Source organism: Hyla sarda, chromosome 2, assembly GCF_029499605.1.
Source record: "Hyla sarda isolate aHylSar1 chromosome 2, aHylSar1.hap1, whole genome shotgun sequence".
Taxonomy (NCBI): Eukaryota; Metazoa; Chordata; class Amphibia; order Anura; family Hylidae; genus Hyla; species Hyla sarda.
In genome coordinates, this window is record NC_079190.1 from 355,800,659 (window position 1) to 355,872,747 (window position 72,089).

A 72,089-nucleotide genomic window follows, 5' to 3' on the forward strand; every position below is an offset into this window, starting at 1 on the left:
CTCTCAGATTGATAAAGCTTGGCTGAACCAGGCTTTATCAATCTAGCGCAGAGCACAAATGATTCAAATGGAACTACATTGATCTGTATAAGGAATCTAATCTATTCCCCTAAGGGAACAATAAAGTGTTAAAAAAAAAAGTTTAGCAAAAGTAAAAAAAAAAAAAAACACCCATTAACCCCTTCAATATTAAAAGTTTGAATCACCCCCCTTTTCCCAAATTCAATATAAAAAATATGTAAACACAATAAAAATAGACATACACAGTTAGGTCCATAAATATTGGGACATCGACATAATTCTAACAATTTTGGCTCTATTCGCCGCCACAATGGATTTGAAATGAAACAAACAAGATGTGCTTTAACTTCAGACTGTCAGCTTTAATTTGAGGGTATTTACATTCAAATCAGGTGAACGGTGTAGGAATTACAACAGTTTTCATATGTGCCTCCCACTTGTTAAGGGACCAAAAGTAATAGGACAATTGGCTTTTTAGCTGTTCCATGTCCAGGTGTGTGTTATTCCCTCATTATCCCAATTACAATGAGCAAATATAAGGTCCAGGGTTCATTTCAAGTGTGCTATTTGCATTTGGAATATGTTGCTGTCAACTCTCAAAATGAGATCCAAAGAGCTTTCACTATCAGTGAAGCAAGCCATCATTAGGCTGAAAAAAAAAATAAAAAACCCATCAGAGAGCTAGCCAAAACATTAGGCATGACCAAAACAACTGTTTGGAACATTCTTAAAAAGAAGGAATGCACCGGTGAGCTCAGCAACACCAAAAGACCCGGAAGACCAAGGAAAACTCCTGTGGAGGATGACCGAATAATTCTTTCCCTGGTTAAGAAAACCCCCTTCACAACAGTTGGCCAGATGAAGAACACTCTTGAAGAGGTAGGCGTATGTATGTCAAAGTCAACAATCAAGAGAAGACTTCACCAAAGTGAATACAGAGGGTTAACCACAAGATGGAAGCCATTGGTGAGCCTCAAAAAAAGGAAGGCCAGATTAGAGTTTGCCAAACGACATCTAAAAAAGCCTTCACAGTTCTGGAACAACATCCTATGGACAGATGAGACAAAGATCAACTTGTACCAGCGTAATGGAAAGAGAAGAGTATGGAGAAGGAAAGGAACTGCTCATGATCCTAAGCATACCACCTCATCAGTGAAGCATGGTGGTGGTAGTGTCATAGTGTGGGCATGTATGGCTGCCAATGGAACTGCTTCTCTTGTATTTATTGATGGTGTGACTGCTGACAAAAGTAGCAGGATGAATTCTGAAGTATTTCGGACAATATTATCTACTCATATTCAGCAAAATGCTTCAGAACTCATTGGAGGGCGCTTCACAGTGCAGATGGACAATGACCCAAAGCATATTGCAAAAGCAACCACAGAGTTTAAGGGAAAGAAGTGGAATGTTATGCAATGGCCAAGTCAATCACTTGACCTGAATCCGATTGACCATGCATTTCCCTTTCTGAAGACAAAACTGAAGGGAAAATGCCCCAAGAACAAGCAGGAACTGAAGACAGTTGCAGTAGAGGCCTGGCAGAGCATCACCAGGGATGAAACCCAGAATCTGGTGATGTCTATGCATTCCAGACTTTAGGCTGTTATTGACTGCAAAGGATTTGCAACCAAGTATTAAACATTAAAAGTTTGATTTATGATTATTATTCTGTCCCATTACTTTTGGTCCCTTAACAAGTGGGAGGCACATATGCAAACTGTTGTAATTCCTACACTGTTCACCTGATTTGGATGTAAATACCCTAAAATTAAAGCTGACAATCTGCAGTTAAAGCACATCTTGTTCATTTCATTTCAAATGCATTGTGGTGGTGTATAGAGCCAAAAATGTTAGAATTCTGTCGATGTCCAATATTTATGGACCTGACTGTATGTGGGATCGCTGCGTGCACAAATGTCCAAACTTTGTATACCCTTAAAAAATGTATAAAAAGCGATAAAAAAGTCTCATCAAAACAAAAATAGTACCGATGAAAACTTCCGATCACGGCACAAAAAATGAGCCGTCATACATCCCCGTATTCGGAAAAGTAAAAAAGTTCTAGGGGTAAGAAGATGACAATTTTAAACATACTAATTTTGGCGCATGTAGTTATAATTTTTTTAGGTAGTAAAATAAAATAAGTCCTATATAAATTGTGTATCCTTGTAACCATATGGATTTACAGAATCAAGATAACCTGTCATTTTTAACGAAAAGTAAAAAATTGGAAGCCCCCAAAAGTAAAAAAAATTGTGTTTTTTATTTTTGCCCCCAAAATAGGTTAAGGGGTAAAATACATTTAATATTTCCTTCACTTCCAAATGATAACATTTTATGTGTCGGTCCATTTCATAAAATGCCAATAAAATAAATTTGAATATGTGGTTATACCATTGCTACATTAAGAAAAGTCCAGGGGGGGGGGGGGGGCGGGGGAGGGGGGTTAAATATACAGTATATGCAAAATATTACAATAGATAGACATGCGTTGTGTTGTTAAAATGAACATTTGTTTCTTGTTTGTGAATTTGTGTGTGTTTACTATGCAAGTGTTTCTATGTTTATAGACAAAACCCCCCCTTGAGAATACTGCATACATTCTAGATGGATAGATACAGTAGATGCTCAAAATTATTTCCATTTTGTATCCGGCTTAACGTTTAATCGTAATAAGGGTAATTGTTGTAAGCTTAAAAAATTTGTAAAACTGACAACTCTGACTTATGCCTGATGCATAAATCCCAGATTATTTTATCATATGCCGGTGTTGTGTTCCCTTGTGTATACGGAAATCGAAATTCATGCATTATTTAAAAAAAAAAAAAAAAGAAAGAATGCATGTGCAGTATTATTGTATTGGTCTTCTCTGCTATGCTAATAATATACCTTTACAATGCTAAAAATGCCTTGCCTTTATATCTCAACCAGTGTATTTGAGGTAGGAAGTTTCACAGAATGTTCTTTTGAAGCAGGCATCCACATCCGCTCAAATGGAGGCATAATTAAGAGAAATGACAGCTGCCTAGCTAAGTGAAGATATCCATCTTTTGAACACACCATCTTCCTTCCCCAGTGGAACTGTTGATGTGATGGAGATCATGATATTCATCAGCGCAGGTCCCAGTCATCCTCCAGACGCGGAGAAACAGGCTTCCATAATTCACATTTCCCAATCTCCCCTAGTTTTGCACAGGTATAAATTAAATTGGGACCTTCAGAAAACAGGTTTGCCAATAGGGAACTATTGTGAAACAGAACAGCCAGGGACGAAATGACATTTCTGAGGTATATACTTCCTAATGATATTTCTAGTCAAATAGTTAAAAAAAATATAGGTATATATATGTTTGTAATTTTGCACTTTATAATCAAAATAGATGTCCAATTCCACTCTAAAAGTCACTTACAGGGACTGGGGCATGCTGGGAAAGCACGCTAAGCCCATTTGTCATTATTTGCACGATTTAGGAAATGACTACCATTGTGATTTTTAGAAGAACTATAAATAAACCGCACACCGTACATCTAATACCAATAAACAGCAGTTCAGGCATTTCAAACTACAGGTGTTCTTTTTGGGTAATATTTTTCTCATCACTTCTTATTTCAGGTTATTATTTTAGGCTTATCACAAACAATTATGTCAAATACAACAATCAAACTAATAGTCTTTGTAAATACAATTTCCTAAAAATAATATTTTAATCTTTTTAACAATAACATTTCTGAAAAACTTTTCATGTTTTTTTGATGACATCACTTAAGCATAAAAAAATTACACCCTGGTTGGAGTTTTAAGTTTGATGTAGCTCAGCAAACATGCAGCAAACATCTTAAAGGGAACCAATCATCAGATTTTACCCTATATAATGCTTGGCAAAGCAGAAAATTGATGGGCCGCGTCATTGTTCCGCTCACTGAACAGACGGAGCAGAGCGATGATGCAGTCCATCAATCAAGCGGAGGGGGCGTCGCTCCCGGCCGAAGAACGGGAGTAGATGAGAAGAGGTCCCCGCCCAGGTGACTACTTACGGCAGTGGCGGTGACTAGTTTATAACTTCATATCTTCACTATCCCTGGGGGCAGGAGCATCCCCCGGGAATGGAGAAAATAAAGATTTTACCCTATATAATGCTTTGCCAAGCGTTATATAGGGTAAAATCTGATGATTGTTTTTTTTTTTTTTTTTTTACCTGTTTCTCATTCTTCTATTCATTGTTAAAAGTTTGAATATGGCTCTGTATAAGTTGAAATGTGGCACACATATGGGTGGATAAAGTACTTTTTTGTTTTTTAAAGTCTTTTGTTTCTTGTAAAGCTAAATACAGAATCCTGCAAGTTCTCTGTTATCAGCAAGAAGTGTATTGCGGGAGCTCATATGCAACATCACTGTTAGGGCTAAACTGTTAGCTGACTGCAGAGTGAAGATAAACTACCGCTGTCTGTTTCCAAGGGCAACCAGCAGATTCCTGAAAGCAGATGTTTGTTGCAAAAGTAAAAAAGTTACATAAAATGACTCAAAGTGACAACAGTGCAGACAAATGACAATGACTGGCTCACAGGTGACATTTTCTCTGTAGCGGTTTCTTTTTTTCTCTATCTTGTTTAGATTTCTATGATTCCTTTTAGCTTATTTTCACAGCTACAGCTTTCTTTGGCTACTCACTTTTATGGCAGATCTTTGGTCTGCATGAGACAGTTTTCTCATACTGACATGTACTATGCCCTCTGAATACACCGTTACACCCCCTAAAAACACACCCTCTGTGTCCTGAATGTGATACTACCACACACTGTGCCCCCCTGAAAACAGCAACCTGCCCTCTTAAAATTAATTGTAATACACACGGTGCCGCCTGAAAAGTATTGTAATACACATTGTGCTCCATAAAATTCATTATAATACACTTTCTAAAGTTAAAGGTGTTTTCCAGGACGGTATGATTTTAATCCACAGGATAGGCCATCATGTGCTGCTTGCTGGGTGTCGGCACCACACACTAAATGGGCACAGAATCCCTGTGCCATTAATTGTATAGTGGGGCACTGGGTAACTGCAGCTCAGCTCCCATTGAACATAATGGGAGATAAACAGAAGTTACTTAAGACCACCACTAAACAACGAAAGGCACAGAGCTTCCAGCCCTGTTCACTGTGTAGTGGGGGTACCAAACAGCTGATTATAGGTGAGGTGTATATAAGGCATATACTTCCCTCAGTGTACAACATTTACAACCCCTGACTGTATAACTCCGTCTATCCCATGATATTTACTCCCATTATTTAAATTTAGTTCACGCCCATCTGACTGATTTCTTGAATTGTCAGACAAACTATGAACCCTCATATCTCAGGAAAGGAAGGACGTATCAAGAAACTGTAAAAATATTTGGGGGATCGGAGGCACCCTAAGCTGTTAATTGGTAATGTACTGACGTATTTAAAATTAGTCCTCATACATGTGCAGTGTAAGGCACAGTCTCTAAAACTTTATTGTGGCAAAGCTCTGATCAGAACTGCTACATGCCTCATGTCCAGCAGCTTTATAGCCATTGTTTTGTCATCTGTGTATAATTTGTTCATGATAGTCACATAATTTGAACTTAATAAAAGTACATAACTCCTGTGGACTGCACCTCTTGTCATTCCAGTTGTCTTACTAGCAAAAGCCTACCTATATAGATCCATTGTAAATACACATTTGCTACTGACTACTTTTTGTGTGCATCTCTCACTGTAGTTTAACTGGTAAAAATGTCTAATCTAACATAAAAGGAAACTCCTTGCAAAGATCACAATTGGCCTGTGGTATTAAAAGGGTGATAACACCTTCCATTGCACCCCCATTAGGGTCACTGTCAGACCGGTTCTGACTGTGTTTTGTCTTGGTTCTTATGACCTCTTCATCTAGTCCCTTTGTTGCTGTCCTCTTGTGGTTGCTGCTTTTCTTCTTCTCTTCTAACCTCCCACATTATACCACCCTTACCTTTCCCCTGCTTTTCCTACCTCACAATATATTTTTTTCTCCACACAGGCATGTATCGCTCTCCTCTAAATGGTCTCAAGTGTGATCGCACAGGTGGAAGCCCCACGTGGCGGTGAGTCTGCCTACCCTCCCTTCCCTCCGAATGGCAGTTGACATTAAAGTAAACCTGGAATCTCCGTTCACCCCAGAGGAACTGGATTTGGCAATTTCAGTCATCCCGGCCGGGAAAAGTCCTGGTCCAGACGGCTACACAGCGAAATTTTATAGGACCCTCGGGGCAGACCTGTCCACCCCCCTCCTCTGTGCGTACAACTCTGTCTCTGATTCCACCCCCATCCCTCCTTCCTTCCTTCGGGCCTCCATCACGGTCATACCTAAAGAGGGTAAGGACCCCACATGGTGCCAGAACTATAGGCCCATCTCGCTCCTCAATACAGACACCAAGCTTTTTGCCAAGCTGATAGCGAACAGATTGGCGGTCCACATGGACTCCCTAATCCACCCAGATCAAGTAGGGTTCATACGCGGAAGGGAGGCTAGGGATAATACCTTCCGAGCGTTCTCTACCATTCACTATGCCCGCATACATAATAGACCTCTATTCTTACTGTCTCGCGATGCGGAGAAAGCTTTCGATTGGGTGGATTGAGGCTTCCTAGAGGCCTCTCTGACGCAAATTGGTTTGGGTGCCGTGATGAAGGCCCGCATTATGGCCCTTTATTCTAGTCCTCAGGCTCAAACCCGGGTAAATGGCCAACTATCTTCCCTGTTTACCATTCGTAATGGCATGAGGCAGGGCTGCCCACTCTCACCACTCCTCTATGTATTGTGCATGGAACACCTACTTAACACCATAAGACAGGACCCGGACATCGAGGGCCTGCAGACCCCCTCATGCCATTATAAATGTTCTGCCTTTGCAGATGACCTTCTACTTTACCTCTCCTCCCCTCTTATCACTCTCCCCTCTCTACTGGCCGTTAGAAACACTTTCTCCCTTTATGGTAACTACAAGCTGAACCCAATGAAGAGTGAGGCCCTCAATATTACTCTCCCTACTCATACTGTTCACCACCTAAAAAACTATTTCCCATTTAAGTGGTGCAATAGATCTCTTACATATCTAGGAATCCAAGTCCCTGCTACCTTGTCAGACACCTATGCCCTTAACTTCCCTCCACTGTTGCACCTACTGAAGACCAACTTGGCCAGGTGAGAGCACAGAGACTTCTCCTGGATAGGACAGATTAACATTTTAAAGATGAATGTCCTGCCCCATCTTCTTTATTTGTCTTCCACTGTCCCAGCTATTCTCCCCCGATCCTTTTATTGGGTGGTCTCTGCGCTCTTGATTGGCTTTTGTCTGGGCCCACAAACGCCCTAGATTGGTGCGAAGGATCCTGGTCAGACGCAAATTTGATGGAGGTCTTGATCTCCCGGACTGCCTTTTTTTCCCATTTAGCTGTGGTCTTGACCAGGGTACTAGATTGCCACTCATCTGAATCAACTAAACTGTGGGTGAATTTGGAACGAAAAGCCTCCCCATTCGATCCCAAGACTCTCCTGTGGCTTTCCAACAAAGCGCTCAACCTGCATTCTTACACAGACATGCCCCCAATAGTGGCCACGATAGCCCACATCCGCTGCACTTATCTCCCCTCCCTGGCACTTTACACGCCTGATGGTCCACTAACCCCGGTATTTGGCAACACCCTTTTCCCTCCTGCACACTCCACACCTTTCTACCTGGGACTTATCAAAAGGGATTAACCTAATTTCTCAAATTTACTCACGCCCACCTCCTTCAAACCCCTTAGTGAACTCTGCGGCTGAGCCCCCTCTTCCCCCACGCAAGCACTTCAATATTTCCAATTAAGACACTTCTACAATAAATCCAGGAATGTGCTTAACCTACATCACCCTCTCACCCCGTTTGAGAAGCTGTGTGTTACCACACCACGGAAGTCCCGTCCGATTAGCTCATTATATGCTCTCTTACTCGACACTCTTCGAACGCATCCTCTGGATGTCACATTCTCTGGTGAGGAATGGGGGAGAGCGATACGCCTTAGCCACAAACTCTCTACTTCCTGCAAAGCTCAGGAAACAAATTACATCCCTATTACACAAAGTCTACCCTGGGGTACCGGAAACCTGCTGGAGGTGTGGCGAATCGGGTGGCTCCATGTCCCACATATGGTTAACATGCCCGACCTTGGCCCCCTTCTGGAGCCAAGTCCTGGATGTGATCCATGAGTTGACATCCATACACCTGCCCAAATCTCCTGGACCCCTTCTACTATCCCTCTTCCCGCCATCTCTGCCTAAGTGGTCTGCGAATCTGGCCAGATTCATAGTTCTAGCAGCTAGGACGTTTATACCCAGATTGTGGAAGTCCTCCTTACCCCCCACGCTCTCCTCTAGGATCCAGGAACTCTCCCACCTTCACAGGATGGAGGACTTGCTGGCCGACTCTAGGGGACATGTAGATAAACACCATCTCATTTGGGGCCTGTGGGTTAACTTTCTATTGACTGAAACATACAGAAACCTACATACAGGGACCCCAGACACCTAAGCTGCCTGAGCACCTCGGACATATACTATCACACTCAGTGACAACCCGCCGCGATGGGGGAGGTCCCACCTGTGCGCTGAAAGCCCACTCTCTTTCGCGCCTGTGTCTCTTTGTTTTCTCTGCCCCCACTTCTTCCCTTACCCTGTACTGTCCCGTTCTCTCAACCCTCCCCCCCTCTTTCCCCCCTTACTACTATTAGTTTGCTGATGGATTTACCGGAGCCAACATGGCAGAATAGCTAAGTTTGTTGATCTGCACTAATATTAGTAGTCTGCTCAACGTGATGCTTATGATCGCAAGTTATGTGTGCTACTTCTTCAATTACTATCGCTTAAGCCTTAACCTGAGTTATATTGTTTGATGCTATTACGCCTGTTGTATAGTTTTATGTAGACATCTACTTTGATACTATGTTTATTTGAAAAACTTTTCAATAAAAATTTATTTTGGAAAAAAAAAAGGTAAAAACACATATTCAGGTTGCAATTTCAGTTGTATTGCAGTTTGCAACTGCATTACACCAGTTTCCATTAGTAAGTAATTGAAGAATTTCACTGCATTATTGGAAACCCATATGGAAAGGATAGAACATTTTTGTTCCAATTCAATGAACATTGTGAATTAAATTGTGTAAGTGGTTTTATTGCTATAAGATTAGCCATTTCTTAAAGTGTACCTGTCGTCAACAAAAACTTTTTGTATACTGTAGATAATACCATTATATGTATATTTGTAATATAAATAAATTAAAAAATATGCATATTTTTTGTCCTTGCAGCTATTACCTGAGTGTCTCTATGAGGAGTCCAAGTACAGGAAGTGAGGGAGGATAAGCAGGGCTCCGTACACTGAGGACAAGCAGGGCTCTGTGCACTGAGGACAAGCAGGGCTCTGTACACTGGGAACAAGCAGGGCTCTGTACACTGAGGACAAGCAGGGCTCTGTGCACTGAGGACAGGCAGGCCTCTGTGTACTGAAGACAAGCAGGGCTCTGTACACTGATGACAAGCAGGGCTCTGTGCACTGAGGACAAGGGGGGCTCTGTACACTGAGAACAAGCAGGGCTCTGTGCAGTGAGGACAAGCAGGGCTCTGTACACTGAGGACAAGCAGGGCTCTGTATACTGAGGACAAGCAGGTCTCTATACACTGGGGACAAGCAGGGCTCTGTACACTGAAGACAAGCAGGGCTCTGTACACTGAGGAAAAGCAGGGCTCTATACACTGAAGACAAACACAGCTCTGTACACTGAAGACAAGCAGGGCTCTGTGCACTGAAGACAAGCAGAGTTCTGTACACTGAGGACAAGCAGGGCTCTGTACACTGAGGACAAGCAGGGCTCTGTACACTGAGGACAATCAGGGCTATGTACAAGCAGGGCTGTATACACTGAGTACAAGCAGGGCTCTGTGCACTGAAGACAAGCAGGGCTCTGTACACTGAGGACAAGCAGGGCTCTGTATACTGAGGACAAGCAGGGCTCTATACACTGAGGACAAGCAGGGCTCTGTACACTGAAGACAAGCAGGGCTCTGTGCACTGAAGACAAGCAGAGTTCTGTACACTGAGGACAAGCAGGGCTCTGTACACTGAGGACAAGCAGGGCTCTATACACTGAAGACAAACACGGCTCTGTACATTGAGGACAAGCAGGGCTCTGTACACTGAGGACAAGCAAGGCTCTGTACACTGAGGAAAAGCAGGGCTATGTACACTGAGGACAAGCAGGGCTCTAGACACTGAGGACAAGCAGGGCTCTGTGCACAGAGGACAAGCAGGCCTCTGTGTACTGAAGACAAGCAGGGCTCTGTACACTGATGACAAGCAGGGCTCTGTGCACTGAGGACAAGCAGGGCTCTGTACACTGAGGACAAGCAGAGCTCTGTATACTGAGGACAAGCAGGGCTCTATACACTGAGGACAAACATGGCTCTGTACATTAAGGACAAGCAGGGCTCTGTACACTGAGGACAATCAGGGCTATGTACAAGCAGGGCTGTATACACTGAGTACAAGCAGGGCTCTGTGCACTGAAGACAAGCAGGGCTCTGTACACTGAGGACAAGCAGGGCTCTGTATACTGAGGACAAGCAGGGCTCTATACACTGAGGACAAGCAGGGCTCTGTACACTGAAGACAAGCAGGGCTCTGTGCACTGAAGACAAGCATAGTTCTGTACACTGAGGACAAGCATGGCTCTGTACACTGAGGACAAGCAGGGCTCTATACACTGAAGACAAACACGGCTCTGTACATTGAGGACAAGCAGGGCTCCGTACACTGAGGACAAGCAAGGCTCTGTACACTGAGGAAAAGCAGGGCTATGTACACTGAGGACAAGCAGGGCTCTAGACACTGAGGACAAGCAGGGCTCTGTGCACAGAGGACAAGCAGGCCTCTGTGTACTGAAGACAAGCAGGTCTCTGTGCACTGATGACAAGCAGGGCTCTGTGCACTGAGGACAAGCAGGGCTCTGTACACTGAGGACAAGCAGAGCTCTGTATACTGAGGACAAGCAGGGCTCTATACACTGAGGACAAACATGGCTCTGTACATTGAGGACAAGCAGGGCTCTGTACATTGAGGACAAGCAGGGCTCTGTGCACTGAAGACAAGCAGGGTTCTGTACACTGAGGACAAGCAGGGATCTGTACACTGAGGACAAGCAGGGCTCTGTACACTGAGGACAAGCAGGGCTCTGAACACTGAGGACAAGCATGGCTCTATACACTGATGACAAACACGGCTCTGTACATTGAGGACAAGCAGGGCTCTGTGCACTGAAGACAAGCAGGGCTCTGTGCACTGAGGACAAGCATGGCACTGTACACTGAGGACAAACAGGGCTCTGTACACTGAGGACAAGCAGGGCTCTGTACACTGAGGACAAGCAGGGCTCTATACACTGATGACAAACACGGCTCTGTACATTGAGGACAAGCAGGGCTCTGTACACTGAGGACAAGCAAGGCTCTGTGCACTGAAGACAAGCAGGGTTCTGTACACTAAGGATAAACAGGGCTCTGTACACTGAGGACAAGCAGGGCTATGTACACTGAGGACAAGCAGGGCTCTGCCCACTGTGGACAAGCAGGGCTCTGTGCAGTGAGGGCAAGCGGGGCTCTGTACACTGAGGACAAGCAAGGCTCTGTGCACTGAAGACAAGCAGGGTTCTGTACACTAAGGATAAACAGGGCTCTGTACACTGAGGACAAGCAGGGCTATGTACACTGAGGACAAGCAGGGCTCTGCCCACTGAGGACAAGCAGGGCTCCGTGCAGTGAGGCTCTGTGGCTTACTCTACTCACACATGAAGATGATTAACAAGCCAGGAGCCTGCACAGAGCCCTGCTTGTCCTGCCCTCACTTTCCGTATTTGGACTCCTCATAGAAACTCACATGCAGTAGCTGCATGGACAGCATTTTTTCACCCAAAAATATACACATTTCTTAACAGATGTATATTACAAATATACATATAATGGTATTATCTACAATATATTAAAAGTTTTTGTTGAGGACAGGTACGCTTTAAGCTGGCCATACAGAAAAAATAGCTTTGTGCTGAATGCATCATGCCCAAGTGAACTATACACATGCACACTCAGCTTGGGCAAGCTTTTTTTCTATTTTTTTTAAATCTCTTTGGGAAACAAAATGAAAACCGTTGAATTATAACTTTGAAATGCTTGTTTCTCCTCTAACATCTGTCATTGAGCTTGAAGGCCGTTATTCGTATTAGATGGTCAAATGCTCCCATGGAGCTTTTAGATGGTTTAAGCACTACGTAAATTTGCCTCCATATGATCCCATTATAGACTATTTGTGCATAGGAGCTGAAGACACAAAATGTTTTTAAACCCCTTAAAGGGGTACTCTGGCACTAAATATCTTATTCCCTATCAAAAGGATAGGGGATAAGATGTTAGATCGCGGGAATCCTTCAGCTGGGGACCCCCGTGATCTCTCCTGCAGAACCTCGTTTTTCAGCTGCGCAGAGCGTGGATCGCTCTGTGGCTGATGATGGGCGGTGCAGGTGATGGAGTATCATGATGTTACGGCAAATCTGTGGGAGAGGGCGTTACAGCTGCCATGCTCCCTCCAATAGACATGCATTGAGGGGGTAGGGCGTGCCGCCACGAGGGGACAGAGCCGTGACGTCACGAAACTCCGTCCCCTGCACCACCCATCATCAGCCACAGAGCGATCCTCGCTCTGTGCAGCTGAAAAACAAGGGTGCTGCAGGAGAGATCGCGGGTGTCCCCAGCAGCGGGATCCCTGCGATCTAAAATCTTATCCCCTATCCTTTTGATAGGGGATAAGATTTTAAGCGCCAGAGTACCCCTTTAAGGACTCAGCCCATTGTGCCCTAATTTTTAGTTTTTTTTTGTTTTTCCTTCTCATCTTTCAAAAGCCATAACTCTTTTGTTTTTTCATCCGCACACCCATATGAGGGCAAAATTTTATCATGACCAATTCTTCTTTGCCATGCCAGTTTTTATTTTACCACAAAGAAAATATTATTTGGGGGGGAGGGGGTTGGGTGCAATCAAAAAGAAAACTGCAATTTTGCCACTATTGGTGGGTTTTGTTTTTTCACAGTGCACTTTCTGGCAAAAATTACATGTTATGTCCATACAGATACCCATGACAATATCAATGTGTACATGCTTTTTCATTATTGTACTGCTTTTAAAAAAAAGTCAAGCAGATTCAGCAGGTCAGAACCTGGACCTGCACATAACAGGTGAGAGGACTGCTGGCAGGCCGGTAAACTGATCGGACCTCCTCATACATGTTGTAGGGGTTTCAATTGGTTAGGGACACTGTCATGGCGGTGCTGTTTTAGCAGCTGTCACTTACAGTCTATTAAATCTAGAGAGAGAGAGGAAGGCGCCTCATGTGCGGGATCAGCAGATCTTGTTAGTGGGGGTGGGGGACGGTAATTCCCAAGCCGCTTACCAAAGTTGGTTGTGCGCCCACACACAACAATTAAAAATGCAGAAGAAATAAAAAAGAAGGTCCACTGCAGCCCTCCTGGGTAGAAGTAAAATCAAAACCGAATGACCATGAATTCAGGAGTTCGTCCGGCACAGAGAGGAACCATCAGGAAGCCAAGTAAAATCAATGGATTTATTAAATGCAACGCGTTTCGCTGCGCATGCGCAGCTTCATCAGGCATGACAAGAGAAGGCTGGTAACAGATACATATATACCTCCAGGGATTAACCATTAGAGTACTTTTTTGAAAGAGTTGTTGCATAAAATTACATGTCCACATATGAATGTGACAATATATAGAAAAATATAAATAGACAAACGACAATCACAAGAATAAAACAATAATATAGAAGTACAATGAAATCGCATTAAACATATAATTATTGCATGTGGTGTGAATATACCCCACATGCGACTTAAGCAATCACACCGCTTGGTCACCGGTGCGGCATTCAACAATGCAAGTTGAATATTGTTTCAAAATATATAGTATAAAAAAATATGGACCTATAAGATACCATATGTGTTAGTTCAGAAAGCAAAAATTTAATTATAGCTATATCTAAATGGGCAATGACAGTACAAATAAAGTAGAATGAACAGTGCGGTATTACATATTGCAACTGACCCGAGGGCGACATGTGAACTAGACTTGTGCACTAGAAAAAATTTTGTTTAATTTCGTTTCGTTTTTTCGTTTTGGAAAAAAAATTCGGTTCGGCAATATTTTCGGTTTAGATTTTTCGGATACATTCGGTATTCGGGTATTCGTGTTGTTTTTTTCGGATACATTCGGTATTCGGGTACATTCGGTAAATCTTTAGTCTTTTTTTGGACTTTAGCGATCCTAATAAATGATGGAGATACCTTTTTTATTAAAATTTCGCAGGGTATCATAAAAAAATCATAATAAAAAAGATACAGTGGTGATGGAAAAAATTGTATCTAACGAAATGTATCTTTTTTATTATGAAATGTTTATTCATTTTTAAACAGGGATCAATTTATGTGAGCGGGTAAAGCACTAAAAATGTAGCCGACAATAATGAAAATGTATTGTGTGCGTGTTTTTCACTTTTTTTTAAAAGTGCATGGAACACACTCTTCCATGATGGGAGTAGTAGTTGCCTGTACTAATTGACAGATTGCAGGGGTCCCTTGCGATCATCTTGTATAATGTATAGATGCGGCGGCTGCTCTTCTATGGTCCCCTGCACTCACGTATATGTACACATATTCATATTTCCCACAGAGCTGTGATTGGCCAGATGGTTCCAGCCAATCACAGCTCTCTGTGAGAAATAGGAATATGTGTATATATACGGCCATGCAGGGGACCATAGAAGAGCGGCCGCCGCATCTATACATTATACTGGAGGATCGCAGCGGGTGTCAGGAGTGATACCCGCAGTGATCTTTCCTTTACTACAAGTACTACCACTCCCAACATGGAGTACACTCTGCTCCATGCTGGGAGCTGTAGTACCTGCATTAATAGACAGATCGCAGCGGGTGTCAGAAGTTACACTCGCTGCCATATGTCTATTAATGCAGGTACTACAGCTCCCAGCATGGAGCAGAGTGTGCTCCATGTTGGGAGTATTAGTACCTGCAGTAAGGGACAGATCCCAGGGATGTCACTCCTCCTGACACCCGCTGCGATCCTCCTGATGGGAATGTCGGGATCAGCTGTTCTCAGGGCTACAGAGCCGGGAGAACAGCTGACGCTGAGCCGTAGGTATACATCGTATATCTACTGCCCAGCAAGAACTTACAGTGAGCTTGCAATGTGTATACAGTATACACATTGCTGGCTCACTTAACCCCTTGCTGAGCTGTGCGCTATGCGCAAGCCCAGCAAGGGAAGAGTTAACTTACACTGCTGGACAGTGTAGGTTAACCCTTTGGGCGGTATACACTATATACAGCTATCTATAGATAGCTGTATACAGTGTATACAGAAGACGAAGTCCAGCTTACTTCCCTCGAGTCCCGGGCCGGGTTCGTGTAGCTCCGCCCCCTAGTGATGACGTCAGTAGGGGGCGGAGCTACAGAAGGGAACAAGGCTAGTTTATCTGAAGCTCTGTTCACATTGTACGTTTTGTATAATGTGAACAGACCCTTCTGGCAGTGTCTACCCAGACAGGGAGACTCCAGCTGTTGCTAAACTACAACTCCCAGCATGCCCAGACAGCCAAAGGCTGTCTGGGCATGCTGGGAGTTGTAGTTTTGCACCAATTGGTGGCTCCCTGTTTGGGTAGACATTGCATCATGGGTGCTCTCCCCAGCGGACAGCTCCAAAAATGTCATAACCAATTTTTTGTGTTTTTTTTTTTTCTCGTTTCAGATCCGTGTATGCAGAGGATTACTGCGGATTCGATGGATTACGGCGGATTCTTTTTTTTCCCTTTAATAAAATGGTTAACGAGGGCTGTGGGGGAGTGTTTTTTTAAATAAAATAATTTTTCCAATGTGTTGTGTTTTTTTTTTATTTTTATTAAATTTTCATGGTTAGTAGCGGAAGCTGTCTTATTGACGGAATCCATTACTAGGCCAGGGCTTAGTGCTAGCCCCCAAAACAGCTAGCGCTAACCCCCAATTATTACCCCGGTACCCACCGCCACAGGGGTGCCGAGAAGAGCCGGTACCAACAGGCCCGGAGCGTCAAAAATGGCGCTCCTGGACCTAGGCGGTAACAGGCTGGCATTATTTAGGCTGGGGAGGACCAGTAACAATGGTCCTCACCCACCCTGGTAACGTCAGGCTGTTGCTGTTTGGTTGGTATTGTGCTGAGAATGAAAATACGGGGAACCCTATGCGTTTTTTTTTTTTATTTAAATAAAAAAATTTAAAAAAAAAACGCATAGGGTTCCCCGTATTTTCATTCTCAGCACAATACCAACCAAACAGCAACAGCCTGACGTTACTAGGGTGGGCGAGGACCATTGTTACTGGCCCTCCCCAGCCTAAATAACGCCAGCCTGTTACCGCCTAGGCCCAGGAGCACCATTTTGACGCTCCGGGCCTGTTGGTACCGGCTCTTCCCGGCACCCCTGTGGCGGTGGGTACCGGGGTAATAATTGGGGGTTAGCGCTAGCTGTTTTTGGGGCTAGCACTAAGCCCTGGCCTAGTAATGGATTCCGTCAATAAGACAGCGTCCACTACGAACCTTGAAAATTCAATAAAAAAAAAAAAACACAACACATTGGAAAAATTATTTTATTTAAAAAAACACTCCCCCACAGCCCTCGTTAACCATTTTATTAAAGGAAAAAATAAATAATCCGCCGTAATCCACCGAATCCGCAGTAATCCTCTGCATACACGGATCTGAAACGAGAAGAAAAAAACACAAAAAATTGGTTATGACATTTTTGGCGCTGTCCGCTGGGGAGAGCACCCATGATGCAATGTCTACCCAAACAGGGAGCCACCAATTGGTGCAAAACTATAACTCCCAGCATGCCCAGACAGCCTTTGGCTGTCTGGGCATGCTGGGAGTTGTAGTTTAGCAACAGCTGGAGTCTCCCTGTCAGGGTAGACACTGCCAGAAGGGTCTGTTCACATTATACAAAACGTACAATGTGAACAGAGCTTCAGATTAATTAGCCTTGTTCCCTTCTGTAGCTCCTCCCCTAATGACGTCATCACTAGGGGGCGGAGCTACACGAACCCTGCCCGGGACTCGAGGGAAGTAAGCTGGACTTCGTCTTCTGTATACACTGTATACAGCTATCTATAGATAGCTGTATATAGTGTATACCGCCCAAAGGGTTAACCTACACTGTCCAGCAGTGTAAGTTAACTCTTCCCTTGCTGGGCTTGCGCATAGCGCACAGCTCAGCAAGGGGTTAAGTGAGCCAGCAATGTGTATACTGTATACACATTGCAAGCTCACTGTAAGTTCTTGCTGGGCAGTAGATATACGATGTATACCTACGGCTCAGCGTCAGATGTTCTCCCGGCTCTGTAGCCCTGAGAACAGCTGATCCCGACATTCACATAAGGACGATCGCAGCGGGTGTCAGGAGGAGTGACATCCCTGGGATCTGTCCCTTACTACAAGAACTAATACTCCCAACATGGAGCACACTCTGCTCCATGCTGGGAGCTGTAGTACCTGCATTAATAGACATATGGCAGCGAGTGTAACTTCTGACACCCGCTGCGATCTGTCTATTAATACAGGTACTACAGTTCCCAGCATGGAGCAGAGTGTACTCCATGTTGGGAGTGGTAGTACTTGTAGTAAAGGAAAGATCACTACAGGTATCACTCCTGACACCCGCTGCGATCCTCCAGTATAATGTATGAATGCGGGGGCCGCTCTTCTATGGTCCCCTGCACGGCCGTATATATACACATATTCCTATTTCTCACAGAGAGCTGTGATTGGCTGGAACCATCTGGCCAATCACAGCTCTGCGGGAAATATGAATATGTGTACATATACGTGAGTGCAGGGGACCATAGAAGAGCAGCCGCCGCATCTATACATTATACAAGATGATCGCAAGGGACCCCTGCAATCTGTCAATTAGTACAGGTAACTACTACTCCCATCATGGAAGAGTGTGTTCCATGGTGGGAGTAGTAGTACTACCTAAAAATGTTTTAAAAAAAAGTGAAAAACACGCACACACTACATTTTCATTATTGTCGGCTACATTTTTAGTGTTTTACCCGCTCACATAAATTGATCCCTGTTTAAAAATGAATAAACATTTCATAATAAAAATGATACATTTCATTAGATACAATTTTTTCCATCACCACTGTATCTTTTTTATTATGATTTTTTTATGATACCCTACGAAATTTTTATAAAAAAGGTGTCTCCATAATTTTTTAGGATCGCTAAAGTCCAAAAAAAAAAGAAGAAAAAGATTTACCGAATGTATCCGAAAAATCAAACTGTATTCGTTCGGTTTCAGAAATAACGAATGTATTCGTTACTTTGCTATTCGTATTATCGTGGCTATTCGGGAATGTTCAAAATATGTTTTCGTGCATTCGGATCGGTCCGAATGCACGAAACCGGTAAAATTCGTTAATTTAGACATTCGTGCCGAACCGAATTGCACATGTCTAATGTGAACACTACTTAGAAAAGAAGGAGGGGAAATGAACTAGAATAACTAGTGCGGTATTGAATACAGCACCCGGCCAAGACGCAAGGTGTGAATACTCGTAGAAGGATGACAACATATTTATAAAATCAAACTTTGCAAACAGCAAATTATAATAAACATACAGAGGTTTCTGTATACAAAGAAGAAAAAAGAAAAGAAGAAAGGAAAGAGGAGAACCTAGATAATAGAGCATGAATAATAATAGATAAACAGTAAAAATAAAATATGACAAAAGACATACCTATAAACCAATTTCAATAAACAGATAAGAGAAAAGGAGACAATATCCTGAATAAGACGCTCCAGGATGAACAGCACAGAAGGAACAACGAAAAAAACGGGTATAGATGTAATATTTTGGAGATTAATCTATTAGGAGAATTGTATTAATATAGACCCTAATTTATCGGATTATTTAACTGTATCAATACATTCATTAAAACCTTGAGGGTGCAAAGTATGTAATTTGTGAATCCAGAAGGATTCACGATTATTTAATCTTTGTATTCTGTTAGGTAAATGAATGGGGATAGTTTCTAAAATAATTAATTTCAATGTTTCAGTGTTTTTTTGATGGTGAAGAGTGAAGTGTCGGGACAAACTGTGCAACAAAAAACCATGTTTTATGTTCCATCTGTGTTTGTTCATCCTGGAGCGTACAGTTTGTGTGGTGCGGCCGACATATTGGCGGTCGCAACCGCAGGTTAATAGATAAATAGCAAAAGTGGTGTCGCAATTTAATGAATCTTTTATTTTAAATGTTTGTTGTGTGAAATAAGAAGAAAAAGTGTCAGTTTGAATGATCCATTCGCAGCAAAGGCAGCGACTTTTTTTTACAGGTGAAACAGTATGGTTTAAAGGTACGAATATTCTGTGGAGTCGAATGTTCGGAAAATCTACTGGGGGCTAACAAATTGCTAAGATTTTTAGAGCGTCTATAAGTGACATTAGGAACTGAGGGAATTATTTGATTTAGAATTTTATCATTTTGAATAATGGGCCAATTCTTAGTTAATATTTTTCTAATATTAGATGCCTCAATATTGAAATTTGTAACAAAATTATATCTAAAGGGGTTATGAGGCTGATTGGAGCTAGGTTTTTTGGGAATAGATATAACCAAATCAGATTGTTTTTTATCCTTCACCTTCATATATGCCTTGGTTAAGAGCGATCTAGGATAGCCCTTCTGGATGAAGCGTTTTTTTTAAATATCAGCTTGGAAAATAAAATCTGAATCAGAAGTACAGTTTCTGAGAATTCGTAAATACTGGCCGAATGGCACCCCTCTTAGCCAGCTTGGATAGTGTGCGCTGTCGAACTGCAAGAAACTGTTAATATCAACAGATTTAAAAAAAAGTCCTAGTGGAAATAGTGCCATTATCTGTTTTATGGATATCAAGGTCTAAAAATTGAATGAAGCTTTCTGCATAATGCATAGTGAATTTTATGCCCCATGTATTAGTATTCAGCTCATTTACAAAAAGGTCAACTTCATGTTTGGTACCTACCCAGATCAAAAAGAGGTCGTCTATATAACGACGAAAGAAAAAAACGAACTTAAAATACAGGGACTGTGCCATAATTAGGGACTCGAATCGCCCCATAAACAAATTAGCGTAACTGGGGGCGAATCGAGTCCCCATGGCACAGCCCCTGTTCTGCCGATAAATAGTATGATTAAATTTAAAGACATTATTCAGAAGAATAAATCTAATAGATTCCAGTAAGAATTCTGACTGACTAGAATTTAGTAAGGGGTCCTCTTGTAGGAAATGTCTAATGGCAGGAACACCTAAATCAGTGGAGATGTTAGAATAAAGGGAGCACACATCCAGGGCAAGAAAACTATAATAAGAAGGTAGGGGTAAGGCATGTAGTTCAGAAATGAGCTGAGCTCTATTATCTGCTCTATTATCTAGGTTCTCCTCTTTCCTTTCTTCTTTTCTTTTTTCTTTTTTGTATACAGAAACCTCTGTATGTTTATTATAATTTGCTGTTTGCAAAGTTTGATTTTATAAATATGTTGTCATCCTTCTACGAGTATTCACACCTTGCGTCTTGGCCGGGTGCTGTATTCAATACCGCACTAGTTATTCTAGTTCATTTCCCCTCCTTCTTTTCTAAGTAGTGTTCACATGTCGCCCTCGGGTCAGTTGCGATATGTAATACCGCACTGTTCATTCTACTTTATTTGAACTGTCATTGCCCATTTAGATATAGATATAATTAAATTTTTGCTTTCTGAACTAACACATATGGTATCTTATAGGTCCATATTTTTTTATACTATATATTTTGAAACAATATTCAACTTGCGTTGTTGAATGCCACACCGGTGACCAAGCGGTGTGATTGCTTAAGTCGCATGTGGGGTATATTCACACCACATGCGATAATTATATGTTTAATGCGATTCCATTGTACTTCTATATTATTGTTTTATTCTTGTGATTGTCATTTGTCTATTTATTTTTTTCTATATATTGTCACATTCATATGTGAACATGTAATTTTATGCAACAACTCTTTCAAAAAAGTACTCTAATGGTTAATCCCTGGAGGTATATATATCTGTTGCCAGCCTTCTCTTGTCATGCCTGATGAAGCTGCGCATGCGCAGTGAAACGCGTTGCATTTAATAAATCCATTGATTTTACTTGGCTTCCTGATGGTTCCTCTCTGCGCCGGACGAACTCCTGAATTCATGGTCATTCGGTTTTGATTTTACAGTCTATTAGGCAAACATATCTCCTGGGCTTGCTTAAAAGTCAGACTGCCCCTTAAGATGTAAAAGGTCCTGGTGCATTACGTACCTGGGAGCCACAATGTATATTTACATCCACTGTCCTGAAGGGGTTAATTAAGACTTTTACAGAGAAATTACATTTTTCATTTTTTGATTAGTAAATTGGTCCAAATTGATAATAATCATATTTTCTGTAAAATTCTGTTTGTCAGAACTTTATGCTTTGTAATAGGAACAAAACTTTTACATTTTGTCTACTTTCTGGTTTAATTACAATACACACCCTGTGCATTAAAACCTTTCTCTAAATTCATACTCTCAAATTCATTACTTGCCACATGAATACTTCACGTTTTAGGAAATCACTCGGAGGTTTACTGCGTAATAGAATATTTGATAACCATGCCCTTAGTGAATGCTTGAGTATAAAAGAAAAGGGGAATTTCAGGTACAATAAAAGCCAACGTGCTCTTTTTGTAGGTCTAGGTATAAATGTATGTCACATGAATGTATTTGATGTCTGCACAGCTGACAAAATATATAACAAAGCAATTACTAGTCTACAACTGTAAAAGTGAAAACTAACTGCTAAGTGCTAATACTAACATTCTAGGAATAATTGTTATTATCTTAATGAGGGCAGCTGTCATGTGTCATTGGTTTCATTGTTAGACAAAAGTTGCCCAAAATTATGTTATGTAAAGCTATTCTCAGAAAGATCACATGAGGAAGCATGTACTGATTATGATATTGACCCCCTAAAGGGGTTCTCTGGTGCTTACACATCTTATCCCCTATCCAAAGGATAGGGGATAAAATGCCTGATCACGGGAGTCCCACAGCTGGGGACGCCCAGGATCATGCACGCGGCACCCTGTTTGTAATCAGTCCCCGAAACATGATAGCTATCACACCCCCTCCCATAGGCTTGCATTGAGGGGCGGAGCGTGATGTCACACGGGGGCGGAGGCGTGACGTCACACGCCGCCGGCCCTGCGGTCGACCGTAATCAGACCCGGAGTGAACACGCTCCGGGGACTGATTACAAACGGGGTGCCGCGTGCATGATCCCGGGCGTACCCAGCTGTGGGACTCCCGCGATCAGGCATCTTATCCCCTATCCTTTGAATAGGGGATAAGATGTGTAAGCACCGGAGTACCCCTTTAACCCCTTCAGGACGGAGCCCATTTTGGCCTTAAGGACCGGAGCGTTTTTTGCACATCTGACCACTGTCACTTTAAACATTAATAACTCTGGGATGCTTTTAGTTATCATTCTGATTTCGAGATTTTTTTTTCGTGACATATTCTACTTTAACATAGTGGTAAATTTTTGTCGATACTTGCATCCTTTCTTGGTGAAAAATCCGTAAATTTTATGAAAAATTTGAAAATTTTGCATTTTTCTAACTTTGAAGCTTTCTGCTTGTAAGGAAAATGGATATTACGAATACATTTTTTTTGGTTCACATATACAATATGTCTACTTTATGTTTGCATCATAAAATTTATGAGTTTTTACTTTTGGAAGACACCAGAGGGCTTCAAAGTTCCGCAGCAATTTTCCAATTTTTCACAAAAACTCAGTATTTTTCAGGGACCAGTTCAGGTTTGAAGTGGATTTGAAGGGTCTTCATATTAGAAATACCCCATAAATGACCCCATTATAAAAACTGCACCCCCCAAAGTATTCAAAATGACATTCAGTAAGTGTTTTAACCCTTTAGGTGTTTTACACGAATAGCAGCAAAGTGAAGGAGAAAATCTTAATTTTTTACACTCACATGTTCTTGTAGACCCAATTTTTGCATTTTTACAAGGGGTAAAAGGACAAAATTTTTACTTGTGTTTGTAGCCCAATTTCTCTCGAGTAAGGACATATCTCATATGTCTATATAAAGTGTTCGGCGGGCGCAGTAGAGGGCTCAGAAGCGAAGGAGCGACAAGGGGATTTTGGAGAGTACGTTTTTCTGAAATGGTTTTTGGGGGGCATGTTGCATTTAGGAAGCCCTTATGGTGCCAGAACAGCAAAAAAAAACCACATGGCATACCATTTTGGAAACTAGACCCCTCGGGAATGTAACATGGGATAAAGTGAACCTTAATACCCCACAGGTGTTTCACGACTTTTGCAAATGTAAAAAAATATATATATATTTTTACTTAAAATGCTTGTTTTCCCAAAAATTTTTTATTTTTAAAAAGGGTAATAGAAGAAAATACCCCTAAAAATTTGAAGCCCAATTTCTCCTGATTAAGAAAACACTCCATATGGGGGTGAAAAGTGCTCTGCTGGCGCATTACAGGTCTCGGAAGAGAAGGAGTCACATTTGGCTTTTTGAAAGCAAATTTTTCTCTGGGGGCATGCCCCATTTAGGAAGCCCCTATGGTGCCAGGACAGCAAAAAAAAACCACATGGCATACCATTTTGGAAAATAGACCCCTTGGGGAACGTAACAAGGGGTTAAGTGAACCTTTATACCCCACAGGTGTTTCACGACTTTTGCATATGTAAAAAAAAAAAAAATTTTTTACCTAAAATTTTACATTTTTAAAAAGGGTAAAAGCAGAAAATACCCCCCAAAATTTGTAACACAATTTCTCCCGAGTACGGCGATACCCCATATGTGACCCTAAACTGTTGCCTTGAAATAAGACAGGGCCATGCGCATTTGAGGCCTAAATTGGGGACTTGCATAGGGGTGGACATAGGGGAATTCTACGCCAGTGATTCCCAAACAGGGTGCCTCCAGCTGTTGCAAAACTCCCAGCATGCCTGGACAGTCAGTGGCTATATGCCAATACTGGGAGTTGTTTTGCAACAGCTGGAGGCTCCGTTCTGGAAACAGTGGCGTACCAGACGTTTTTCATTTTTATTGGGGAGTGGAGGGGGGCTGTGTAGGGGTATGTGTATATGTAGTGTTTTTTACTTTTTATTTTATTTTTTGTGTTAGTGTAGTGTAGTGTTTTTAGGGTACAGTCGCACGGGCGGGGGTTCACAGTAGTTTCTCGCTGGCAGTTTGAGCTGCAGCAGAAAGTTTGCGGCAGCTCAAACTTGCAGCCAGATACTTACTGTAATCCTCCACCCATGTGAGTGTACCCTGTACGTTCACATTGGGGGGGGGGGACATCCAGCTGTTGCAAAACTACAACTCCCAGCATGTACGGTGCATGGTGTACGGTGACTGCTGAGAGTTGTAGTTGTAGCTGGAGGCACACCGGTCGTGAAACACTGAGTTAGGTAAAAAAAAAACTGAGTTTCACAACCAGTGTGCCTTCAGCTGTTGCAAAACTACAACTCTCAGCAGTCACCGACAGCCAACGGGCATGCTGGGAGTTGTAGTTATGCAACCAGCAGATGCACAACTACAACTCCCAGCATGCACTTTAGCTGTTTGTGCAAGCTGGGAGTTGTAATTATACAACAGCTGAAGGTACACTTTTCCATAGAAAAAATGTGTCTCCAGCTGTTGCAAAACCATAAGTCCCAGCATGCCCATAAGGGAATGCTGGGAGTTGTGGTGGTCTGCCTCCTGCTGTTGCATAACTACAGCTCCCAGCATGCCCTTTTTGCATGCTGGGAGCTGTTGCTAAGCAACAGCAGGAGGCTGTCACTCACCTCCAACGATCCAGCCGCGTGAGGTCAGTCCCGCCGCCGCCGCTGCTCCTGGGGCCCCGATCCCAACAGGGACGCCGGGGATCGGGGTCCCGAGCACCCGGGGTGCACGTCCCGCACCCGCTCACGTCCTCCGGAAGAGGGGCGGAGCGGGTGCGGGAGTGACACCCGCAGCAGGCGCCCTGATTGGTCGGCCGGTAATCCGGCTGACGAATCAGGGTGATCGTGAGGTGGCACCAGTGCCACCTCACCCCTGCAGGCTCTGGCTGTTCGGGGCCGTCAGAGACGGCCCCGAACAGCCAGTAATTCCGGGTCACCGGGTCACTGGAGACCCGATTGACCCGGAATCGTCGCAGATCACTGGACTGAATTGGGCATAATGACCCCCCTGGGCGATATGCCGGGATGCCTGCTGAACGATTTCAGCAGGCATCCGGCTCCGGTCCCCAATCGGCTAGCGGTGGGGGCCGGAATTCCCACGGGCGTATGGATACGCCCTTGGTCCTTAAGGACTCGGGATGCAGGGCGTATCCATACACTCTATGTCCTGAAGAGGTTAAGGACCCGGGGTTTTTCCGTTTTTGCATTTTCGTTTTTTCCTCTTTACCTTTAAAAATCATAACTGTTTCAATCTTTCACCTAAAAATCCATATGATGGCTTATTTTTTGCACCAGCAATTCTACTTTGTAATGACCTCAGTCATTTTATCCAAAAATCTACGGCGAAACGGGAAAAAAAATCATTGTGAGACAAAATTGAAAAAAAAAAAAAACGCCATTTTGTAACTTTTGGGGGCTTCCGTTTCTACACAGTACATTTTTCGGTAAAAATGACACCTTCTCTTTTTTCTGTAGGTCCATACGATTAAAATGATACCCTACTTATATAGGTTTGATTTTGTCGTACTTCTGGAAAAAATCTAAACTACATGCAGGAAAATTTATACGTTTAAAATTGTCATCTTCTGACCCCTAGAACTTTTTAATTTTTCCGTGTATGGGGCGGTATGAGGGCTTATTTTTTTGCGCTGTGATCTGAAGTTTTTAGCAGTACCATTTTTGCATTGATAGGACTTATTGATATAAAAAGTGACCAAAAATGCAATATTTTGGACTTTGGAATTTTTTTGCGCATACGCCATTGACCGAGCGGTTTAATTAACGATATATTTTTATAATTCAGACATTTCCGCATGTGGCAATACCACATATGTTTATTTTTATTTACACAGTTTTTCTTTTATGGGAAAAGGGGGGTGATTCAAACTTTTATTAGGGGAGGGGTTAAATGATCTTTATTCACTTTTTTTTCCCCTTTTTTTTTGCAATGTTATAGCTCCCATAGGGACCTATAACACTGCACACACTGATCTTTTACATTGATCAGTGGTTTCCCATAAGAAATCACTGATCGATGATTCTGCCGCTTGACTGCTCAGGCCTGAATCTCAGGCACTGAGCAGTCATTCGGCGATCGGACAGTGAGGAGGCAGGTAGGGATCCTTTAGCTGTCTTGTAAGCTGTTTGGGATGCCGCGATTTCGCTGTGGCGATCCCGAACAGCTCCCTGAGCTAACCGGCATGGTTTCACCTTCATTTTAGATGCGTCGTTCAACTTTGAATGCCGCATCTAAAGGGTTAATAGCGCGCGGCACCGCGACCAATGCCGCGCACTATTAGCCACGGGTCCCGCCCGTTATTAGAGGCCAGGCCTGACCCCCGCTATGACGCGGGGCCACGCCGTGGCCCCCTGTTATAGAACGGGAGCTGACTCAGGACGTACAGGTACGCCATGGGTCATTAACAGGTTTAAGGGGTATTCCGGGTTTATACATCTTATCCCCTATCCAAAGGATAGGGGATACGATGCTTGATCGTAGGGGTCCCTCCACTGGGGACCCAGGCGATCTCAGTGCAGCCCCCAGCCATCACGCCTCCTCCCACAAACATGAATTGAGGGGGTGTTGAGTGTTGACATCGCAGAGTGATCACAATTTATATGTCTCATGCTGTCAGACCATATCATAATTTTGCTGTTTTCTATCACTTTTACTGACATATCAGTCTTTTATGGCTATTAATATTTTTATTGTTATTTACGTCATCCTCTTAATCCTCAAGTACCGAGTGGTACTGTAAATTTGGTTTTGCCTACCACAGGTACTATGGGCCCAATGCATGGCACTGGGCCATAAGACATCTATGATGCATCTGTTTATTATCCCTTTCATATATGCTGTGGGTCAGTTGTAGCACACTACCATTCAGTGCAGAAAATATTATCTTGCACTATATGATTCATTGTGGTCTGTATAGGAAAAATATGTTGATATCAGCCTATCACATTTAGTGTGGGTTATCTGTCCTATAGTGCCAGTGTGTGTAAATAATAGTTATGCATTCAGGTATATTAAATCATCAATGTGTAACTATTGCTGTACCATCAGTGTGTAATTAATTTGCTCGCTATCAATAGTATTTTACTGCCAATGTTTACTCCCTGATGATCCTGTATTAATCTGACAGGTGAAAAACGTTGGAATTGGGAAGATTGTCCCCATTGGTGATTTTATTTTCATCTGTGTGTTTCACTTTTTTTTTTTGCTGTATGGACTAACGGAGCCCTGTGGTGTGTATCTGACCATCACTTCCTGTGTCATCTAGTTTTTGTTTTTATCCTCACTTAGGATAGAGTAGGGTCCAGCACCGTGGTTGAGGCCACCCTGTTAAGGAGTTGGGTCCCTCAAAAGGAAGGGACAGAGGGATGGTTACCATAGAACTAGTGGGCACTTAACCCCCCCTCCCTTCCCTCTTTTCCTTCTTTATCTGTTATATCTGCCTACTACTACTTATGGTATTAACATCTAGTCACCTTTAAGACTATCAGAAAAAGAGGATTGTACCCCAAATCTAGATACTACCTTATCCCTACTATCAGGTGGAAATAGTACACAGACCAGGGCTCCGTTTACGCTTTTTTGTTATGGTGTTTCACCATTACATCATGTTATTAAAGGTTACATTTTAATATGTATTGCAATTGATCAGGAGGAATTTTTTTCGGTGATTACTATCTAAATTACCTCGTGATTTCTATTGTTTCTAATTTGATTGCCCCACCGTCTGCAGCCTTTTCACGGTGAAGTTTAGAAAAGAAATTCAGAAAGAAAATTACTTCCTGTGGAGCATACAGCAGTGTTACGCCGAGCGCTCCGGGTCCCTGCTCCTTCCCGGAGCGCTCGCGGCGTTCGTCTCTGTGCAGCACCCCGGTCAGACCCGCTGACCGGGAGCGCTGCACTGGTGTAACCAGCGGCGATGCGATCTGGGTAGCGGGACGCGCCCGCTCGCGGCTCGCATCCCAATCTCCTCACCTGCCCCATCCTCTGGCTGTTCAGTCCCGGCGCGCTTAACTTCCTGGCACCAGTTGATTAAAAAAATAAGAATGTTTTCCAGTTGAATACCCTTTTAAGTTAATGTCAAAGTTAATTACCAAAACAGGTAATTATAGTAACCAACAACCTGTTTTTATTTTTTTTTTAAAACCTGCACTAGCGGATTTTATATGCTTTTTTTTTTAAGGCTGCTTTCACACTGTGAAATAGTTCCGTTTAGGAACTTCCACCAGAAGTTCCGTCACTATATCGGAGAAACCCGGCCGTTACAAAACCCCTGAAGGCCGTGACTAAATTGCATTGCAGCCTATGGGGTTTTGTTACTGCCCGTTTGCACCCGCATGTGCCCGTAATTCATTACGGGCGTTATATAGTGACGGGACATCGTGGCGTAAAAATTACTGCATGCAGTATATTCTATAGTTCGGACATTTACACATGCGACAATACCACATATGTTTATATTTGTTTTTGTTTACATTATTTTTTTTAATGGGAAAAAGTGGGTGATTGAAACTTTTATTAGGGAAAGGGTTAAATCACATTTATTAACTTTATTTTTTTACCCATAGGGGACTATAACATGCAATCTTCTGACACTGATCAATGCTATGCCATAGCATAGCATTGATCAGTGTTATTGGCGCTCTGCTGCTCCAGCCTGGATCACCAGAGGGACCTGCATCCTTAAGGGGATAAGCCATGTGCATATTTTTTGGTCCAAATTTTCATCTACAAAAAATGTGGTATGTTCTTTTACCCATGAACTGACCATTATGGGCTTATTTACGGCTCGAAAAGATAGGCCAAGATACTGTGTTGTGCACAGACTTCCGTCGACTTCAACTGAGTTCATGAGCTTGTCCGTTGGTTTTATAATAGCAAATTCATAAGTGAGCATACTAAAGGAAAACAGGATATCTTCAGAAAACTAAATGTATTTATTTACTTTATAAATTATATAGTGCCTGCATATTCCGCAAACCGTTACAGAATATAGCACATTGGGGTACACAATTTAACCTCAGAATTTTTTGCAGTAAATATTTCCTTTATTCAGACAACAACTGTAATACAACTTATAATAGGCAATTGGAAACAGTAATTATAATATGTTTAATAATGAGATGCAAGAACACCGCAGAAGATTTCCTATATAGGGGGGACTGTACATTAGTGTTTATTTTGCAAATATAATGCTATTTCTAAATGCTTTGTAGATTTAATAAGAGCCCTTCAGTGGGATAATTCATTTGAAATGTTATTTTTGCTGCACACTCAAGAGTAACGGAATCTTGAAGTCAGGCTACCCTGCATGCATTTTTATTCATGAGATCGCTTTCACTGTACATCGAAGACTCCAATAGGCATATGCATATGTTTCCCTAAGCATATGGTAGGAATATTAGATGCACTTTCTAGTCTCTGTTTACTATTCCAATGTGAAGCTGCCAAAGTGGGTCCTGCTGAGAATAATGTCTGAACCAAGGCAAACTCATCTGAATTTCATGAAATCTCTGCTCGACACCATGTCAAAGGATTGCTTTCCCTTCAGCCTTCTCTCAATCATGGAGGTACAGTAGTATTAATAACAAGGATACACACTGTATCACTCTTTGTAAAAAACAACAACAACAACCTTTCCCTTAAAGATATATTACTCAATTTATATTTGCATATAGAACATTACTGTCCGGCTGAAGTAAGTTTCATTTGAATTATACAGATTTATTTTTACTTATATTTTAAGATATACACACTGGGCAAATGTTGCTCATATTTACAGAATAAAGTTTTGCAATGCCTGTGACAGAAAGTGTACAATTATTTTAACTCATTCCTGACATCCACTATATATGTACAGTTTGGTGAAAATCTAGAGGGCTTGCATGAAGTAGGCTGAGAAGTAACACCAGCCATATATGCAACAGTTATCAGCTGTTTAAAGAAGTACTCCGGAGGAATTTATTTTATTTTAAATCAACTGGTGCCAGAAAGTTATACTGATTTGTAAATTACTTCTATTTAAAAATCTTAATTCTTCCAGTACTTATGAGCTGCTGAATGCTACAGAGGAAGTTCTTTTCTTTAAAAAAAAAAAATTCAGTCTGACCACAGTGCTCTCTGCTGACATCCTCTGTCCAAGGCAGGAACTGTCCAGAGCAGGATAGGTTTGCTATGGGGATTTGCTTCTACTCTGGACAGTTCCTAAAAATGGATAGAGATGTCGGCAGAGAGCACTGTGGTCAGACAGAAAATAAATTCAAAAAGAAAACTACTTCCTATGTAGTATAAGGCAGCTGATAAGTACTGGAAGGATTAAGATTTTTTAATAGAAGTAATTTACAAATTTGTATAACTTTCTGGCACAGGTTGATTTAAATAAAATAGTTTCCACTGGAGTACCCCTTTAAGGCTATGTTCGCACAGTGGAATTTCTGAGCGGAATCTGGCAGAAAAATTCTGATTGGAAATTCCATTGCAGCAGAATCCCATTGTTTTCAAAGGGATTCTGCTGCACCGTGCATTTATTATAATTTACCCAGCGGAAACATTTGCAGCCAAAATTCCGATTTCAGCCTTCGCAGAAAAAATTTACATGTCAATAATTTTTTTTTCTGTGGAATCCGCTTGAATATGCATTACCATCTGTGGAGAAGGTGCATTTCCGAGCAGTCCTAGCTCCGGCATGTTCTGCCAGCACCCGCTGTCTGTGGAATGTCCTTCCGGAAATTTTCTGGTCAGACATTCCGCCGTGTGAACATAGACTACTACAGCTGACAATCTACTGCAGAGGCCAGATATAATTCTGAACCTGACCTTTTAATCACCTAGGTGACAAGGGAGATAGAGAAATTTGTCACCCAGTTAGGGGGTGCCATTGGGTTGCCATGAGAGCCATGAAAGTATTGCAATGTATTGTACAAGCAGTCAAGCAAATGCATGGTGAAAGTCTGCCTGTGCGATCAATCAGATAATGAAATAATTTGTGGAAAAAGGTATAAAATCTATAAGCAATAAAAAAATTAACATATCTGGTTATCTAGGATGTATACCATCAAATCCAAATTTATTGCTGATGGTAGATTCAAGCAAATCTTCCTAAAAATCATCTAGGGTCATTCACCCATGTCTATTTAAATGGTTTAATAAAATAAAATGACGTTTTGTACATGTTTAACCACTCATTTTAGTATATACCATATTTTACACTGGGCAAGTTTTTTTTATTTTTTTTTATTCTAGTAATGTACATTGGAAAACTGTTGAATTCCATCTGATTTTCTGAATCGTAAATGATGGACCATGAATATTCATTAGGGGTTCTGTCCCTGTCCAGCCCTATTAGAATGTATTATTTAAAAATGATCTGTCATGGAGATATCTATTAGCTGCCCTAATGAACAGGTAAAATGCTAGACTTTAATAGCATAATGATATCCGCTACACCAAAGAGCTTTCATTGTTGAGAAGGAACTAAGGACAGGTTTCCACATAAGGATTTTTGCTACTATCTATCTAAGATACTGTTGTATCACATAGATAATTGCTGTGTGTTAATGGTTCTAATGTAATTATGTTTCGTTATGTGGCACACATACCAATTTCGCCTATTCAATCCCCTTTTTCAGTATGATAGTATCAAGAGAACACAGACTTGAAGGGAAGACCGACTATAACAGGACTGCTCAGACAAGAACAAAATAATATGAAGAGATAGAATCTGCTTTGTTGCCACAGGCAACTACTCAACTTTGAACCAATTTTGATACATTTTCCCCATAGGCTCTATAATTTTTTTCATAACTACACATACAGAGCTGTCATATTTCTTGATTCTACCTGTTCAATACATTTGTGCTTCACAGGAAAACTCTACTTTTGAAAACCATTTCACATTTGATATCTGCATTAAAGGTTAATGAAACAGATACTAAATTACATCACAAGTCAATAGAGGGGAGTTCTTTGATCAGGAGTGTCATCTATTGGCTACAGGGGAGTGATATTACAAAAGAGCATATCTCATTCTAGAGGTCCTGACATGTCCGTGCATTACATGGACGTCCCATTGATTTAAACAAGAACCATGCTTCATGTCCCCTGTGATGGATTGCAGCTGATCATTGGGTGTTGGTGGAATTAGCCAAGTCCTAACCTGCAATCTGTCCTTTGTGTGTTCTCGTTTTTTCTTTTGCCTTTTTGAGTTGTCCTCCAAGGTTTCTACTCCTACTCTCCTTTCTTTGTGCTGGTGTGTAATTGACTCCTCCCTGCTGCTATATCAAACACTAGGAGAAGAGAAAGTTGTCAGACAGGCTTATTTTTCTCTAAGTAGCAGCAATGATATTTCACATAAGTATACTCCTTTAATATTTTCATTTGACAACACTGAAGAAATGACACTGCTATAATGTAAAGGAGGGAGTGTACAGCCTGAGTAACAGTGTTTAATGTTGTGTCCATTCAAAACAACATAACACACAGTCATTAAAGGGGTTAACAATAATGGACATGCTTAGGAAGGATCTGTGCTTGTCTTGGGACTAAATGGCTATGTTGTGAGATTACCATAATGCTGTGGCTACTATAGTGCTGTGGGTATTTCCTGTTGGAGTTTGTTCTCTCAAACTACAAATCCCATAGTTCCTTGTTTGTGTGAGGTCACTTTCCCCCCACACATCAGTCACCCCACCCATTTAAACACAAGTGAGCTACATTCCATTCAAAAGACCAATGTTTTCTAACCAGGATGCCTTCAGCTGTTGCAAAAATGCAATTAGTTGCAGTGTGATCTCTCTTCCACTCATTGAAGCAGGACAGGCTCCCTTTGCACACCTGACTAGTGATATTACATCTTGACACACTGCAACCTGGGAAAACCCGAGACCTGAGTCATTTTGTATTCTGGTAAAAATAAATATTGGGGCCAAAATGACAGAAGAATTGCAAGACCACTGTCACACACAGGTACAGACACTATATTATGAACTACACTAACTTTACAGCCCCTGTAGCCTTGTCAAATAAAAAAAAATCCTGGAATACACCTTTAATGTCTAAACCTTGACAAGAAAAGTGAGTACACCCCTAGGTGGAAATGATCAAATTGGGCCCAATTTTCCATTTTCTTTCCCGGTGTTATGTGACTTGCTAGTTTAACAAGGCTTCAGGTGTAAATCAGGAGCAGGTCTCTTGGTGTTATTACTATAACACTCTCCAATACAGGTCACCAGAAGTTCAACATGGTACCTCATTGTAAAGAACTCTCTGAGGATCAGAAAAAAAAAGAATGGTTGCTCTATACAAAGATGGCCTAGGATATAAGAAGATTGCCAAGACCCTGAAACTGAGCATCAGCACGGTGGGCAAGACCATGCAGCGGTTCCACGGGACAGGTTCTATTCAGAACAGGTCTCGCCATGGTCGAACAAAAAAGTTGAGTGCACATGCTCAGGGCCATATCCAGAGGTTGTCTTTGGGAAATGTATGTATGAGTGCAGCCAGCATTCCTGGAGAGGTTGAAGGGGTGAGGGGGTCAGACTGTCAGTGCATAGACCATATGCCATACACTGAAGCAAATTGGTCTGCATGGCTCTCATCCCAAAAGGAAGCACAAGTCCACCTGTCTGTGGCAACTCAGCTCGCTTAAAAGTGGTAAATTTAAAGGCATTGAGGTTGTCACTATGATCTTTGTTAATGTGAATAATAAAGCATGCAGTGCTCACTCAAGCATGGAGTAAACGGAGATGCTCCCAGACTTGTTAGCATAATGGTCTCTTAGTCTTTTTAATGTAGAACAAACCACAATTGCATACAAAGTTATTGGTGGATCAGCATGTATTACATTGTTTTATGTGAACAGTACATCCCTCCTAACATAATGTTTTTAAAACAGGCATTGAGATCACAGAAGGGGCATGCATTACAATGAAAATGACCTTGCGGTCTGCTGTCAGTTAACTAGTTGGACTTAGCACCTGTTTTGTTTTTTTATACAAATTGTTTGATTCCTTGTTTTTGTGTTTCCAAATCTTTCAGGCCATCATCCTATTCTGTCATATACCAGTTATGTAAATGGCATTTTTAATGGCCATATTCATTAAGTTAACAATTCATTGGCCCGCTTCTGGTAAAGATCAGTATCATTCTTAAGTATTTTAATGTTCACTAGATTGTAGATTATACATTTTTTGGTGTGCTAAGTTTGTGCTCTGCCTTTTAGGATGATTATCTGTCTGTTTTGTCAGTCTTTTTTCATGACAAAAAAAGGGCAAACCTAAATGATAAAATATACACATGGACAATGCCGGAATACATAAACATTTAATATTCCATAAAAATACTTTTTTTTCGTCCTGTTTATCCCGTCAGGGAAAATTAAGATATGTTCTCAGTACTCAACAGACCTGTGAATGATATAGTCTAGTGGTTTATTGAAGGAAAATGATTGACATTTAGACCTGAATTCTTATCTTTATCTTGGCTGGACCTTAGGTCCTTTTTCAGTGAACCAATAATTTGCTTGCAAGTCTTGCGAATGTCTGTGGCATTTCCATATTCTTCTACCCATGAGCATGCAGACATATGATTGATATTAGTGTCTGATGGTGAGTGACCTCTGCCTCCAACTTACAGCTCCATTCAAATGATGGAGAGCGTGCTCCATGGCCGAGTGCTTTCTTTTGATTGCAGATCCAGTAGAATAGAAACCGCACTATTAAATCAGATTAAAGCTGGAGGGAAAGCTCATTGTCAACAAATGATTGAGGATATTGCTAAAGGAGGAAGCTATTAGTATCCTGATAAAACTGTGTGTGTGTTTGGGGGGGGGGGGGGGGGTTATCTATCAAAGAGGAGCAAATGATAGAAGCTGAGCTTCTGGGGGAAACCTCTGGTCCGAGTTTCCTTTATGGAAAACATTCCTTTATTATTGCTGCAATCATTTTTCACACATAGATTCAGACTTGTCCCTAGTACCGCAGGATCCTTAACCTTTAAACATGTATTAAACAGTTTTGGACAAGCTTCTAATTTCAACGTCAGCACTTTGTGACCTAAGGCTAATCACTTTATCTTCCGTCTCTTCCGACAACATGATGATTCACAAGAAGGAGACACAAAAGAGTGTAAGAAGCCCTAAATGCAGTGTGTAGGATTATTATGTAAATTCTATGCAGTGACCTAGTGCTTCTGGCCCTTAAAACAGATGGGCCTGATTCAAATCAACATATTTTAATTTTCACAGTACGGGAGAACCACTATCCATGCATTATGTTACTTTGTTATGCAAATGACAAATAAATCATTAGCATAATCTCAACGCATACAGTAGGTAGATGGATATAGAGTCTGCATGAACATGAGATGAGATGAGGTTGTATGTAATGATCTGTTTGAAGGGGATTTCTGATAGAAAGGTTTATCACTGCAAAATACTAAATTAAGTTGTGAGTTTCCAATTTTGGTCACCAAAGGTTTATGTGCCTTTCTGTTGTTTATATTGCATTATAAAATGGCCACCATCTTCCCCTACTCATGCTGATTTTTACTACTAGACCATCAAAAAGAGAACACTCCAATGAATTCTACATACAAGGACCTAATTAAAGTGTACCTGTTAACAAAAACCATTATATGTACAGTGGGGATCAAAAGTTTGGGCACCCCAGGTAAAAATTTGTATTAATGTGCATAAAGAAGCCAAGGAAAGTTGGAAAAATCTCCAAAAGGCATCAAATTATATAGACTAGACATTCTTATAATATGACAACAAAAGTTAGATTTTATTTCCATCATTTACACTTTCAAAATAACAGAAAACAAAAAAAATGGCGTCTGCAAAAGTTTGGGCACCCTGCAGAGTTAATATCTTGTACTGCCCCCTTTGGCAAGTATCACAGCTTGTAAATGCATTTTGTAGCCAGCCAAGTGTCTTTCAATTCTTGTTTGAGGTATTTTTGCCCATTCTTCCTTACAAAAGTCTTCCAGTTCTTTGAGATTTCTGCGTTGTCTGTCACGCGCTGCTCTTTAAAGGTCTATCCATAGATTTTCAATTATGTTGAGGTCAGGAGATTGTGAAGGCCATGGCAAAACCTTCAGTTTATGCCTCTTGATGTAATCCCCCGTGGATTTCGAGGTGTGTTTAGGATCATTATTCATTTGTAGAAGCCATTCTCTCTTTAACTTCAGCTTTTTCCTCAGATGGCATCAAGTTAGCATCTAAAATTTGCTGAAATTTTATTGAATCCATTTTTCCTTTTACTACTCGGGAGATGTTCCCTGTGCCACTGGCTGCAATACAACCCCAAAGCATGATTGATTCACCCCATACTTAACACTTCGACAGAGGTTTTTTTTCATAAAATTATGTTCCCCTTCTTCTCCAAATGTACCTTTGCTCATTCCGGCCAAAAAGTTAAATTTTAGCCTCATCGGTCCACAGAACTTGTTTCCAAAATGCATCAGGCTTGTCTATATGTTCATTTGCAAAGTTCAAATGCTGATTTTTGTGGTGAGGATGTAGAAGAGGTTTTCTTCTGATGACTCTTCCATGAAGACCATATTTGTACAAGTATCTCTTTATAGTGGAATAGTGTACCACAACTCCAGTGTCTGACAGATCTTTCTGGAGGGATTGTGCAGTCAAACGTGGGTTTTGAATTGTTTTTCTCACAATCCTGTGAGCTGTTCTGTCTGATATTTTTCTTGGTCTTCCAGATCTTGCTTTAACTTCCACTGTTCCTGATGACTGCCATTTTTTTAATTACATTCCGGACAGAGGATATTGACATCTGAAAACGTTTTGCTATCTTCTTATAGCCTTCTCCAGCTTTGTGAGATTCAGTTTCAGATTTCTAGACAACTGCCTAGAAGAACCCATGAAGCTGATTGTTGGGGCAAGGTCAGATGGTTTGGGCAAGGTCTGGGCATTTAAAACCTTTGAGATTGACATCACCTGGTCTTTCCAGATGATGATTGAGAACAATCCTTGACACTCAGCTTTGCAAAGGGGGCAGTGCATGCTATAAATTCTGCAGGGTGCCCAAACTTTTGCAGATGCCATTTTTTCATTTTCTGTTATTTTGAAAGTGTAAATGATAAAAATAAAATCTAACTTTTGTTGGCATATTATAAGACTGTCTAATCTGTAATTTGATGCCTTTTGGAGATTTTTCCATCTTTCCTTGACTTCTTTATGCACATTAATACAAATTTTTACCTGGGGTGCCCAAACTTTTGATCCCCACTATATATTTGTAATATGCATTGGTTAAAAAATGTTTATATTTTAGTCCCTACGGCTATTGTCTTTGTGTCTTTCCGAGGAGTCTAAATACAGGAGCTGTGGGTGGACAAGCAGGGCTCTGTGCACTGAGGACAAGCAGGGCTCTGTGCACTGAGGACAAGCAGGGCTCTGTACACTGAGGACAAGCAGGGCTCTATACACTGAAGACAAACACGGCTCTGTACATTGAGGACAAGCAGGGCTCTGCGCACTGAGGACAAGCAGGGCTCTGTACACTGAGGACAAGCAGGGCTCTGTACACTGAGGACAAGCAGGGCTCTGTGCACTGAGAACAAGCAGGGCTTTGTGCACTGAGGCTCTGTGTCATGCTCCCAGATCAGACATCAGAATAATTGATGAGCCAGGAGCCTGCACAGAGCTTTGCTCTGTACACTGAGGACAAGCAGGGCTCTATACACCGAAAAGAAGCAAGACTCTATACACTGAGGACAAGCAGGGCTCTGTGCACTGAGGACAAGCAGTGCTCTGTGCACTGAGGCTCTGTGACATGCTCCCAGATCAGATATCAGAATAATTGATAAGCCAGGAGCCTGCACAGAGCTTTGCTCTGTACACTGAGGACAAGCAGGGCTCTGTACACTGAGGAGAAGCAGGACTCTGTACACCGAGGACAAGCAGGGCTCTGCGCACTAAGGACAAGCAGGGCTCTATACACTGAGGACAAGCAGGGCTCTGCGCACTGAGGACAAGCAGGGCTCTGTATACTGAGGACAAGCAGGGCTCTGTACACTGAGGACAAGCAGGGCTCTGCGCACTGAGGACAAGCAGGGCTCTGTATACTGAGGACAAGCAGGGCTCTGTACACTGAGGACAAGCAGGGCTCTGTGCATTGAGGACAAGCAGGGTTCTGCACACTGAGGACAAGCAGGGTTCTGTGCACTGAGGACAAGCAGCGGTCAGTGCACTGAGGCTCTGTGACATGCTCCCAGATCAGACATCAGAATAATTGACAAGCCAGGAGCCTGCACAGAGCTTTGCTTGTCCTGCCCCCGCTTACTGCCTTTGGTCTCCTCACAGAGACACACAGGTAATAGCTGCAGGGACAGCAATTTTTCACCCATGAATATACAAATTTTTTAATCAATGCATATTACAAATATTCCTATAACATTATGTACATTATATCAAAAGTTTTTGTTAACGTCAGGTACACTTTAAATGAACACTTTGATTGTACCAGTAGCAGCCTTTATTGAAGCTAATTTATGACTGACGAATCTGCCAATTAAACAGATAGACCCCATGTCTATGACTAGAGATGAGCGAATTTTTGAAAAATGTATTTCGGCCGATTCGGTGAATTTTTGAAAAAACATTTTTTGTTCAATACGAATTTATTTGCAGCAAATCGCTATTTAAAACGGCTATATCTGGGCTACAGAGAACCTCAATAGGGGTGTTGAACACTTTGCCTTGCCATAACACGCAAAATCGTACACTACATAGGTGTAAGTACAGTTTACACTTACAAGAGGAGGACAATATGCTCCACTACGCTTAAAACTGTATTTGGCTACAAAAGCAGGTGTGTAGTTTTGGCTGGCCTTTCACGGTAACTAGGTTCAAATTACTTTAACAGGACAAAATCCTCTAACCAGGAGGTGTACGTACAGTTTATACTTATGAGAGGAGGACAATACGCTTAGCTACAAACTATATTAGGCTACAAAAACAAGTGTGTAACCTTGGCTGGCCTTTCACAGCAACTAGGCCCTTATGACTTTAACAGAAACAAAATCGTACACCACGTAGGTGTATGTACAGTTTACACTTATGAGAGGAGAAGAATACGCTCCGCTTAAAACTGTATTAGGCTACAAAAACAAGTGTGTAGCTTTGGTTGACCTTGCACAGTAACTAGGCCAAAATTAGTTTGACAGGAAAAAAAATCATACACCACCTATGTACGCACAGGTTACACATATAAGAGGACAATAATCTCCACCACGCAACCTGTATTAGGCACTAAAAGCCGGTAACTATGGTTTTTATTGTACTGCTCACCCTAACAGGCCCCTATTAGCTTTACAGTTGTTGAACACCCCAGTGCAGCAGTACAGAGTCACTGTTTAGCACACCCGAGAGTGAACTTTCTCTCTCTCTCTCTCCCTCTCTCTCCCTTCCCTGTCAGTGCTTTTCTGCAGTGATTTGGGCATGTGATGAATCAATGCTGTAAAGCTGTTTTTCTGTGTAACACACACACTTCTCTCTCTCTCTGGAATAAAACGCTCTCTCTGCAATACAATGCTGAAATGGCAGGCTGCAGCATTGGCTGACTATTATACAGGGCTGTGACGTTACAGGGCTGGCTGCTGATAGGCTGCATGCAATTCAGGGCAATCCCGCCTACCCACATTCTCAGAGTTCCTTGCCCTATGACCTCACATGTGGAGCAGCCATTTTAGATTCCCTGGAGTCTGGACTACACTAAATGGAGTTTAATGAAGCGATTTGTTTCATTAAATTGCGTTGATATTCGGATTCGGTGTGGATCAAATTTTTCATGAAATTTGTAATCCTCAGATTCGATTTGCTCATCCCTATCTATGACCCTATGAGTCACTGACCATGCATTTTTATTGATCACTAGTTGCATTTATCTGGTCTACTAAATAGGGATGTGTTACCTGAGTGTGCTCATCCATTGCTACTTCTTGATGGCTTGTTGTTCGTTTGTAACCTGTCATTCAACTGACTTTATATAATCACTGTGTCTAATATTTTGGGCTTCCAATCATGATTACCTGATCCATGGATAGCTATTATGCAAAGTCCACAGATTTAAATGGGTATTCTAGTATTTTTGGTTCTTTAATTGTAAGAAAAGTTAGTTTTGTTACTAATATACTGGTGGCTGGTATCAAATTTTGTCTTTGTCTTTCTTTTCCCCAGAAGTTCATTTTCTACAGCCTACAAAATGAATGTGGTCTCGAACCTTTCCCAGCTTATTGTGTGGCCCAAGACAATACGTCACAAGTCAGGTGCTAAAAGGTGGCTTGGCTGCTATGTATGTTGTGTGTGAAGCCAGCCCCCTGATCACGTTACCCTGATCACGCAATGGGTGGGGCAACCAATGTGAAGGAGGGAAATAGGTCACCTTCCACGTAAAAACAAAGCCACAGAAACAGGAAGTAGCCAGTTCCCAAAAACAAGCAAGCAGGGTGATGGTGGACACCAACACAAGAACAGATCCTTGGTAAGCATGTCCATTACCCACATTTCCATATCCCCCTCCAAAAACAACACAATGAGAAATTTTTGTCAAAGATTTCTCATTGGTAGCACCCGCTTTCCAAACATTTGAAATTTCCAGAACCAGGCCCCACCCCTGCGGCATCAGTAACCCATATATTGCCTGCATGACACAGCCTGGAGTTGGCTGATGCAAGATTACACACCAGGGCTTCACAACCCCCCCCAAAAAAAACAACACAATATATGACATTTTTGACAAAGATTTCTCATAGGTAGCACCCGCTATCCAAAAATTTGAAATTTCCAGACCCAGGCCCCACCTCTGCGGCATCAGGAACCCATATATTGCCTGAAGGACACAGCCTGGAGTTGGCTGATGCACCAGTACACACCCGGGCTTCACAATCCCCTCCAAAAAACAACTACATTTTAGAATGTTTTTAAAGAAATACCTTTGTGTAAGAACAAGCGCATATCCAACAGTTCACAAGACTCTATAATGCAGGACGGTGGACCACCAAAAGACATTCTTCTCAAAAATAATAAACCACACAATGTTTGAAATTTTTTTACAAAAACGAATTCAATATGTGTGTGAGCGCATCTGTCTCCAAAAGATCAGATCACCAAAGGACTTTTTTCGCCCAAAATGATGAAGCAGAGTTAATCCCTATCCGTTTTTTTAAATGTTATTTTCATTAAAAAATCACACGCAACAAGCGTTCCGTTGTGTAATGATTAGCATTCTGGAAAATTCAATTTTATTACCGATAAAATTATCAGTAAATTAAAAAAAAAAACACTACCCAAGAGTGTTTAATTACCCCATACATTACACCAGGAGCAGTCAGGAGTAGGCCTCAGCAGTACCCAAGAGGCTTTAATAACCCCCTACCTTTGCATGATCAATTGCGAGATCGAGCAATACCAGGTGTGTTATGTCCTCAGATTTCCAGGGCTGCAGGCGCGCTCCACTGAACTGATTAGCGTGTCTCTATCTTTCATCGACCGGTGCTGGTAACCCGCTAACTCCTGGAAAGATAAACTGCCGCGAAGCAGGTGGTCCCCCCCGGGCACGTTTGGCTCCAGAATTTCCACTACTGCCACACCACGCTGACTGCCAACCGTGCTACCGCCTTGCTGACTCAAAGGGCAACCTGCAACTCTCTTCTCCCGATGATAAACCCCCCTTCTCCTGAGATCGAGCAATAACAGGTGTGTTATGCCCTTAGATGTCCGGGCCGCAGGCGCGCTCCACTGAATGGATTAGGGTGTGTTCATCTTTTTTGGTAGCACCCGCAATCCAAAAATTTTTAATTCCCAGACCCAGGCTCCACCTCTGCGGCATCAGGAACCCATAGATTGTCTGAAAGACACAGCCTGGAGTTGGCTGATGCACGAGTACACACCCGGGCTTCACAATCCACCCCCAAAAAAATGCCAAATTTTGTTGAAATTGTCTGACAAAATACCTTTTCTTTAAAAACAAGCACATATACAGCAGTTCAGAAGACTCTATAATGCAGGATGCTGGACCACCAAAAGATATTCTTCTCAAAAATAATAAACCACACAATGTTTGAAATTTGGTTAAAAAAAGATTATTACATGTGTGTAAGCGCATCTGTCTCCAAAAAATCAGATGACAAAAGGCTTCTAATCGCCAAAAATGATTAAGCAGAGTTAATCCCTCTTCATCTTTTTATTTATTTTTTTCATTAAAAAATCACACGCAACAAGCGTTCCGTTGTGTAACGGTTAGCATTCTACAAAATTCAATTTTATTACTGATAAAATTACCAGTAAATTTGACAATAACACTACCCAAGAGTGTTTAATTACTCCATACATTGCACCAGGAGCAGTCAGGAGTAGGCCTCAGCAGTACCCAAGAGGCTTTAATAACCCCTTACCTTGCACAATCAATTGCGAGATCGAGCAATAACAGGTGTGTTATGCCCCCAGATGTCCGGGGCCACAGGCGCGCTCCACTGAACGGATTAGCGTGTCTCTATCTTTCAAGGACAGGTGCGTGTTGCACGCTGAAACTAGTTCGTGGTAGGGATCTGGGATTGCAATTATTTAACATTAAAACGAGGAATTACCAGTAAGTGAGGGTCATAAGCTGGCGTTGATTAAGTCCCTGCCCTTTGTACACACCGCCCATCGCTATAAGCGATTGGATTAGTTAGTGAGTTGGTTAGTGAGGTCCTCGGATTGGCCCAGGTGGGGTAGGAGAACGCCCTGGCAGAGCGCAGAGAATTTAACGATCATTGTTGAAATTTGCATTAAGCATGTATTTAGCTACTGCTAAACATCCCAAAATTTAAGGCCCAAGGCCAGAGGCACCAGGGAGGCAAGTAGTTCCTGAAAGACACAGAATGAGTCTGGAGCATGCATTTGCAGTACCCAAGAGGTTTTCATAACCCCTTACATTTAAAGATCAATGTTTACATTTGCATTAAGCATGTATTTAGCTACTGCTAAACTTCAAAAAATTATAGGCCCAAGGCCTGAGGCACCAGGGAGGCAAGTAGTTTGTGAAAGACACAGAATGAGTCTGGAGCAGTCATTCGCAGTACCCAAGAGGGTTTCATAACCCCTTACATTTAAAGATCAATGTTGACATTTGCATTAAGCATGTCTTTAGCTACTGCTAAACTTCAAAAAATTATAGGCCCAAGGCCAGAAGCATCAGTTTTCCCCATATTAGGAGCATAGTTGTCCCCGAGATTAGGCAACATAGATGTCCCCCAGATTAGGAGCATACTTGTCCCCCAGAGTAGGCAGCATAGATGTCCCCCAGATTAGGAGCATACTTGTCCCCCAGATTAGGCAGCAGAGATGTCCCCCAGATTAGGCAGCATAGATGTCCCCCAGATTAGCAACTTAGTTGTCCCCCAGATTAGGAGCATAGTTGTCCCCCAGATTAGGTAGCATAGATGTCCCCCAGATTAGGAGCGTACTTGTCCCCCAGAGTAGGCAGCATAGATGTCCCCCAGATTAGGAGCATACTTGTCCCCCAGATTAGGCAGCATAGATGTCCCCCAGATTAGGAGCATAGTTGTCCCCCAGATTAGGCATCATAGATGTCACCCAGATTATGCAGCATAGATGTCCCTCAGATTAGGAGCACAGTTGTCCCCCAGATAAGGCAGCATAGATGTCACCCAGATTAGGCAGCATAGATGTCCCCCAGATTAGAAGCATAGTTGTCCCCCAGATTAGGCAGCATATATGTCCCCCAGATTAGGAGCATACTTGTCCCCCAGAGTAGGCAGTATAGATGTCCCCCAGATTAGGAGCATAGTTTTCCCCAAGATTAGGCAGCATAGATGTCACCCAGATTAGGCAGCATAGGTGTCCCCCAGATTAGGAGCATACTTGTCCCCCAGAGTAGGCAGCATAGATGTCCCCCAGATTAGGAACATACTTGTCCCCCAGATTAGGCAGCAAATATGTCCTCCAGATTAGGAGCATAGTTTTCCCCAAGATTAGGCAGCATAGATGTCACTCAGATTAGGAAGCATAGGTGTCCCCCAGATTAGGAGCATACTTGTCCCCCAGAGTAGGCAGCATAGATGTCACCCAGAGTAGGCAGCATAGATGTCCCCCAGATTAGGCAGCATAGATGTCCCCCAGATTAGGAGCTTAGTTGTCCCCCAGATTAGGAGCATAGTTGTCCCCCAGATTAGGCAGCATAGATGTCCCCCAGATTAGGAGCATACTTGTCCCCCAGAGTAGGCAGCATAGATGTCCCCCAGATTAGGAGCATACTTGTCCCCCAGATTAGGCAGCATAGATGTCCCCCAGATTAGGAGCATAGTTGTCCCCCAGATTATGCAGCATAGATGTCCCCCAGATTAGGAGCACAGTTGTCCCCCAGATTAGGCAGCATAGATGTCACCCAGAATAGGCAGCATAGATGTCCCCCAGATAAGAAGCATAGTTGTCCCCCAGATTAGGCAGCATACATGTCACCCAGATTAGGCAGCATAGATGTCCCCCAGATTAGGAGCATACTTGTCCACCAGATTAGGCATCATAGATGTCCACCAGATTAGGAGCATAGTTGTCCGCCAGATTAGGAGCATAGTTGCCCCCCAGATAAGGAGCCTAGTTGTCCCCTGATTAGGCAGTATAGATTTCATCCAGACTAGGAGCATAGTTGTCCCCCAGATTAGGCAGCATAGTTGTCCCCCAATCAGCGGGGGACGGTCAGAACCAATCAAAGGGCCGTATGTGGCAAGCGGGCCGTACAATGCCCAGATCTGCCCCAGAGGGTTTCATAACCAACCACAATAGAGAAAATGTTGTTGTAGGTGCATGGTCAATCTACTCAGACCCATCTATCATTGGTGGCTGGAAATCCTGGCTGACCCTTCCCTGATTCATCTTGACAAACGTCAGTCTCTCCACATGTTTAGTGGACAGACGAGTTCGCCTTGGGGTGACTATGGCTCCGGCCGCACTAAACATCTGATGGCACACTACTGGCCGGGCAGGACAGCTTTTACAGGGCAAACTCTGCTAGTTGGGGCCATAAATCGAGTTTGGCTGCCCAGAAGTTCAGTGGATCTTCAACGGTTGTTGGCAGGGTCATGTCAAGGTAAGCCACCACCTGCTGGTTCAGGTCCTGCTCCATGTCCACCTGCTGCTGATGAGTAGCTTCACTATGCGGCTGAAGGAAGCTACTCATCAGCGACTGTAGAGTCAGGCTGCTGCTGATTGAGCCGGTACTGCTCCTGCCACCCCTCCCCTCCCCAGCAGCCGTGGCAGTGGAAGGTGAGCGCAGAGGGCCCCCGGAGTCAGACCTGCGAGTGGATGGACCATGTGGCCGATAGGCATCGGCTAACCGACTACGTAGAAGCTCCCTGAAGTAGGTCAGTTTGTCCTCCGTCTCAGTGGTTGTAAAAAAGGCCCCCATTCTCGGCCGGTAGCGAGGGTCTATTAAGGTGGGAATCCAGAAGTCATCGCGCTGATGAATTTTGACAATTCGGGGGTCACTATGCAAGCAATTCAGCATGCATTGTGCCATTTGTGACAGTGAAACGCTGGGACTACCTGCCTCCATCTCCACTGTATACTGCCACGGTGTGTCTGGGTCCTCTGTCTCGCCTCCCTCGTAATAACCCCCCAGCTCCTCTGGCTGATCCTGCTCCTCCTCTCCTGTCCAATGACCAGAAATATCGGCCATCTCATCCACCGTAAACTGTGCTCCGCTCTGCCCCTCATCATCCTCCTCCAGTTCATCCCCCACAGGACTCATGTAGCCTTCTGATGTAGGCGCAACGTCTCCATTGCCGTGACCAGCCATGTTTTCAATCATTTTTTGGAGTAAATGTAGGAGTGGAATTACGTCGTTCATTGCGTAAGAGAGGCGACTAACAAAAAATGTGGCTTCCTCAAAGGGCCTCAGCAAACGGCAGGTGTCACGTATGAGCTGCCACTCGTTCACATTGAAGTTACACAGGGGAGTACTCCTATCTGCTTGTATCATCAAAAAATCTGCGATGGCTTTTCTTTGTTCATATAGTCTGTCCAACATATGGAGGGTGGAATTCCAACGTGTGGCAACGTCACAAATGAGACTATGTTGTGGGATCCCGTTCTGATGCTGCAGCTCAAGCAAAGTGTGCTTGGCGGTGTACGAGTGGCTGAAGTGCATGCACAGTTTCCTTGCCATTGTCAGGACGTCTTGCAAATGGGGTGAAGACTTGATGAACTTCTTGACAACCAGATTCAACACTTGTGCCATGCAGGGCGAATGGTTTACACTTCCTTGTCGCAGCGCTGCCACAATGTTCTTCCCATTGTCGGTCACCATGGTTCCCATTTCCAGATTTCGTGGAATAAGCCATACTCGGATTTCTTCCCTAATGAACTTTAGCAGTTCCTCAGCTGTGTGACTCCGTTCGCCAAGGCAAACCATGTGAAGGACGGCTTGACACTGCTGTGCCCTACACACGTGGTATGATGAAGGGCCACCGAGAATTGGACGTGCAGTGGAGGCCGAGGAAACAGGGGAGGAGGAGGAGGCGCACACTGTAACAGGACCAACTGCCTGGGAGCCAGAGCATGGAGGAGGAAGCGGTGTGACCTGTCCAAGTTGCTGTTGTGGCTGTGCAGGAACAACATTTACCCAGTGGGCCGTAAAAGACATGTATTGTCCCTGCCCGTAGTTACAGCTCCACACGTCGGCGCTGCCGTGCACTTTTGAACACACCGACAGGCTCAAGGACTGGCCCACCTTCTCTTGTACAAACTTATGCAGGGCTGGTACTGCCTTCTTCGCAGAGAAATGACGACTTGGGGCTCTCCACCTCGGCTCGGCACAAGCCATCAATTCCCTGAAAGCTGCAGAGTCCACCAGTTGGAAAGGGAGGGACTGCAACACCAGCAACTTGGACAGGGGCACATTCAACTTCTGCGCGGTTGGATGAGTGGGCGCATACTGTTGTCTCTTGGACATGGCTTCGCCGATCGATTGTTGGCGGAATGGCTGACTACGAGCTGAAGAAGCAGGAGCGCAAGAAGGAGGGTTTGACACAATGCTCCCTTCGGCTGAGGTGGTGGAGCCTTGGCTGGATGACGGAGGGGGCGGATGGCCACTGGGTGATGCGGCAGGCTGGACCACTACCTCGGAGCCACGGTTATCCCAGGCCGCTTTATGGTGGCGAATCATGTATTGACGCAGGGCCGTGGTGCCTAGATTGGGACCCTGGCCACGCTTCACTTTCTGCCCACAGATTTTGCATGTGACTACGCTAAGGTCCTCCGGATTTTTTATGAAGAACAACCACACCGCAGAGTAGCAAATTTTCCCACCCGCAGTTCGCACTATTTCACTGCTATTGGCGCCGTCTCCAGGAACCCCTGTTCCACTACCTCCCGGAATGGTAGCTTGCCGTGAAGCAGGTGGTCTCCCCCTGGCACGTTTGGCTCCTGAATTTCCACTACTGCCACCACCACGCTGATTGCCAACCGTGCTACCGCCTTGCTGCCTCATAGACAAAGAGCAAATCTCTTCTCCTGATGATGATGAAGCCCTGGCTTCTGCACCCGGCTCCCAATTGCGATCGGCTTCATCATCATCAAAACATGTGTGAACGTCACTGATGTCCTCCTCGTGTTCCACAACATTGTCTGCCTCAGGACCCTGAACAATTGAAACACCGCCTCCCACGTCACTCTCCGCATCAATACTTGCCCGCCTTGCGGAGCAAGGGACGCATGTCTCCTCACATTCTTGACTGACCATTAGATGCTGACTGTCCTCTATTACATCTTCCTCACTAAATAGTGGAGCTGGACCCAAAGCATGAGATACTTCTTTGGGAGAGGGAACAGCATAAGACAAAGGCAATGGGATTACGGGGACTGCTCCCGGGCCATGCCAACTGAGTGTTGTGTCTGAGGAACCCACCGACTCTTGACTGGGGTTGTCACATGTCGCTTGTGATGATGGGGATGAGTGTGCAAACCAATTGACGAGGAGAGATGGGTTGATAACACGACCGCTGGGTGTTAACGGAAGCTCAGGCCTTTTGCTGCGACTGCTGCTGCCACTCGCCCCAAGTCTGCTGCCAACTATGCCTGACATATGTAGGCCTCTGCCCCTTCTCTGTGCACGTTCTGGCACTTCCCTGCCTGACATACTTAGTGCGTTTATAAGGGTATAGAACAGCAGCAGGCGATTACTTACGGCTGTCCTTTCAAAGTATATAGGCCCTAGACAGAATAACAGTTACTAAATAGTACACTCCTTTGTTGTATGTATGCCCTTTGCAATGATGAGCACACTGTTAGGCGCATTTATAGGCAGAAAAAAAAACTCTTTTTTTGTTGTATACACCAGCCAGTGTATACTAATGTGTGGAATAGCACTGAATTTAGCACCGAGACAGAAATACAGGTACTAAATAGTACACTACTTGGTTGTATGTATGCCCTTTGCAATGATGAGCGCACTGTTAAGCGTATTTTTACGCAGGAAAACCTTTTTTTTTTTCTTTAATACACCTGGAGGTGTATAACGTGTGGTATAACACTTAATTTAGCACAGAGACAGAAAAAAAGGTGGTATATGGTACACTATTTGCTTGTATTTAGGCCCTTTGCAATGATAAGGCCACTGTTAAGCGTATTTGTACTCAGGAAAAAAAAAAAATTCTTTAATACACCGGCAGGTGTATAACGTGTGGTATAACACTGAATTTAGCACAGAGACAGAAAAAAAGGTGGTATATGGTACACTATTTGCTTGTATTTAGGCCCTTTGCAATGGTAAGGCCACTGTTAAGCATATTTTTATGCAGGAAAACCTTTTTTTTTCTTTAATACACCGGCAGGTATCTAACGTGTGGTATAACACTGAATTTAGCACATAGACAGAAAAAAGGTGGTATATGGTAAGCTATTTGCTTGTATTTAGGCCCTTTGCAATGATAAGGCCACTGTTAAGCGTATTTTTACGCAGGAAATTTTTTTTTCTTTAATACACCGGCAGGTGTATAACGTTTGGTATAACACTGAATTTAGCACAGAGACATAAAAAAAGGTGGTATATGGTTCACTATTTGCTTGTATTTAGGCCCTTTGCAATGATAAGGCCACTGTTAAGCGTATTTTTACGCAGGAAAACCTTTTTTTTCTTTAATACACCGGCAGGTGTATAACGTGTGGTATAACACTGAATTTAGCACAGAGACAGAAAAAAAGGTGGTATATGGTAAGCTATTTGCTTGTATTTAGGCCCTTTGCAATGATAAGGCCACTGTTAAGCGTATTTTTACTGAGGACATTTTTTTTTTCTTTAATAGACCGGCAGGTGTATAACGTGGGGTATAACACTGAATTTAGCACATAGACAGAAAAAAGGTGGTATATGGTACGCTATTTGCTTGTATTTAGGCCCTTTGCAATGATAAGGCCACTGTTAAGCGTATTTTTACTGAGGACATTTTTTTTTTCTTTAATACACCGGCAGGTGTATAACGTGTGGTATAACACTGAATTTAGCACAGAGACAGAAAAAAAGGTGGTATATGGTAAGCTATTTGCTTGTATTTAGGCCCTTAGCAATGATAAGGCCACTGTTAAAGGAGATATCCAATAGTGAAAAAAACGAAATTAAGTACCTGCCACAATGTAGACCTTGCCTCCATCATCACACAGCACTTTTCATTATTTGTCTGACCTCTCCAGTTTGTGAGATATGCTGCAGTGAAAATCCCTGTGCTTCCTGGTTATGGAGCTCAGCTCCCATCATCCTTTTCACTCTCACACAGCCGACTTCCTCCCAAGTACAAAACATAATCTACGCCCCATACAATAAAAAAACGCCCCCAAGCCGTCCTCTAACACGACCTACTATGCTAAGTCACTGCCCTTCCTAGTGCTCACCAATCACAGTCCTCATAGCAGCACCAATCACAGTCCTCATAGCTGCACCAATCACAGCCCACACATTGCTATGCCGACCGACATCGTATATACGCCCATTCATTACAAGTCAGGCTAGCTGCGCTATCCTGACATAAAAAGATACAAGAAGATGTATAATACAAGATGCATAATATGCAGGGGGAGAATGAGGACTTACACCAGTGGTCCTCAACCTGTGGACCTCCAGATGTTGCTAAACTACAACTCCCAGCATGCCTGCTAGGTGTTGTAGTTTTGCAACATCTGGAGGTCCACAGGTTGAAGACCACTGACGTACACAGCTCCTTCCCTCCCCTGCTCTGTCTACATAGGACACACAGAGCAGCCATGGGTTGGATTTTTTCACTGGAGAAGACAGTGCAGGGGGAGAATGAGGACGGACACAGCCCCTCCCCTCCCCCAGCTCTGTCTACACACGACCTCATTTATCACAGGGAGGTTTCAAGTTTTCACGGGGAAAACACAGAGCAGGGGAGTGAAGGAGCTGTGTACGTCAGTGGTCTTCAACCTGCGGACCTCCAGATGTTGCAAAACTACAACCAGTGGCGTTGCTAGGGTTGGTGTCACCCGGTGCGGTAGAAAATGGTGTCACCCCATACCTACCCCCCCCCCTTTCCACATAATAACGTTTTTAGCCAGTTGTGACGGATACCACTGGTGTAGCGCATTGTGAAAAATTCCAGTGTAATAATTAAATATACCAATTGCCACAGAATGGAAAAGCGCTAAAGAGGTTTTCACCATTTAAAACTACAACTCCCCGAATTACTTAAATGGTTACTCCACTGGAAATTATTTTCTTTTGAATAAACTGGTGCCAGAAAGTTAAAATCTGAATCCTTCAAGTAAGTAATTTACAAACCTGTTTAACTTTCTGGCACCAGTTGATTCAAAAGAAAATGTTTTGCAGCTGAGTACCCCTTTAAGCAGTGGTGAGGTTATGCTGGGAGTTAAGTTTCACTCATCTTAACTGCAGAACTTACAAGTGACTATAGCTCTGATAGGACATAATGAGGACAATACACACTAATATCGGTGACTACAGGTGACGTCTTCTCTATAGTGTGGAGAATACACAATGATATCAGTGATTACAGGCGACATCTTCTTTATAGTGAGGAGAATACATAATGATATCAGTGATTACAGGTGACGTCTTCTCTATAGTGAGGAGAATACACAATGATATCAGTGATTACAGGTGACGTCTTCTTTATAGTGAGGAGAATACAGAATGAGATCAGTGACTACAGGTGACGTCTTCTCTATAGTGAGGAGAATACACAATGATATCAGTGATTACAGGTGACGTCTTCTTTATAGTGAGGCGAATACACAATGATATCAGTGACTACAGGTGACGTCTTCTCTATAGTGAGGCGAATACACAATGATATCAGTGACTACAGGTGACGTCTTCTCTATAGTGAGGAGAATGTACAATGGTATCAGTCACTACAGGTGACGTCTTCTCTATAGTCTTTCCTTATCTAATTCAGATGGTACATACCACCGGGTCCAGCTAAATGTTCTCTCTGCAGAACGTGACGCCCAGACGTCTCCTCACTATGTCAGCGCATTCTGATCCTCTATATGAAAATAATTATTATTATTATAAACCTGCCAGACACTGTATCCTCTAAATATAATAAACTAGTATACACTAGGGCTGCACGATATATCGCAAAAACAATCGAATCGCGATTTTTGCTTTTTTGCCATATATCGATATGGCCCCCGGGAAAATTAGCGATTATCTGCCCGGGCGGATCCCGTGTGTGGCTGCAGCGCGGACCGGCAAGGGCAGATAAAAACAAATTTAAATATTAAAAGTCTGTGTTTCCCAACCAGGGTGCCTCCAGCTGTTATGAAACTACAACTCCCAGCATGCCCGGACAGCCAAAAGCTGTCCGGGCATGCTGGGAGTTGTATTTTCACAACAGCTGGAGGCACCCTGGTAGAGAAACACTGATCTATGTAAAGGGCGCAGAGATAAAAAATAATAAAAACATTATGCTCACCTCTTCCCGGTCCCTGCATCTGTACACCTCTGTGCGGTCCCGGTGTCTCTATACAAGCTGTAGGACCTTTACCTTCAGCCAATCACTGGCCGCAGCGGTGTCACATGTCAAGCCAGTGATTGGCTGAAAGGTAAAAGTCCTCAAAGGTCTGCAAATACACACAAACCTAGCGTGTGTGCTGCCGGGGAGGAGGAATGTGACAGGAATATGTGACAAGGGGTGGAGGGGGCAGAATGTGACGGGGGCAGAATATGACAAGAGGGGGGAATATGTGACAGGGGAGCAGAATGTGACAAGGGGGGGGGATATGTAACAAGGGGGGATATGTAACAAGGGGGGGGGGGTATGTAACAAGGGGGGGGGATATGTAACAAGGGGGGGCGATATGTAACAAGGGGGGGATATGTAACAAGGGGGGATAATTAACAAGGGGGGGATATGTAACAAGGGGGGGATATGTAACAAGGGGGGGAATATGTAACAAGGGGGGCAATATGTAACAAGGGGGGGCAGAATGTGACAAGGGGGGCAGAATGTGACAAGGGGGGCAGAATGTGACAAGGGGGGGAGGGGGAATATGTGACAAGGGGGGGAGGGGGAATATGTGACAAGGGGGGGGAATATGTGACAAGGGGGGGGGATATGTGACAAGGGGGGGAATATGTGACAAAGGGGAGGAATATGTGACAAGGGGGGGGAATATGTGACAAGGGGGAGGGGGAATATGTGACAAGGGGGGGGGGGAGGATGTGACAAGGGGGGGGAGGATGTGACAAGGGGGGGAGGGGGAATATGTGACAAGGGGGGGAGGGGGAATATGTGACAAGGGGGGAGGGGGAATATGTAACAAGGGGGAGCAGAATGTGACAAGAGGGGGGAATATGTCAAGAGGGGGAGGGGCAGAATGTGACCGGGGGGGGGGAGATGTGAGATGTGAAATGGGCGGTGGGCATAAAATGGGTGAATAGTTGTAAAATTGAGGAGATTGGACATGAAATAAGGGGATTTCACTATTTATTTATTACATTGCATCACATATCGAAATCACAATATTTAGGCCCATAATTGCAATCTCACATCTTTCTCATATCGTGCAGCCCTATTATACACTACACTCTATGAATATAAACCTCACACACCGTGCCTCCAGCAGTAGCACCCCCATCATCCATCAGCTGATGCTATTACCACAGAGCAGGGGGGTAGGGGGAATGAGGGGGCGGGGGGTGCCCTGGCAACACCCCCCAGCAGTAGCACCCCATCATCCACCAACACCCCCTCATTCCCCCTATGGTAATAGAATCAGCTGCTGGATTATGGGGGTGCTACTGCTGGGGGAGAGTGCTGGTGGATGATGGGGCTGTTACTGCTGGGGGGTGCTGGTTGATGATAGGAGTGCTACTGCTGGGGGGGGCGGGTGCTGGTGCATGATGGTGGTGCTACTGATTGGGGGGGGGGTGCTGGTGGATGATGGGGTGCAGCCTCATCATCCACCAGCAACACCTCCCCCCAGAAATAGCACCCCCATCATCCACCGTGACCAGCAACACCTCCCCCCAGAAATAGCACCCCCATCATCCACCAACACCCCACCCCCTGCTGGATGATGGTGGTGCTACTGCTGGGGGGTGCTGGTGGATGATGGGGATGCAGCCTCATCATCCACCAGCAATAGCACCCCCATCAGCCACCAGCACCCCCCCCCTTCTGGTTGATGGTGGTGCTACTGCTGGGGGGGGGGGGTGCTGGTGTATGATGGGGTGCAGCCTCATCATCCACCAGCAACACCTCCCCCCCCAGAAATAACACCCCCATCATCCACCAGCACCCCCCCCCCATTCCCCCCATGGTAATAGAATGAGCTGCTGGATTATGGGCGTGCTACTGCTGGGGGAGGGTGCTGGTGGATGATGGGGGTGTTACTGCTGGGGGGTGCTACTGCTGGGGGGGTGCTGGTTGATGATAGGAGTGCTACTGCTGGGGGGGGCGGGTGCTGGTGCATGATGGTGGTGCTACTGCTGGGGGGGGTGCTGGTGGATGATGGGGTGCACCCTCATCATCCACCAGCAACACCTCCCCCCAGAAATAGCACCCCCATCATCCACCAGCACCCCCCCTGCTGGATGATGGTGGTGCTACTGCTGGGGGGTGATGGTGGATGATGGGGTGCAGCCTCATCATCCACCAGCACCTCCCCCCCTTCTGGATGATGGTGGTGCTACTGCTGGGGGGTGCTGGTGGATGATGGGGTGCAGCCTCATCATCCACCAGCACCTCCCCCCCTTCTGGATGATGGTGGTGCTACTGCTGGGGGGGGGGGTGCTGGTGTATGATGGGGTGCAGCCTCATCATCCACCAGCAACACCTCCCCCCCCAGAAATAGCACCCCCCCCCTTCTGGATGATGGTGGTGCTACTGCTGGGGGGTGCTGGTGGATGATGGGGTGCAGCCTCATATTCCACTAGCAACAACCCCCCCCCCTCCCAGAACTCCCACAGCACCCCTTTTTCTCTGTACCTGGCTGACTGGTGCAGACTGGTTGCTGGCTCGGCTGCTCCAACTGTCCCCGGGCTGACTAGTGTAGGCGACGGCGCATCATGTTAGCGCCGTCCATCTAGCTCCGCCCGGTGACGTCCCGTCACAAGACGTGTGTCAGCGCTGAGGACGGGGGGGGGGGGGGGGGTTTGCTGTCAGCACTGAGGACCGGGTGGGGGGTGGTTGCTGGCAGAGTGGTGTCACCCCATCAGCCTGGTGTCACCCGGTGCGGTCCGCACCCCCCGCACCCCGGTCACAACGCCACTGACTACAATTCCTAGCAGGCATGCTGGGAGTTGTAGTTTAGCAACATCTGGAGGTCCACAGGTTGAGGACCACTGGTGTAAGTCCTCATTCTCCCCCTGCACTGTCTTCTTGTATTATGAAGAGCTGCACTCTCCATCCTCCGGGAGGGAGGGTAAGGGGGCATGGCTTATCTCCTGCAGACCTCGTGGCTTATCTCCTGCAGACCTCGGGCTCTGCGGTCAGAATTGTTCAGGGGTTAGAGTATGCTGCGCTTGCGCAGCGAAGCATCAGTGATTGGCTCTGACTACAGAGCCATTCTGCATTGTGGAGGAGAAGGGCTGTACATGGTATAATGAATGGGCCGGGCAGCAGAGCAGAGAGAAATGACAAGCCGACCTCAAAATGGCCACGGGTGAAGAGAATGCGTGGGTCGACATGCTGAATTATGCAGCACTTCCTGTCCAAAGGAAAACCAGGAAAAAAGCTACTTTCCGTTCCACTTGGTTTAAGTAAGTATATTGCAGAGTTATATAACTTTTAAAACTGTTGCTAACTGTATAGAATTTTTCACCGTTGGACTGCTCCTTTAAGTGTATTTTTACGCAGGAAAACCTTTTTTTTCTTTAATACATCGGCAGGTGTATAACGTGTGGTATAACACTGAATTTAGCACAGAGACAGAAAAAAAGATAAAAAAAATCAATAGAGCTGAAAAATGAGGAGATAAGATGCTTCAGAAAGTTCAGGCAGCTTGGAGATCTGTATGAGGCAGCTGACAGCTATCTGCCCCTCTATGCTGCAATGCTCAATAACGTGAATAGGAGGTTTAGCAATCAATGATCCTTCTCAGTGTAACAGCACAGCACTCTGCACTCCTGCCTTTCCCTAATGCTGATGTGACTAGCAGTTGCAGTGTAACGCTGTGGTATGAGCTATTCACACACACACAGTCCCGTCCTCTCTATCTGAGTGCATAGATTAAATGAAATGAGGCAAGATGGCCGCCGATTATATAGGGGCTGTGACATCACAGGGGTCAGTGAACACTGATAGGCTGCATCTCACATGTGGTTCAGGGTCAGCCCACCTATCTTCATTCCCGCCGCTGTTTCCCGCCCTACCATAATCCCCTGCCCCATGTACTCACATGTGGATCCGCCATCTTAGCTCTACAATAGCCTGGGACGCTGTAAAATGGAGTTTAATGAAGCGATTCATGCGATAGAATCGCGGCGATATTCGTATTCGTTGCGAATCGAATTTTTCATGAAATTCGTAACGAATTCGGGTTCGTCAAGTTCGATTCGCTCATCTCTAATTGCAATTAATAATTTAAAAAACCATTCCAGAACATGTTCATAATAGGTATCAATGTCTCATTAATCGTGAATCCTTTTGGATTCACAAGCTAGGTTCGCTTGTCCCTTACGGTCTTAATGGAACAATTTAAAATGTATATTAATTCTTCCCACTTTTAACACATTTTGAGAATTTTTTGTAACATGGATTATACATGTACTGTAAGTCAATTCTATCCATCTGCTTAATTTTACATATTTTTCTTTTTCTTTTTTTCCTTTTCTTAACCCCTTAAGGACCACAGGGTTTTCAGTTTTTGCACTTTCGTTTTTTCCTCCTCACCTTTTAAAAATCATAACCCTTTCAATTTTGCACCTAAAAATCCATATGATGGCTTATTTTTTGCACCACCAATTCTACTTTGCAGTGACATCAGTCATTTTACCCAAAAATCTACGGCAAAACGGAAAAAAAAAATCATTGTGCGATGAAATTGAAGAAAAAACGCCATTTTGTAACTTGTGGGGGCTTCCGTTTCTACGCAGTACATTTTTCGGTAAAAATGAAACCTTATCTTTATTCTGTAGGTCCATACGATTAAAATGATACCCTTATATACTTATATAGGTTTGATTTTGTTGTACTTCTGTAAAAAATCATAACTACATGCAGAAAAATGTATACTTTTAAAATTGTCATCTTCTGACCCCTATAACTCTTGCATTTTTTGCACCGTGATCTGAAGTTTTTAGAGGTACCATTTTTGTATTGATCAGACTTTTTGATTGCTTTTTATTCATTTTTTCATGATATAAAAAACGGCCAAAAGTACGTTATTTTGGACTTTGGAATTTTTTTGCACATACGCCATTGACTGTTCGGTTTAATTAATGATATATTTTTATAGTTCGGACATTTACGCACACGGCGATACCACATATGCTTATATTTATTTTTATTTACATGGTGTTTTTTTTATGGGAGAAGGGGAATGATTTGAACTTTTATTAAGGAAAGGGTTAAATCACATTTATTAACTTTTTTTTTTACACTTTTTTTTTTGCAGGGACCTATAACACTGCACATACTGATTGCCAACACTGTTCAATGCAAAGCCATAGCTTTGCAATGATCAGCGTTATCGGCGGTCGATTGCTCAAGCCTGAATCTCAGGCTTGGAGCAATCAATTGCCGAGGGGACACGCCGGAGGCAGGTAAGAGCACCTCCGCTCGTGTCCCAGCTGATCGGGACACTGCATTTTCACTGCAGTAGTCCCAATCAGCCCCGCTGAGCAGCCGGGCAGCTTTCACTTTCATTTTAGATGCAGTGTTTAACCCCTTAAGGACCAAGGGCGTACAGGTATGCCTTTGCTCCCTGGTACTTAAGGACCAAGGGCGTACCTGTACGCCCGTGGGAATTTCGGTCCCCGCCGCGTGCCGGGCGGGGATCGGGCCGGGGTGACTGCTGATATCTATCAGCAGGCACCCCGCGCAAATGCCCAGGGGGATCATTAGACCCCCCCATGTCGGCGATCGGCGCAAATCGCAAGTGAATTCACACTTGCGATTTGCGCCGATTCCGGGTCATACGGGTCTATGGTGACCCAGTGACCCGGAATAGAAGGGGCATCGCGGGTGTCCTAGACACCCACGATCCCCCTGTAGCGATAGGAGTGAGGTGGCAGGGTTGCCACCCCTCCTATCTCTGCTATTGGTGGTCTAGACGCGACCACCAATAGCAGATCGGGGGCGGAGGGGTTTACTTTCGGTTTCCCCGTCCTGCCCACCCACAATAGGCGGGGCAGGACGGGGAAACCGACAGGGACCGGCGCCGAAGATCCACTTACCCATCGGCGACGGCAGCGGGCGACGATCAGCGGCTGCAGCGGGCGACGATCGGCGTAAGAAGAGGACCGCGACGCAGCTTCCTGGATCCAACGGAAGCCGGTGAGTTACCTAGCAACATCTGGAGGGCTACAGTCTGAGACCACTATAGTGGTCTCTAAACTGTAACCCTCCAGATGTTGCAAAACTACAACTCCCAGCATGCCCAGAGAGCTGTTTAGGCTTGCTGGGAGTTGCAGTTTTGCAACAGCTGGAGGTCTACAGTTTGAGACCACTGCAAAGTGATCTCTATACTGTGCACCTCCAGATCTTGCAAAACTACAACTCCCAGCATGCAGAGACAGCAGTTTTCTGTCTGGGCATGCTGGGAGTTGTAGTTTTGCAACATCTGGAGGTCCACAGTTTGGAGACCACTGTGCAGTGGTCTCTAAACTATAGCTCTCCAGATGTTGCAAAACTGCAACTCCCAGCATGCCTAAACAGCAAACAGCTGTCTCTGCATGCTGGGAGTTGTAGTTGCGATCCCTCCAGCTGTTGCATAACTACATCTCCCAGCATGCCTTTCGGCGATCAGTACATGCTGGGAGTTGAAGTTTTGCAACAGCTGGAGGCACACTGGTTGGAAAATACTGAGTTAGGTAACAGAACCTAACTGAAGGTTTTCCAACCAGTGTGCCTCCAGCTGTTGCAAAAGTACAACTCCCAGCATGCACGGTCTGCCAGTACATGCTGGGAGTCGTAGTTTTGAAACAGCTGGAGGTTTGCCCCCCATGTGAACGTACAGGTTACATTCACACTTACTTTACAGTAAGTTTTCTGCTTCAAGTATGAGCTGTGGCAAATTTTTCACCGCAGCGCAAACTCCTAGCGGTAAATTCACTGTAAAACGCCAGTGTGAACGTACCCTAACAACACTACACTTACACATAATAAAGAGTAAAACACTACATATACACCCCCTTACACTGTCCCCCTAATAAAAAATAAGACACGTATTGTACGGCAGTGTTTCCAAAACAGAGCCTCCAGCTGTTGCAAAACAACAACTCAACTCCCAGCATTTCCGGACAGCCACTAACTGTCCAGGCATGCTGGGAGTTTAGCAACAGCTGGAGGCACCCTGTTTGGGAATCACTGGCGTAGAATACCCCTATGTCCACCCCTGTGCAATCCCTAATTTAGTCCTCAAATGCGCATGGCGCTCTCTCACTTCAGAGCCCTGTCGTATTTCAAGGAAACAGTTTAGTGCCACATATGGGGTATCTCCGTACTCGGGAGAAATTACGTTACTAATTTTGGGGGCTTTTTTTCCTTTTACCCCTTATGAAAAAGAAAAGTTGGGGTCTACACCAGCCTGTTAGTGTAAAAAAAAATTTTTTTTTACACTAACATGCTGGTGTTTTCCTTTACTTTTTATTTTCACGGGAGGTAAAAGGAAAAAAAGACCCCCAAAATTTGTAACGCAATTTCTCCTGAGTACGGAGATACCCCATATGTGGGCGTAAAATGCTCTGCGGACACACAACAAGGCTCAGGAGTGAGAGCGCACCATGTACATTTGAGGCCTAAATTGGTGATTTGCACAGGGGTGGCTGATTTTACAGCGGTTCTGACATAAACCCCAAAAAATAAATACCCACATGTAACCCCATTTTGGAAACGACACCCCTCACGGAACGTAACAAGGGGTATAGTGAGCCTGAACACCCCACAGGTGTTTGACAAATTTTCATTAAAGTTGGATGGGAAAATGAAAAAAAAAAATTTTTTCACTAAAATGCTGGTGTCACCCTAAATTTTTCATTTTCACAAGGGAAAATAAAAAAAAGCCCCCCAAAATTTGTAACCCAATTTCTTCTGAGTAAGAGCATACCCCATATGTGGATGTAAAGTGCTCTATGGGTGCACTACAATGCTCAGAAGAGAAGAAGCGCCATTGGGATTTTGAAGAGAAAATTTGTCCGGAATTGAAGGCCACTTGTGTTTACAAAGCCCCTTTGGTACCAGAACAATGGACCCCCCCATATGTGACCCCATTTTGGAAGCTACACCCCTCATGTAATGTAATAAGGGGTACAGTGAGCATTTACGCCCCACAGGTGTCTGACAGATTTTTGGAACAGTGATCCGTGAAAATGAAAAATTTTATTTTCCATTTGAACAGCCCACTGTTCCAAAGATCTGTCAAACGCCAGTGGGGTGTAAATGCTCACTGCCCCACTTATTAAATTCTGTGAAGGGTGTAGTTTCCAAAATGGGGTCACATGTGGGGGGGTCCACTGTTCTGGCACCACGGGGGGGCTTTGTAAATGCACATGGCCCCTGACTACCATTCCAAACGAATTCTCTTTCCAAAAGCTCAATGGTGCTCCTCCTCTTCTGAGCATTGTAATTCGCCCGTAGTGCACTTCAGGTCCACTTATGGGGTACCTCCATACTCAGAAGAGATGGGGTTACAAATTTTGGGGGGGTATTTTCTGCTATTAACCCTTGCAAAAATGTAAAATGTGGGGGGAAACACATTTTAGTTAAAAAATATATATATATTTTTTTACATATGCAAAAGTCGTGAAACTCGTGTGGAGTATTAAGGCTCACTTTATTCCTTGTTACGTTCCTCAAGGGGTCTAGTTTCCAAAATGGTATGCCATGTGTTTTTTTTTTTTGCTGTTCTGGCACCATAGGGGCTTCCTAAATGTGACATGCCCCCCGAGCAAAATTTGCTCTCAAAAGTCAAATATCACTCCTTCTCTTCGGAGCATTGTAGTTTGCCCGTAATGCACTTCATGCCAACTTATGGGGTGCCTCCATACTCAGAAGAGATGGGGTTACAAATTTTGGGGGGTATTTTCTGCTATTAACCCTTGCAAAAATGTGAAATTTGGGGGGAAACACACATTTTTGTGAATTTTTTTAATTTTTTTTTGACATATGCAAAAGTCGTGAAACACCTGTGGGGTATTAAGGCTCACTTAATTCCTTGTTACGTTCCCCAAGGGGTCTAGTTTCCAAAATGATATGCCACATGGGTTATTATTGCTGTTCTGGCACCATAGGGACTTCCTAAATGCAACATGCCCCCCAAAAACCATTTCTCAAAAACGTACTCTCCAAAATCCCCTTGTCGCTCCTTCGCTTCTGAGCCCTCTACTGCGCCCGCCGAACACTTTACATAGACATATGAGGTATGTGCTTACTTGAGAGAAATTGGGCTACAAATATAAGTATACATTTTCTCCTTTTACAAGAACATGTGAGTGTAAAAAATAAAGATTGCAAATTTTCTCCTTCACTTTGCTGCTATTCCTGCGAAACACCTAAAGGGTTAAAACACTTACTGATTGTCATTTTGAATACTTTGGGGGGTGTAGTTTTTATAATGTGGTCATTTGTGGGGTATTTCTAATGGGAAGACCCTTCAAATCCACTTCAAACCTGAACTGGTCTCTGAAAAAAAGCGAGGTTCAAAATTTTGTGAAAAATTGGAAAATTGCTGCTGAACTTTGAAGCCCTCTGGTGTCTTCCAAAAGTAAAAACACGTCAATTTTATGATGCAAACATAAAGTATACATATTGGAAATGTGAATAAAAAAAATAATATTTTGAATATCCATTTTCCTTACAAGCAGAAAGCTTCAAAGTTAGAAAAATGCTAAATTTTCAAATTTTTCATCAAATTTGGGGATTTTTCACCAAGAGAGGATGCAAGTTACCACAAAATTTTACCACTATGTTAAAGTAGAATATGTCATGAAAAAACTATCTCGGAATCAGAATGATAACTAAAAGCATTCCAGAGTTATTAATGTTTAAAGTGACAGTGGTCAGATGTGCAAAAAACGCTCTGGTCCTAAGGTGTAAAATGGCCTGGTCCTTAAGGCGTTAACTTTGAACGCCGCGTCTAAAGGGTTAATAGCGTGCGGCACCGCGATTGCTGCCACGCGCTATTAGTCCCAGGTCCCGGCATCAGATACATGCCGGGACCGACCCGATATGACACGGGGTCACCTCGTGACCCCGCGTTATATCGCGGGAGCCGGCCAAGGACGTAAATATACGTCCTTGGTCGTTAAGGGGTTAATATATGAGTCATTAAATAATAAAAACGATTTTTTTCCTTTTATTTTTCACTGCAACTTGATTATGTACAAGTATAAGTGTGACTATCCTTATTTATTGTTTGTTTTTTAGATAGACATTTATTAAATCTCTAAATAACGCATTATGTGAATACTCTCATGCGTTTTTCTCTTTACTAATTTTTCTTTATAATTTCTCTATAATTTCTATATAATTTCTCAAAACTTCTTTATCATAAAATTATTTCAACAAGATGCGTGTTAGTGCCCATTGGATTTGCGCCATTGATTTTATTTCACTCATACATAATAATACAGGTTACTATTGAAGCTATAAAATTATATATTTTCTAAATATTATTTGTTTTAGAATTTTTATAATCATTAATTAATGTCACTTACAACATATAGTAATTTCTTTTATTTATTTTACTTTATAGTATGGATGCTCACATATACTTTTTGCAATTCTATGTAATTCATTCTTCAAAGGGTTAACACCCTATTGTGTATAAAACCAAGGGTGTTCCCCTGCCATGCCTGATGAAGCTGCGCATGCGCAGCGAAATGCGTTGCATTATTGGTATTAAATCGGATGGATTTTATCCTGGTTCTGTGATTCCTTGCTCCGCTCAGCGCCACGAATCCTTGTTAAAATGAAGCTTTTCTTTGGATATATTCTACACGTGTCCAGGAAGGCTGCAGATGGTTCTTATCCAACTACACACCTTTACTATTGTTGTATATGTTGTTGCACAACCTCTTCTGGTAAACGGTATTGAATCTGCCTCTTTCTTTACCCCTACGATCTACGTTACTCCACAAGGAGCGCCTTTTCATCTTTTTTTTATTTCATTTAATATTAGGGATTGTGAGGCACTATGGTCTCCTCATGCTGCCGCGAGCTGCAGGCTGATTCATTCAGCCACTATAGGGTCTCCTCTTGCTGCCGCCAATTCCATGCTGTGTCATTCTGCCAGATTATGGTCTCCTCATGCTGCTGCCACCTCTAGGCTCTGTCATTGTGGCTCCATGTGACGCCTTGTTAGTTTGGGTTTTGTGGTCATACAGTATTAGTTCAAAATAAACATTGGGAAATTAAACTTGGAAATCTAATAGAAATCTTAAATTTTAATTTAAAAAAATGTATGTAATCTTTTCAAGACTGAAGCCCTATGGTCGTCGCCATCATATTACCTGTGGAATTATCAAAATAATCCAATGAAACAGCTTGGAGCGATAACAATGAACCATGACTGATTAAATTAAACATTCACACTTTCACAGTCAGGGGGGCGCTGAGAGGAAGGGGCTGGAACAGGACCGCCAGCTCGATTTTAAGATACAAGTACAAGCTTTTTCACTGCAGCCACTTCTAGCTTTATGCGCCCACTTATCCAATGGCACAGAAACTGAATGTGCTCCTGTCCAAGTTGCTGGTACTGCAGTCTCTCCCTTTTCAAGTGGACAATCAGAGTTTGGGGGTGCGCTGAGAGGCAGGGGCTGGAACAGGTGGTGGTTCGCCTCGTGGTGCACCGCCAGCTCGATGCTCACCAGAATGGGTAATCAAAAAATTAAAATAAATTAAAATTAACTTAAATAAAATTGACGTAAAAAATCTGCCACATCCAGATGCTCTGCAGCAGTGATTCTAATAGTGATGCCTGTAATCTGCATGTCATACTGAATAACAGTATTATTTCACTCCCTATTCGTGTTAGTACAAAGCATAGTCTTCTACACCCCTATTGAGCCTCTCTGTAGGCCAGAAATAGCTGTTTTTAATAGTGATTTGCTGCAAATAAATTCGGACCAAACCAAATTTTTAAAAAAATTCTGCGAATCGGCTGAATTTTTCAAAAATTTACTCATCTCTAATAATCATGTCTTTGTACTTGAGTTCAAATGCACATAAGAGGGCCAATATGATAGTTATCCCCTATGCTGTTAATAGGGGCAAACTTTGAGACAATCCATTTAAGGATATATTCCCCTGTGCAAAGGAGGCTCCATGAGAATCCTTCTGTGCAGCTCCCATACATAATGCAGAACCTTATAGTGCAGCCCACAGCTTAGTACACAATGGTATTTTGTACAGTAAAATACAGGACACTATGCCAAAAATCTGTTAAAATCTGTATTGGATACTGGGTGTCTTGGGTATTTGGTATGTAAGGAATCCGTATGTAATTTGCATTGAGGTCATAGAAATATTACCTTGATATGTCAAATGTGGACCCTGCCTAAACGTATTAAAATATGACCAGGTATTCCTCCAAGACTTCTTACCGAGTACAACACTGACACCCAGGAAATGTCACCTGATCAGGTGACATACAAATGAGTTGCTTTACATACTATGTTTTTTTCTAGTACAATGACACTGGGGGAGATATATTAAAATATGTGAAGAGAAAGAGTGGTGCAGTTGCCCATAGCAACCATTAGATTCCAGCTTTTAAAGGGATAATCCAGAATCAGAAACCAGCACCACGCCTGTCCTCATGTTGAATGTGGTATTGCAGCTCAGTTCCATTAAAGTGCATGGAGCCAAGCTGGAATGCCACACACAACCTGAGGACATGTGGGGTGCTGTTTTCAGAATACATTTTTGTTCCTGAATTGAGAAGCAATCTGATTGGTTGCAAGAGCACCTCCACACAGGGTTTGATAAATCAAGTAAGAACTGCATTCAAAAAATGCAAACAATTGTTAGGAAAACTATGCTCAAAGAGCATACTATAAAAAAAAAGTAAATTTGGCCCTAGCTTAAAAGAGGGTAACCTCGTTGCCATGCTAAATTACTATATCATTGGGGAATTTCTGATTATGTATCTTAAAATTTCCCTAATACACACCCCACAAAATAAGTATATATATATATATATATATATATATATATATATATATATATATATATATCATAATAACTTCCTGCCTTGTTTGGAAAGCAGCCAGAAAAAGAAGCTTTTTTTTGTTACATTTTGTTTACAGAATGTTACTTTTGTACAATAATTGAAAGGGACCTATTATATTAACAAGATATATACTATCAGGAAAGCTATTAAAAGGAAAAAATCATAATGCAACAATTTACAAAACAGACATATTTTCCCCCTTAAAATTTCTATTTTATTTCTTCATGTTCCACTTCTTAAGCTCAATCCGAAACTGTGTACTGCTTTACTAAAACAAAATCATACTCAGTAATGTACAATGAGAGCCTCTTACAACATGCAAGACTTGGCTTTTCTGTAACTCATTGTTTCCTTGAAGCCAATAATAGAATTGTAAGCAGGCAGCACATTAGCGCAGAGGTTAGAGCACAGTGATGTAGAATCATGTCAGATAAAATGAGATCGCACATTAGTCAGGTCCAGAGTTTGTCCTGTACAGGAAATTGGATTATATTGGCTTAGACTCTAAGTAGTTAATGAATAGCATACAAATCAGGACAAGTGTAATTAGAAAGCGCACTTCTTCTTAATAGGTCCCTTTCAATTCTTGTACAAAAGTAATATTCTGTAAACAAAATGTAACAAAAAAAGCTTATCTCCCTGGCTGCTTTCCAAACAAGGCATGAAGTTATTATGTTTAATTAAGGGCTTTTTCTTTAGAACACCATTCATAATAATTATTGCTAATGATTTGCAGCTGCATCACAGGCCCCGAGGCAGGATAAGGTGCAATTATCAGTGGGGTCTGTCTATTAATGCTTTAGTCTGTTACAGTTTTCAAAGCCATGATTTGCTTTGTCAACCTATTTCTATAAGCAAATTGGGATTTTTGTTAAAACAGATACAAGAACTAAATATTGTTTCTAAAATTATGCATCAAAATTAGTTTCGCAAGACCAGGATGCCAATATGATATCTTGGAATAAAAATTTTGAATGAAACTTCAATATTTATAAGAAGGCAAAGACAAAAACACAAGGAAATGCCTTTTTTTCCTATTAGCTATTAACCCCTTGTATTAGTTACACCAGGGCGGGGTTTAACCTCTACACCACCCGATTAATGGCCGCTGGATCCTGGGCTAGGCACAGGGCAAATAATGATGCCAAGTTACTGAACCATGGCAGCTTTACTGAGGTGAGGTAGACAGCTGTAATAGTCTTGACAGCTCAGTTAGGCCCAAGGAGGTGACCAGTGACTTCAGAGACTTTAGGGCTCACTGGGACTTATAGTGGATTTGGACAATTTGCTGCAGGCCCATGCTGACTTGGTACAGACTGATCTTGACTGACTTGACTAGACTGACTTCACCCCATATGTTGCTTACCAGGTTTTGATGTTCACCTGTGGGGCACTGGATTAGTGGAAGCGTGGCTGTGTGGTAGGCGTTGGGCCTCCTCAGGACACCAGACACACTCTCGGGACTTGACTTCACTGCACTCAGCACAGAACTCAAAAGAGACTGAACTAGTTCCTCCCAGGGTTTATATGGGGAAACTCTGGAGGGGTCCTATAGGTCACCTATAAGTCACCTGATCACTGGTACCTTCCTTGGTTACAAGACATAGCAACAGTATTTAAAGGTGCATAACAGCATAAAGACATTGCAATAGATAACATAGGCACTTATTAATAATTTATAGTATACAAGTAAAGGGGGGGGGGACTCAGGGGTCTCTGCACTAGAGTCCCCCTGACAGGACAGCAAGGGTACAGAGGTGCAACTCCTGTACTGGGCCACCACAAACTCCCCCTCTTAACAACAGCAATCCTCAGCGCCCAGTCCTAGAGGGCGAATGAAAATAACGTGGCCACTGAGGCCATGTAACAACCATAGAGACAGTTCCTGGGGCATTGCACCAATGTCCTTCACAGGGCTGATGAACTGGGGAAGAGTCCATGTGGCATTGCAATTAATATCCTTACATGCTCCATTTGTTTTTAGGATTTGACAACTGTGATTAATGAGATGAAAACATAATACTTGGTTCGGATCGGGCGGCCTGAGGCTCTCTACCTGAATGCCTGTGCTCATGGGGCCCTTTGGCATTAGCTACTTCTCCCCATAACATTAGACTAGTAAATATACATTTTCTGACAACACATAAGAATGTTACTTCTATACACAGTAGCTCTGTCACAGTATGTGTTACTTACACCTCCAGGAGAATTCTCTGGCCACAAGAGCACCCTGTACATGATGGACAGGAAACAATAGGCATTAGACATTAAATGACTAATATGGACTGGATATATAAACTGGTTAGCTACAGTCCTGACTAAATATGTGACATTTGACTTTAGTAGTTACATAAGATATACTATGTACATTATTGACTATTTGTTCATGAAATGAGTTAGGATTAAGTATTCTATACTGACTAGATATTATTATAACTTTATATAACTTTTATATATGAGTACTTTTACTCTCTATACCTTGCTGGTATTTGGCCTTGTAGGGTCCTTTGGGATCTGTGCAACACCACTTCTGGAAAATCAGGAACTAATGGAACTTCTGGAACCTCAGCAAGCTCTTCTTCAGTAAATATAGGAGCTGGAAATTGTTCAGGAGTTGCTGGAATCTGGACCGCTGGTACTTGAACTGGATAAGTCGAACTATTGCTCACACTCTGGAAACAAGGATATAAGCTGGAGCCAATGGAGATGAAGCAGGAACTGGATAGTTGACTAACATTGGCTGGACCAATCCCAGTGCTGGAGGCAAACAGATGAACGCTGGCTGACTTGGAGAGAACATAGGGAAATCCATGGATTGATGGATCCCTTCGCCAGGAACATAATCCCTCGCAGGTCTGACATCTGGAGGAGGCGGTGGTGGAAGCACTGGTAGATCTTCCTTTAGGCAGATCTTGATACGATTTTGGTGGACGACTTGCGGCTCATACCAAGCCTTCTGAACTTTGTACACATCGGACTCGGGATAGGGTATAGCCATCACCGTGTAGGGCTCTGTTTCCCAGATGGAATACATTTTGTCCATTCTCAGGAACTTCCGTAGCCAGACTTTGTCGCATGACGGTTGTAGTCAGCATTTTGCCTTTGTCGGGCCTCTCCCATTTTCTTACAATTTCTTTGGCCTCTTGAATCCTTCTTTCATGATTGGAAACCCACTCGAGGGATTCTTAAGGGGAATTGTTGATCAGGGCTTGCAACCCAAATGTCCAGACTTTAGGCATTTGCCTGTGTTGTCCCATCATGAAGTAGAAGGGGGTGGATCCGGTGGAGCAGTGTACTGTGTTTCCCTGAGGGTGATAGGCAGTGGTTCGAAGTTTCTTGCAGTCATGAAATTGACATAATTCTTGGAAGAGTTGGGCCTCAAAGGCCGTTCCACGGTCAGTTAGGACAGACTCAGGACATCCAGGGGTTTGCACCCATATAGAGTAGAACATCTGTTTTGGCTGTGAGATCCTTGACAGGTACAAGGACAACCCATTACGAGTAGTGATCCACCATGGTTAAAGCATAGGTATATCCGGACTGGGTAGGAGACAATTTTACATGGTCTGGCACGACCAATTGGTTGGGTATGTCACTCTGGATGGAGTGGAGGGTGCTCTTGCATCCTTGCGCACATTCTTGGTGACATTACAGACAGAACATTCACTGCACCATTTCTCAATGTCACTCCTCATTCAAATGCAGTAGAATCTTCGCCTGACAGTGGCTTCGGTCTTGTGGACTCCAAAGTGTCCCGACTGGTCATGATATGCATTGAGGACTATCACCGTATCTCTTTGGGGAACCAGAATCTGATGAAGTCGATCACCAGAGGCCACATCCAAAGAATTTTGGTACAACAGTTCTTTGTGCACAAACAGTTGTTCCTCTGTCGCCACAGACATTTCAAATCATAGTCACACTGGGCCCGGCAGGTTGGTACCTTTTTCACCAGAAGGTAGTCCAATAAATCCCCCATAATGCGACTTTCTTCTTGGAGAGTCTTCCAGGTGTACAGGTCTACTTTAACTTTTCCGGACCTTGGTTCACCGTCCGTGAGGGCAATCACAACATTCTGGTTCACAAACCGTTGGTAAAATGGTGGCATCTCCACGTCTTCCCACACATCTTTGACAGGTGTTTTTTTGGCAGTGGTCATCTGAGACAGTACATCGGCATTGATGTTTGACTTGTCGCTTCTGTACTTGATGGTGAAACTGTAATTAGCTAATCTTGAAGCCCATCACTGTTCAAGGGAACCTAACTTGCCAGTGTTCAGGTGGGCCAACAGGTTATTATCCGTGTAGACAGTAAATGGCGTGGCAGCCATATAATCTTTGAATTTTTCTGTCACGGCCCACACCCGGGCTACAAGTTCCAATTTGAATGAACTGTAATTGGCATTGTTCTTCTCTGCGCCTCGCAGGTTACGACTAGCGTAGGCGATCACTCTCTCTTGTCCATCTTGAACCTTGGACAGGACAGCTCCCAGACCTTCCAAACTAGCATCAGTATATAGCCTGAACGGCTGACTGTAGTCTTGATATGCCAAGACGTGTGGTTCTGTCAGCAGACATTTAAGAGCTCAGAACGCTGTCTCTTGCTCTTCAGCCCATTCAATAGGTAGTCTTCCATTGCAATTCTCCTTCGCTGTACCCAGTAGGAGAGCTGTGAGGTGTTTTGCAATTTGTGTGAAGTGTGGGATGAAGCGGCGGTAGTAGCTGGCGAATCGCAGGAAGCTCCTGACATCCTTCACGATGCGCGGAGTAGGCCAGTTCTTGACAGCATTTTCAGGAATTGGCTGAACTCCCCCTGCACTGACAACATGGCCCAGATAATGGACTTGAGGTTTGAGCAAGTGACACTTTGATGGTTTGACTTGAAAGCCATCTGACAGATGACTGAGGTGTTCCTGGTAAAACTTGGAATACACGATGACATCGTCCAGGTACAATAAGACACTTTGGAGATTCACATGGCCCAGGCACCTTTCCATCAGATGCTGGAACGTAGTTGGGGCATTACATAGCCCAAACGGCACCCCATGGGTGTCACGAAGGCGGTCTCCTGGCCTTCTGTGGCCATGGCCACTTGCCAGTACCCCCTGGTCAAATCCAGGGTGGAGAAGTAAGCAGTAGACCCAAGTCGACACAGAAGAGGATGGTTCCATCTTTCTTCTTGACCAGGACAAGCAGCACTGCCCCGGGACTCTGACTTTCTTGTATCACATCTGCCTCTTTCCTGTTGGCCAGCTTCTTCTTGACAGTCTGATACATGCCTGGTGCGACCTGAAGGTATCTCTCCTTATGGGCGGGCTGTCACCTGAGAGGATTCGGTGCTGGATCACTGAAATTTTTTTGAAGTCTGTGGGGGTGTTAGCTGAAAGCTTCATGATACCTTTTGGAAACAATGATGACTCCATTGACCTGGTCCCATGGGGTAGTGTCATCCCCAACCTGGAGCTGTGCCCACCAGGGCTCTGGTGGATTAGTACTAGATCTACCGGTAACTTGAGCCGCACGCTGTCGGGGGGCCACTAGATGCTCTGTCACAATGTCCTTTGATCTTTATACTTGGGTAAAATAGTAGCAGAATCAGAAAGGTTCACTAACCGTACTGGGACTCTTCCATTGGAGACAGTGATGAGGCTCCTTGCAGCTTGGACTAAAGGATGATCTTTTAGCTGTAGGAATTCCAGCAGGGCCTGATAATCCCGATTCTTGACTCCAAGACGTGCACGGCCCCATATGATGGTTTCAGTGTTGGGTTGTAAGGTCACCGACCTGATGTCTTGAACTCGTACACTGCAGATCTCGCCTTGCTTGTTGGAAAACTTCTCTTCAGCTTGTAGGACTTTCAGGTGGTGCTGTACAGCCTGCCGGTCTGAAGGGGGCACATGGGGAAGAGAGACATACAAGGCATCCAAAATTTCAGTAAAACAATTACTCATAATGTTCATCCCCAATATAAATTCAGCTGATCCCTTATCTGTCACATTGCTTACAATCACTCCCTTCCCATTAAGTACATGTTCACCCAATTGAATAGTTGGCTTCCCCATTACCTGCAACTATTTGGAAATTAACATCATCAGGCTCACCGAATATATGAGCATCCCAATGCTGATAGAAAATGCGTTTCGATATGATAGACACTTGTGACCCTGTATCTATTAATGCCTCTAAAGGTACATCTTCTACAATAACCATTACAAGGGGCCAGGAGGGACATAAAGTAAGAGTCCTGACTTAGGTCGTACCTGGAGTTTGGCCGGTCCTTGACCCCTGAGGGAATTCCTTTTAAACTCCAGCAGTGCATTTTCCAGTGGCCGGACTTGTTACAGTAACTACAGAAGGGTCTGTTACTCCCAGAATCCCTAGTGGGTGAAGGAGAACAGTAATTGGGATTACATGGTGCAGGAGCAGAATGGGATTTTCTAGGCAAGGATTGCTCAAGGGGAGTGGAGCAGGCCGGGTGGCGAGTAGTGGCGAATTCGAGAATATTCGCGAATATAGCGCTATATATTCGTAATTACGAATATTCGTTTTTTTTTTCCACAGTACACATCACAGTGATCACCCCTCTCTGCTTCCAGCTTGTGTGATGTAAAGAAGGCTCTAATACTACTGTTTGAGACTGGCGTGCGAATTATCGCTTATGTCAATTTTCGTTTATGCTAATTATCGCATATGCTAATTTTCGCATTCGCGAATTTTCGTA

General features: G+C 43.4%; 1 long non-coding RNA gene across 1 annotated transcript; it reads right to left on the bottom strand.

Annotated features, from left to right (window-relative positions):
- Positions 1-4,266: 4,266 nt before the first annotated feature.
- Positions 4,267-50,215, bottom strand: LOC130357952 (uncharacterized). The gene is made up of 3 exons (XR_008889336.1): positions 50,120-50,215; positions 32,637-32,766; positions 4,267-4,493 (listed from the first exon to the last, which is right to left on the bottom strand). It is a non-coding gene; the product is annotated as an uncharacterized LOC130357952 (long non-coding RNA).
- Between the last annotated feature and the right edge of the window lie 21,874 nt (positions 50,216-72,089).